This window comes from Chaetura pelagica, unplaced genomic scaffold, assembly GCF_000747805.2.
Source record: "Chaetura pelagica isolate M959 unplaced genomic scaffold, ChaPel_1.0 scaffold88, whole genome shotgun sequence".
Taxonomy (NCBI): Eukaryota; Metazoa; Chordata; class Aves; order Apodiformes; family Apodidae; genus Chaetura; species Chaetura pelagica.
In genome coordinates this window covers 1701159-1765569 of record NW_009954313.1, presented here as the reverse complement: position 1 = coordinate 1765569, position 64411 = coordinate 1701159, and the positions used below count along the sequence as shown (strand labels likewise).

Below are 64411 nucleotides of genomic sequence, written 5' to 3'. Positions count from 1 at the left end.
GGCTGGAAAAACACTTGGAGCTTTTGTGTCGTTCAGCTGGTCTTTGGTGACAGGGCTAAGCTTTAGGGAAAACAAAAATGGAAAGGAAGGAAGGAAGGGAAGGAGGAAGGAAAAGGAGAAAACGAAGGAAAGGAAGGAAAGAAGGAAAGAAGGGAAAGGAAAGGTTTCAGTGTTGACTGCCGGGCCTTATTTTTCGGGGCTGACAAACTGCTAAGAGAAGCTTGGAGCAGGGGTTTTGTATTGTAGGTCTGCAAAGGAATTTTATCTCAGGAGCATTATTTTTGCAATAATAGAACTTTAATGCACTGTATTTATAAAGTTTATGTTCTTCGTAGTCTTTGTCTTATGTTCTTGGACTATATATTTTGATACACGTGTCTGAAATTCTGGTTTGAAGCTCTTCTTGAAGAGCTCTTGTGCTTCTCTTTGGATTCACCTGAGGATGCAGTGGTGGCCCTAAATTCATACAGCATATGGGTTTTCTGCATAGAAATAAAACTCGGGCCTCAGAAGTTACCTGCCTTAAAACACAAATATTGCTGTTTAGTAAAATATAAGAAGGCTGGTGAAGAGCTGTTCACAAGGCCGCACAACGATAGGACAAAGGGTAATGGTTTTAAGCTAGAGAAGGGTGGATTTAGGTCAGACATTAGGAAAAAGTTCTGTACTATGAGGCTGCTGGATCACTGGAGTGGGTTGCTTTGAGAGGTGGTGGAGGCCTCATCCCTGGACACATTCAAGGTCAGGCTTGATGGGGCTCTGAGTACTCTGTTCTAGTATGAGTTGCCCCTGCTTATTGTAGGGGGGCTGGACTGGATGATCTTGAGAGGTTCCTTTCAACCCAAGACATTCTATGATTTGCTGAAGGAAGACTACTTCTAAAACTTACTTGTTATGTTTAATATCTCAAATGTTAATGTCTGTTACAAAAGTTCTGTTTTACCATGTAGTAATTAAAAAAAAAAAAGCATCAGTTGTTTTTTAGGAACTAAAAGGAAGATCATGTTTTACTTTTTTATTTGTTAGTTCTATGTTCCATGTTTTGTTTTGTGTATGTCTGTGTTTGCTTTTGTCTTAGTAATCTACCAAGGGTCATAAATTTATCACATTTAGTGGAAGGGTAGTAGTTATGTGAGAACAGGCAACCAGGTAGTCTGTTAAGCCTTTCAGAGGAAAGGCTGTGCATAAATCCACGAGGAGGATGTACTCTGCAGAGCCAAAATATGCAGAAAAACACTACCTTAGAAACAAAGCAATAAAAAAAAAAAAAAAGTAAATTAATTTTTATAAATATCTGTGCTTAGAGACAAGATGTTTGGAGGAGTTCTCTGAAATGGGAGAGGGATGGGATATGGCAGTGTATGATTGAGTCTACACACAGTCCAGTTGAAGTGACAGTGCAAGAAGACCTTATTTTCTCTCAGGCAACAATAAGGAAACACAGACAAAATCATGAATAGACAGAACTCCTGATAGGTTTATTTTAGTTTCTCTTCTGTGAGAAACTAGGGAACAAAATTAGCCTGGTCATACATTTACATTATATTCATAGCCTGCACTTAAAAATAACCCTAGAACCAACCAGAGAGCAAAATCCTTAAAAAATGTCTTGTTTTTTAGGATTGGTCTAGGATAGACTTCCTTTGTGATGATAAGCTAAACATTCTCCTTGTGCTTCAGCTTTTTCAAATGTATAATGAGAACATAGGAAACTTCCACCTTGCAAGGTTTTAGGGAAGAGAGACTGAGAGTCATCCAGTGTTGTTATGAAGGGACACAGAAGCCTTTACAGTAGTTAGCAATATAAATCCAGACTTACTGCTTTGCTGTTGTGGTGAAATAAATACGTAATGAGTTGCAGTCATTACAGAAGCATGTTTTGGTAAAAGTATTTTAAAAAGTTTTTCTGGGAATTAAAGTATTAGGGTAATTCTGTTGAGGTTGAAAAGCTCAATGCAAAAACCAGAGTGGAGTTCTGTGTTGCTAGCTTCTTTCTGCCTTGTAGTCTGAAGGTAGGTCACTGTAAACATCCCCAGAGTTAATATTTCCTCTTCTTTTCCCACCTGCTGAGAAATTGCTAACTTCTCTCTAAAGAAGTAGAATAGCAAAATTTAAATTCAGATAAAAGGCAAAGGGAAAATACTAGTTAACAATATGTCAGATCACTATTTTTTCATATATCTTTGCAGCAAAGGAAGAATCATAGAATCATAGAATGGTTTGGGTTGGAAGGGACCTTAAAGATTATCTAGTTCCAACCTCCCTGCATGGGCAGGGATACCTTCCACGAGACCAGGTTGCTTAAAGCCCCATCCAACCTGGCCTTGAACACTTCCAGGGAGGGGGCATCCACAGTTTCCATGAGCAGGAAACTCCCATGAGAGCAGAGTAGAGGGGCAGAAGAGGAAGATTTAATGCTTCCAGTTGTGAAGAATTATTATGGCAATCTAGTCAAATGTGAGATAGGGATCTGTGGCATGCATGGAGTTGAATTGCCAGTGTGAATTAGGTCAAATGTCAATTCTAGTTCTTTCTGAAAGGAGTATTGAATGCAGTTCTTGCAGTTAGGTGTGTAATGGCAAAGCTTGTGTCCAGGACAAAAGTCTTGTTTCTAGTAGTAGCTCACCTGCATTTTATCAGTCTCTAAAATCTCAGTTACAATATTTTGCTAGTGGTGCTCACATCCTAGTAATTCTAGAAACAAATGTTGAATGAGAAAAGAGGAAAATCCTATTTGAATGGTTACCCTGTAATTAAAGATACAGGCCTGTTGAACATTGCAGGTGCCTTTATGTTGGTTGCTGTCTGAGGCTGAAGAAGAAAATTTTCTATATAAACTTTTGAGGTCACCACTGAAAGATGGTTGGTTGGTGTTTTTTTTTTGTTGGGTTGGTTTAGGTTTTGGTTTGTTCTTTTGGGTGGTGGTGGTGTTGTTTGGTTTTTTGTGGCAAAAAGGTTTTTGATATAATCACAGAACCCTTTTGGTTGGAAAAGACCTTTAAGATCATCAAGTCTAGCTGTTAACCTAGCACTGCCAAATCCACCATTAAATCCTGCCCCTAAGCACCTGCTGCTATAGGGCTCCCTTTCACTTGCAGTTGCACATTTCTGCCATGTCCTTTACATGTTACTTTTGCAACTACATGCTGAAATACCTTAATTTACTTCTGTGGCTGAGGGGGAAGAAAATTATTGGCCTTTCCTTCCTCCTCTTCCTTCCCGAACATTCTACAAAATGTTCTGATTTTACAGCTTGAGCACAGTGCTGCTGTATAAGTAGATCATGAATGTCACAGTTTCCCTGTTCTTTCTGTATTTACAGAAGTTCATTTAGGTTGAGAGAAATAATTTTGTCTCTGATATAGTTCACCACTTTGCAGCTAAGTAGTGGTAAATTATTGTGTATGTTTACAAAAAATTACTTTGAGTTTTGAAGTTAGTAACCATCCTCAAGCTGTCTGGTGCACCTGTCTCCCAGGGGTTCTCTCTTAAAGGCATTTAGAAGAACAGACCTTTCCTGAGTATAACCTTGGCTTCATTACAAAATCTGGAATCTCGCCTAAAATGGTTGAGGGAAGTGACTTAAGATACCATGAACTAAATGAAGCAGGCTACATGCATATTCCCATTTTCTGACACTGTCAATAGAATGAACTGGGTGGCTTATCCTAGTCTTGGTTTATCTGGTTTGCATGATTTCTGTGTGTAATGTATGTACCTGAGGATAAGAATAGTTGAATTTGACCAGACAAATTTCAAGTCAAATTTCAAACTTCAAGAATACAGGTGGATTAATAGGACAGTGTCAGCTGCAGCATTCACTGGGTTGAATAAGGAGTAGACCAGTAACTATCAAGTCATTATTTCCATTCAGTTACTTTCTCTAGGACTGACTGACGGCTGCTGTCTTATTACTCATTGCTATGGGGTAGAAGTAATTTTATCCAACATACTGGAGGAGAATTCACATTGACAGTGTTCACCCTTTCATCTGCCAGTTTTCATAGCAGACCATTTTAATCAGCAGGCTGATTAAGGAGTACCTCTATTTGGGCATCTTTCAAGTATTTTTATTTTTAGTCTGATGAGTTATTATCCTCTGTGGGGAATCAGTGCTTCAGAGGTACTGCTCTAGAATAAAGTGGGCAAGGGTCAGTGTACCTATTGAGAGTACCTGTGTGGTGAAAAGGTTAGTGTTTTACTTGTGCAGTCCTGAGTGATGGATTTGGAATAATTTATAAGAGAAGGTGATTAACAGATGGTAACTACAGCATAATATACTTTGGAAATAGAAACCTCTTCAGAATCTACCAAAATGTTTAGAAGTTTTATACAGTATGATGATGACCAAAATAGCACTGTCAACCAGAAGAAAAAAAATCAGTGAAGTTATTTGTAAGGTGAATGTATAATTTTGAGTGGCTGGAGTGGCCAGGAAAAGATGGGGTTTAAAAATACTTCACTGTAACGATCAGTGTTATGACCTTTACTAAGTGGCAGGTGAGCTTGATTCTGTTCTTCCACTGCCTGATTTTGGACAGTGGCCCAGTGGTAGGTAATATAAAACAGTAAATTTGATGTACACATCTACATGGAAAAATAATTCAGTATTCTAGAAATAGAAAATTAAAAACTTTTTCACTTAAAAAAAAAATACATTATATTCATGTAGATGAACAGAGACCTTATTAATCTAGATAGTTATTTGAAACACTGGTGCAATGTCACTTGTGACTTACAGATTTATGTGTATTTAAAATATCCTGTCTTTCCTAGCAACATTGAGATTTCTTCCTATAATAAAACTTTCTTCTATAATGATTGTTTTAAGAGTGCCATCTAGTGTCTAAAGCTTTTAAATTCGAGTTGTGGTGTTTAAGTTAATGGATAATTTTGAGTGTGGAGCAAAAAAAAATATTAATTATTGTTTCATATGACATTGATATGGAATAGTTTAATAAGATATATTTTTTTAATGAGAAGACATTAATTTCATCTATGTTACTGTTACTTACATTAGATTTGTGTTTGAGGTGTTCATGTAGCATTCTTGAAATGAACATGTTTTTTCTTGTCATATGTCCTCTTGGCCTTCAGTTAGTATCTTACCAGGCTCTAGACTAATTTTAAGGCAGAAACCAATATTATGGCCTAAACACCATAAATATATATAAAATAAATAATTACAGAAAGATAAATGTATGTATTAGAAAACTGGCTGTTGTAGTTATGTGCTCAGAAACTTTTTTCAATAACATATGGTTAATATTCCGAAAGATTTGATTTGAAAGAAAACACACCTTGCTTTAAGATAAAATTAAATACTTTATTTTAGTTTTATGTGTTTTGTTAAATGTCAGAAATACATTAAAATGTAAAAAAAAATACACAGATCATTACTCTAACAGTGATTTATATGTGAAGAGACAGTGTATATATGAAATTATTCTCTACTCTCAAGAAGTGCCTGCAGTCCACTTTTTCAGGCAGGATGTCTTTAACAATGTCTTATAGTAAAATCAGTTTTACCAGGGAGTGAAAGAACCAGTGTTTCAGATGCTGTTTTTTTCTGTTTTGTATTCTTTTATCAATGTTGTGTTCTGATTTCTATTTCAGGAGCTTCAGCTCAGGAGGAAGATGAAAGAAAGTGTTGCTGAGGAGCATTTGTATTTGGGTTTTTCTCATCAGGACAAAGATAGTATCTTTCCTCTTCATACATCTATTTCACTGTTCTTGCTATCCTACTGTGACTGCAAATTATTCAAAGTTTTCTTAGTGCCAACTGGTGAAAATGTGGATGATCAGTTTATGACAAAAAACCTCCTTGGTGATCTTGAGGCCCATGTAATCTCCAGATGTCAGCTTCCAGTGGTTGTTCAGAGCTGCTGTTTACCTGCTGTTGTTGTGAAAGATGGCAAGTTCTGTCGAGCTGGGCTTTCTGTTGTCTTAAGGCATATAATACAGAAGACATATGAGGCAGATCCATCTAGAAAGGATGTTTTGGAACTCTTAGGCTTTAAGAAGACCTGCTTAAAAGCCTGTGCTGAAGTGAGTGCATCTCTTTCTCTCAGATACATTAATAGGATTTTTTATGACAGTTAAATAGTCTGAAGTAGACTCTTAATATTGATGTAAAGAAAATTATTTTAGTAAGTTAATTTGCTTAGAAAATTAAATTTCCTCAATGGAAAATTATCTGTATTTTGGCATAAAGATAAAAAAGTAATTATTTTTAAACATACTACTTTTTAACAGCACAAAAAGAACCCTAAGATTTAAAAAATGGATCAGATCTTTGTTTCATGTCTAGCAGTGTAGTTTCAATGAGTTATAAAGTGCAGCTCCTACAGTTTGAAGTAAACTAATACCAATTTTATTATTAATTTTTATTTCAAGAGCCATCATATACTATTGGCCTTCATCACTGCCAAGATGTGCTTCTGGCTTATATTTAGCTCACCAGGGCATCCGATACTTGGCCAGGTAGCCAGTCCCTAGCCTGTACCACTACAGGGGTTTAGGCCATGCTATATGTGTGGGATGTTTTACTGAGTTCCAGGAAGCTCCTGTCAGCCTGGTCTCTAGTCTGTGTAGGAGTGCTCTGCTTCTAGCTGACCTTCAGCTGGAGTATGAACCGTTAACCATTACTACCCTTTGAGTTGATAATTTCAGCCCATGTATTACATAGTAGTTTGCTCATGTGACAGTTCCTCCCTCTAGAGTTGCATTCCTCACTGCCTTCAGGAGGTTGAGCTCCATTATTTCATGATTGCTACATCCGTGGTTGCCATTGATTAACTGTACTCCCAACGAATTTATCACTGTGAGTAGCAGAACAGGGGAAGCACATCCTTGTGTTAGTCCATCTAGCCCTAGCATAAAGGAATTGTCCCTGATGTCTTTCAGAAACCTCTTGTTCTAATCTCTTCTTGGAACTGCTGGAAAACTTGATTCTATGTTTCAGATGGCTGCAAAGTGAGTCAACTGAGTAAGAAAGGACAAGAGTTTAAAAGTTTGAAAATGTTTAAGTACAGATAATAAGAAAAAGAGCACAAAAATAATAATTTGTAAAAAACCCACTTTTTTAAAGGTGTTGCTTGTTAGACGAAAGTTTCTTTATGTTGGATGCTAGAAAAACACTGTAAAAAAATATGCTCAAAATCTGTTTGGTTCTGGTTTTATTGCCATCACTTGGTAGAGGTGACATACATAAATTGATCACAGCTTTGCTTCTCATGAATTATGCAGCCACCCTAATCTTGTGCCAATAATAAGGAATAAAAATATGCTATACTGGATAACTGTTCATTGTTATGTATAAGATTTAGCTTCCAAATTCTGCTATTGCAAAAATAATACAAAATACCTGAGCTTCTGGAGTTATCAAAGAATGTATTAAAAGCTGGAGTTACCATCTTTGGATGGAATTTCTTTGCTTAAATGTGTACAAAAAGGTACCCTGGGTTTTGTTTCACTTTCTGTACAGACATTAATTGCATAAATTTATCTGACAGGTTAGCCAGTGGACCAGACTTTGTGAGATCAGCATACCTCGGGCTGTTGAAGGATTTTTGACGGCGTCTCCTGAGGACTGTCAGGCTGTTCCTCCTCACATTCTACAACTGGAAAGGAAGCTTGGAGAACCTGTCCGAGTACATAATGATGACAAAATTCGAAGGCAAAAACTTCAACAACAGAAAGCAGGTGCCAAGGCTGCAGTGCCTGTGCTTGGTAAAGAAGCAACAGAGGAAGGAAGAACAGTGGAGATGCATGAACACCCACTCCCAAGTTTGGAACTGAGCGTAGCTTTCTCCAAGCTACTTGTCCAGGAAGTCCCAGATGCAGTCAACAGGGAATCTCCTTGCATCAGGAGAACAAAAACCTCTGATCTTCCACTGCTGGACCACGTTTTTGCAGAAGGCCTTTATTTTACCTTGACAGATGTAGTGCTTTTGCCATGCATCCATCAGTTCTTGGTAAGATGGCAAGTTCTGCAAATACTAAGTAGTGTGTATGTATTATTTTTTTTTAAGAACTGAAACATTGTTAAATATGTTAATTTAAAATATATTGTGCTGTTTGCAATGTGAACTTAACCTTAAATATAAAATTTGTCTTTGTTTTTGTACAATCAAAAAACAGGGATTGGTGAGATCACCAAAATTCCTTCTAAATACATAGCATATTAATACTTAGTAAACGCTGTTAATTGTTAAAATATTACGCTGAAATATTTTGGGCACCAAGTTGCCCAGAAAATTCCTCCAGGAAGATACTTAAAATGGACACTTAAAATACATTCTAATATGCATAAAGCGTAAAGTAGGTAAGTCCACACTTGCCTTTTGCGGAGTTGCATGTTTTCCTCTCAGTGTGTAATTTTTGGAAATGCCAAAAGTGTGATTTATTCAAACAAATCTTTGTCTCTTTTCTTCTTTGCAGTCAACCTAGCATGTTCCCGATACTGGACAAACACCAGTGGGCTGTTCTCAATTGCCTTGTCTTTTTCATTCATATCAGGAGGTTTTCACAGCACAAGCACAAAGATACATAAACTGTGTGTGCTAGCAAAGTAATATGGACACTATGCAAAATTTCATTCCAGTGATAGGACTAATTTGTATCTTGTGATATGTTTAGAGATCTGAGAAGGTCCCTCAGTCTTTTTATGGAGGAATTTGAAACCTTCAGAGTGTCATCAAAATATAACAGGAAAAGCACTGACACAGCTGGCAGTTAGGGCACCATGTAGAATGTGGAAAACTGAGGAATAAATCTTTGTTCCCCAGAATACAGTGTTGTTGCAGAAATGCTGTTGCAAGTGGCAAAGCTGATTTTAGAGGTACCTGCACTTCAGAATGCAGTTTGCCAGGCTATTGCCTGTGTCAACTCAACTGATGTAGGCCTGAGAAGGAGATCCTGTATGCGTGTGTGTGTTGGTGGTAGTTTTTTGTATAGGACTTACTTATTAAGTGTCATTGTTTTGCAGATTCTGTTGTAAAAAATACAACATCTGGATTAGGAAAATACATAAAAATGTTTGGCACCTAATAAAGCCATGCAGTTTGTTCTTTATTTCCTTTTTTTTTTTTTTTAATCCCCTCCTCAAACCTGCTTTTCTCCCTCAACTGTTTTTTTCATATGTGGAAAGAGGTAGGGCTTAGTAGTGCAAGTGACTTCAGCTCAGCTTCAAAACCAATTCTCCAGTGGGAAAAACTTCTGTGGCGTTGTACAGTCTGTGTACTAAGTTTTTTGAGGATGTATACACAGAAAAGAACTAAGGAAACAATAACTGTGTCTGTATTATCCATGACAGTAAAATGATACAACAAAGTTGTCTGTTACCAGTATTCCTGCAATTAGGCTGTGAGATTGATAGCTAAATCAGTGTCTGTTGCCAGGAAGAGCTCTGAGTGAAGTTGGTATTTGCATTATGATTTTGAAAGTTGTTTTTCCAAATTTGCTATATGGCATTTGAAAACAAATTCCTGGAGAAGATGCTGTCAGTCATATTCAGAGAAACAATCTCTAAAATCAAGATAATTGTGAGCTAGCACTAATATGTGATATATGTCCATTTATAACTTCTTTAACCAAGATAATAATTCTCAGTGGATTTCTGTATGTTGACAGCAATATGGGAGTCCAGAAGTAGGTTAAAATTACTACCTTTGAATTAAAAAGAAGAGTTGGTTTACAGAAATTGTTATTAATTAATCTCTGCTTTGTTTGTTTTGCAAATTATGCGATTGGGAATTAACAGCAGGTTCTGTATGGATGATGCTAAAAAAATGTAGTAAGAGAAAATACTTTCCTATTGTTTTAAAAGCTTTAATGTATTTCAGTCTTACATATTTTTCCAAGGCCTTTTTAAATAAGAGGATAACTTTGTACAGTAATGTTCGATTTTCTGGTGCAAGGCATTTGAGGATTCTTGGATCAGATGGATAATTAATTTCGGCAATCATATTGAAATTGTTCTGTATGTGTACTGTGAGCAGCTGAGAATGCTGTATTTATTTGCTTTGCATGTGTGATCCTTGAGCCCTAGTGGTCTGCAGGTTATGAATGACACATAATACATTTTTGTTAGTTCACACCAAGGATTGTCCTATAAAACTGGCTTTCTTTTTAATTTTTACCAAAATTAAAAGGAGCTCTGGGATAACGTTGCTTTATTTCTGTTTTCTGGTGAATGATCACTTTTCTAAGCAATTATACCTTGATTCCTACAGTTACCCAAAACTAATGGCTTGCATCTGAAAGCTTTTTGCAGGCAGTGAGTTGAAACTGCTTTTGTTGATGGAAGTGCCAGAGTTTAATTCTGTATTAAAATGCTATTTATCACATATATAACTGGACTTCCTGGATCATGTTTGAAAAATAATTAGAATTGCACTTCCACTTTGCTTTAGGGTGTGAATAATAATGAAGTCTTCCATGGGTGTGTGTCTGGAAAGTATCATACAATAAATACAAGGAGACCTGACTAGGTGATTGTAACTGTAATTAGCAAAATAAGATAATGAAGCTGAAGAGGTGTTTTTCGTTAGCTCATTAAATTTCTGTTATCTTTCTGAGGTTAGCTTTGTTACAATTCCTATTAGTTGTAACTGTTTAAAATTAATAGAAGAATAACAGAAGCTCTGTTCTCCGTCTGGGAGAAACCACAATTCACTTCTAAAAATACAATTTAGAACACTTGTTATCAGATATAACAGTGCCTCTTAGAATTGCTTTCAAAATACTTTTTTCTTAACTGAATTAATGTCTTTCTGACTGTGTTACTATTAGGATATTGAATTAGATACTAAAAATCCGCAGTTCATCCTCCTTTTGCTCCTTTAGCTGTTATAATTATACTTTTGATTAACCTAAGAACATTATTAACACAGCATGCATGAAAGTGGCTTGAATTTTTGTCATTTCAAGTGTTCTTTACCAATTCCTGTTTCCATACTGAGGACAGATATATGGAAGAGCACTCTTTTCAGGACCCTTTCTTGTAGTTGTTGTCCCAAAAGGGGGTCCATTTACCTGGTGTACATTAATCCAGTCTGCACACATTGTCAAGGTATTTATTCCAGTTCTGCACTGGAAGGGGTGCTGGGTAGTAAATCCTCAAACCTCGCCCACTTTCCCCATAACACAGGGTTTCTTTTGTACACCCAAAAAGCAAAATTACCTGATTTCTAAGTATACCACTATAATTTGTCTACCTGTTTGGTTAACTAGTTCTTGGCTTCCACTTAAAGTGGCAGCACTTCTCTTTTTCACTTAGCACGCTCAGAGGGTGGGGCCTTCTGTGAACAGAGGGTCCTTCCAGTCTAAGAGAGGGTATGTTATGTTAGTATGTTAATGAAGTAAGTTCACAGTAAGTTTAGTCATGGTTTTGTATTATTTTCTATTTTCTGTTTTACTTACTGCTCAAGGCTAAAGACAGAATGGTTAAAGAATAGTTAGCGTTCAACTCTTTTCACACCAAGATAAGCTCAGTAAACACCCCTGGTGGTTATGCTGACCTGTCTTTTTCAACATCATAATCAAGATTTTGAATTTTCTGCTTTGGACGGGCACAGCATCACAGAATAGGTGAGGCTGGAATAGTGGAGGTTGGAGGGCACCTCTGGAGATTGTCTAACCTCCCTGCTTAGAGCAGGGTTGTCCAGGATTGTGCCCAGTCAGGTTTTGAATGTCATCAGGTGGAAACTTCACAGCTGCTCTTGTAAGAGGATGATCTTCACTATTATAAACCTTTTGGGAACCCAAACAAAAATTACTTCAGTTCAGCTTTTTAAAATCAGCTGGTTTTCATGTAAAATGTGATTTGGTATCTTTTTTGTACGATGTGCTTAAGAATTTATTGTTTAAATAATAATTTATTTTAAAATTCTAATGGCTATTGAAGGCCACTTAAACTCACCATCATATATACTTAATTCAGAAAAGAAATACTACATTAATTGCCATGTTTTGTGTAAAAAAAGGAAGTTAAAATGGTAAAAATGTTTTGACTAAATACATTATTAAAAAAATAGTTTTTCATTCAGTGCTACTTTAAAAAAAATCTCAGGTCTAGTGCAAAGACTTGAGTAAAGACTAGGGACAACATGTTCCTGTTTTGCTGCTATCACATAGTCAAAGGTACTTCAGGCTTGCCGTTGCTGGCAAAACAGCTGTCTGTGGATGAGCTTTTAAGGGTTTCAGGGTGTCCGTGGAAAGGAAGCGCATTTGGATACTATGATGTCTTGCTTAAGAGTCTGCTATTCATTAAAAATTACTGGGGTTTTGGTTTGGGTTGGTTGTTTGCTTGCTATTGTGACTGCCAACCAAAATTAATCATTCCCTTATTAGGATATAGCAGATAACTAAGAATATTATGTAAATTGTGTTTTCCTGTTACTGACTGAAATTAGGATTAAAATTGATCATGTAAATCTTTTCATCCTATTATGCAAATCATAGCTGCAGATCAAATCTAAAAGGCCAACTGGCAATTCTACCTGAAAGCCCAAGCTGTTCATTAGCTAGCATTTTGCATTAGCATCATGCTATGAGTAAGCATGCTTGGCATGGGGCTGAGCTCACTTCTGTAGTTTTTGCCTTCTTGTAGGTATAAATTTACAGTTGCAAGTAACCTTTCTATTTATTTTTCTAGGTTTCCAGCAAAAAAAAAGGCAAAATTCTGGTAAATTTGCCTCTGATATCCAGTTGGTATCAAAGAGTTCAAGAAGTACCTGGTGTAAAGAAAGCTGCTGGCAAATGCAACATGGAGTTTCTTCAGCTTCCAGAGTTGATGTCTGCTCCAGAGGAACAGCCCCAAGACCTCTCTTCAGTTCCTGATGAACTAGAAGAGGAGAATGAAGACAGTAATTTTATAGGTGGTCCAAGGCCAACTATGACTAAGTTAATGGTAATTTAAAATTTTCAATGAGTTAATTTTAATAGTAATATTCTGCTTGATTTGGAATAGCTGAAATGTATTTGAATGGTAGAAGCAAAATCTGACACCTTGAACAGTTTCATACATTTTGCCCATCTTCTGTCTGATACATACTGACTTGGAAGTGGTTTTAGGTTTTTGTTCTTTTATTTGCCCAATTCAGGAATTGAGCAAAGATAGAATTGCTAGAAGCCCTATCAATAATTCTGAATAATCAAAGTAAATTTTGTTTGAATTACAATGTTGTCTTCCTCTTTTAAGCATATTCATATAAATAATGACCAAACCCCATTGCTTTTATGTTTTGCTTTATTATTCTATGATTTCTGTTGTTTTTTTCACTGTTTGATTAGAGCTTTGAACATCTAGGAACCCTTTGTTAAAGAAAACTGTCCATCATGTTCCATAACTCTCTGTTGTTTTTTTTTCATAAAGGCTGATGGTGTTTCCTAAAGAAAATTAACAGGTTTTTTGTGAAAATAAGATAAATACTTAATTTGAATCCCATAATGTAGGGTCATCTGCCTGTGTAGTTTCAGTTAGGCTGAATGTTTCACAGGTTGATTTGTAGCCATTAGATCCAGTGGGAATTTTGCTACCAAATTCCATTGGTAAAGGATCAGGTTCTTAATTTTCACACTCTATTTCACACAGGAAAATGGTATTGAAGCAAAGTTTTCTCCTCATCCATGCCCCAGCTGGACCATAGACTGGGCCAATCTACCACCTGCCGTCAGTCCTGGAGAGGGTAAGATGTTTTATGTATTTGTGTTATGGATTTAACAGTGCCTTCTTCTGGTGAAGCTACTTAACTGTTTCATAGGAAAATGTCACTTTCCAGTGTATCCTTGTAAAACAGGTAAGGGGTTTTAAATCTGTTTTAAAATTCATCCTGTTTGGGACTTTGCTCAGGTCATCAACAGCTGATGAACAAACTGGGAATAAATGCTTGTCCTTGATATTTAACCATATTTTATCCCACAGTTTTCCACTTTCCCTAACTTTTCTTCTTACCTAGAGCAGTAACTTCTGACTATATGATGCTAATATAATAAGCATGGATGTCTCCAAAAGCAGCAGCTGATGGATTTATTCTGATGAAAAGAATAATTAGCAAAGTGTGGTAGCTGTATAGGAGTGAGTCTTTCCTTTTGTGGCAGTGTTTCCTGATCTGTAGGGGTTATTTGCTTTGCTTACCCTGGATGGCAAGACAGCATGTTGCCTAATGGCTGTGGTTCTACAGAGAAAAAAGGCATTTATCACAATGTTTGTTGTTTTCATTGTTGTTGTGAATATTGATTATCTCTTCCACCACACAGTAGGGTTTCCCCTAAAAGGTGTTATACATACTGGCCGAGAAGTTAGTGGGTGGTAACTCCTTACTTCCACTCAAGATCACAGTAATGCTGATGCCATTTTCTGATTTAGGGAAACTCCAAATGGTTGTGCTTCTAGCTCAGGTGCAACAGTTATATAGGACAAAAAGGAATTTTTCTGGTATGAGAATTAATTTTGCTTTTCAGTTGGATACATCTGCATGTTTACCTCTGATGTTCTAAATGATACATTTTTATAATTATATTGCTAGTAGACCCTAATTGTTGTTATATGACTTGAATTTTCAGTATTTTACTATTGAATTCTACCTAGCATGCTAAGTAAATAGTCACTAAAACTGATAGGGTTTTAAACTGGATTTGAGTAATGCAATAGAAACTTTCAAACAGGTTACCCCCATGTAAATAAATAAATTTTCTTCTACTGTTGTTCATAGCAGTTGAGACAAAGTAGATAATTTTTCAATTGAAACTCACTTTGTTTTTTATGCACAGTAAATGTAATAAATTTAATTTAATATTTAATTTATTTTTAAATGTATTGTAAATGCTGGTTTCTGTTCTACCGTACTATATAAAAATTTGGCCAGTACTTTAACTGTGTTTTTTCTAAGCCTGATTTCCAAATCTATGTTTAGATCAGAAATAAGTTGATTTTGTCTATTAAGTAAAGAATCCAAAACCCCTCAGCACTTTACTGTTTCTTCCAAATCACAGTGTATAAAGACTTAACCCCAAGCACATAAGCCAAGTCTGGGCATCTCATGGTATTGAAAAATTATTTTGTGCAAGATCCCAAAAGAAAATGTTGTATTTCTAAGCTATATTAGGGATGTATACTGAAAACTTGTATGCTGTTAAAATAATTAATGAAATACATGTTTGCAATAATTACTTCAGTTGGCAGTAGATACAACCCAGAGGTCCTAACCAAGCTTAGTGCATGGTTGTGTTGAGTTTTCTGTAGAAGTAAAAGTAGATATCAGTGTAAATATATACAGGTAGTAAAAGAAGGTGGCAGGTCAGAATGTAAAAGTAAAGGGGGGTACAATTTTTATCCTTTTTGGGACTTTAGGCAACTCTGATGTTGCTTATGTTCTTGATGCTGCATATGTGAGAAACTGTTCCTTGTTTTCAGGTAAATTTCTTATTAGCTGCAAAGGCTTTGTGAGTATCAAGACCAGTTTGACTGGTTATGATGAGAGGGGCTTCCTTTTGGTTCACCCAAAACACATCAAGGGGAGGGGGAAAGTGTGTGGATGTGGGGGCAGGGAGTGATAACCCTTGTCATTATTTTATTATTCTGATAATATATGAGGATGTAAGTTGTTGGTACTTCCATTTTTTCATCAAGCATTGTGTTCACTGTGAAACAAAAAAGGGCAAAGCATTATGTATGTTAACAGGAAGGTGGTTGGTTTTGTGTGTAGTTTTTTTGTGTGTGTGTGGTGGTTGTTTTTTTACAGGTTGGTTTATTTTTTTTACCCAATTGTGAAATGCAAGAATGAGAAATAACTGACCCACAGTCTCACAAACCTGTACTTCTCATAAGTTGAAATACTCGTTAAGCAGGAAGTACTTGAAAGAAGAAAAGTACTTCATTTGTGGTATCTCATTGTGAAACTGCCAGCTAGACTGTTTGTGCATGTCATGGTATTTACTTAAAAAGGTAGTGGTTAGCCGTGAACAGACTTATACTGTTCTTCCGAAGTGTGAAACTGCTCACAGAATGCTGTAGTAAGTAATAAACTGCATTCTGTAGGCTTGTGGATAATGCTCTCTTCCTCATAAAAGTATTTTTTCTTAAATGTAAGTTGTAGTAGGTCAGAAAGTGGTCCTCTAGCTGAAGTGTGACTTGCTGTCGAATGAATGTGGAAAGACCACTGTAATAAAAACTAGAAGTGCGTGCACAGTAGGAGATAGAGGATTCAATTACAGAATCCTTGAAGAGTCTGAGATGGAGGGAGTTAGTTTAAAACATGTAGGCAAATCAATAAAGCTAGATCAAAATAAATGAATGTATTTTACAAGTGCAGCTTGCTCTCACCCGATAATGGAAGACATGTAGCCCTTTAACTTTCTAGTTGATCCTATTCATAGGGTAATTTTTTCCTAAGCAAGTGTCTTTTAATAGATTGTGTATAAAGACAACTCCCAGTGAAGCTCGACAGTAAAATTAATAAACCTGAGTAAAAAGATACCTAGATTCATACTTGCCCCTTGTTTGCATTCAGGGCTTCGGACTTTGGAAAAATTTCCTAGATTTTTAGAATGCTGAGAAAAAATTTGGAAAGCCCAACATCTGCTAATCAGGGATAAGGCTGTCCCTTAAATGGTTGTTGAGAAGAGTTTTGCTACCTTCATTTATAAGGCACAAAATAACTCATAATATACTGTACATGTTTTTGTGGTGCTGTTTTGTTGGGGTTTTTTTGTGGGGGGAAGAGAAGCAGAATTCAGGAAGCATGGCTTTGTAATATTTAAAACCTTACCTTTATGTTGCTGTCTTTTCCGAGGTAATTTATGTCAGCTGAGAATTTGATCTTCAGTGCTTTTACTTCTTTTGAGAGGCCTGCTTTTATGTAACTATTACTAAAGTTACTATATTGAGTTATTTATGTATAGAGTACAGAATGTTCACATGAGAAATAGAGAGTTTGTCTGAATTATGGAAAGAATATTGACATGAGGATGAAATTTTTCTTACTGTGCCATATTTCTTTATGTTTGCTAGTCGTGATAATATTTTCCAAAAAGGAAATGATACATTTTTGGGATTGAGATGTTATTTTATTTGGCAAAAACATAAGTGACACTGAACATAATGGGCTTCTCACACCATTTGAGTATGATAAGAAATCACAAGTAAATCTAGTATGTGGCTTTGAGAATTGACATCACAATACATATGGCCAGATGTAGAATAGAAAATTTTTAAACAAACTGCTCATGAATAAAGAACATGGAAGGATGAAAATTTCCACTGTTTTTGTGTTTCACTGGGGGGGGGAAAAAAGATCTTGATGCTGTATTTCTGCAGAGGACTTGTTTATCACAACGTCTTATCCTCTTCAAAATATATTATTGAAACTTGCTTTCCTGAAGAACTAGGATTTCAAAATTGTCTCATAGAGCTAATACTCACATTTTCTTTGTGGCATTAATTATTTGCAAGTCAGGTTTTGTTTTTCACCTACTTTCCAACATAACATAGGGTTTCTGGCACAAATACAAATGAGTTGCGTATTGTTTGGCTGACACTGTGTCAACAGCATTAAATTATGTCAGTATTTTTTAACCAATTTAAAAGTTTGTAACTTTGGGTCCATATTAGAATTGTTTGTAATTGCTAACAGAACTGATTAATATAATAACCATGGAATAAATGCTCTAATAGATTTGGAGTTATTTGATTTGAAATTGTTGTCAAGATTGATTCAATATATCCCAGTTGCTTTTAGGACTATTTTGCACATATAGGTCACAGTTATTTTATTTTGTTCTGCTTTTTATATTGTTGCTACCTTTGGAATATTTTAGACTTAAGAGATGCTTTCTGAGATAAGAATACATGATGCTTTCAAATCAAAGGTGTTTTAGGGAATCTGATTTTTTTTTTTTTTTTTTTTGGCTAATCAAGAGATACAAATTACATGTTTATGTGTTAAAAGCAATGGTATTTCTAAAATGAGATCCAGGTGATCATTTATTCCATGAAACAAAGAGTTAAAAGAAGCACTTTAAAGTTCCCTATTTCCCTTCCAAGCCTGTCAGAACTTTTTGAAAGACTTTGAAGATTTTTATTTTTTTTCAAATAGTTTTGTAGTCTATTTCAGTATCTCAAGCATCCTGAGGCAAGAATTCATCCTCCTCCTTCAACAGATTTTTCCATATCAGACAGCTCTTTGCCTGCAAGCCACATGGGTAACAATCCAAGGGACACTCAACTGAAGCTGCTTCTCATTAACCTTTCCTTAAAGTTCTAGTTTTGCTGCACTCATTTAAATAAGTTTAAACCATATTTATGATTGTAGTTTATTTTGCAATTCAAGATCTGGAAAACCTGTGATGGCACTGGAGCCAGGTTGCCTCATGTTCTTATTAAGTACTAGAGAAGTAAGTAATTTTCAGTAACAAAGGGAAACGCTCGTGGATTGAATATAGGCAAGATCGGTATTTGAGGTGGTAGGTGTAAGAAAAAGGAAGCTTATTACTGCAATTTCACTCTCCATTTATGTGGCTTATCTTAGAGGGTTCTTGCAAAACTTTAGATTTCAAATGTGATGACTTTGGATCTTTTGACTATTCTGGGATATAGCATTACATAGTTGGCCTGAGGAACATTTTTATGGGAGTTTGAATGCAATGACTAAGTTTTAGACAAAAAAAAATGTGTTGCTGGAAGTAATAAATAATGCATCAAACCAGATAACTTGTCCATGGCAGTATGCACTGTTCCTACTATTCTTGCGCACTCCCTCCATTTTTCTTATGCGACTGTCTTGGCTACCAAACTATACAAGGGAAGGGAATGCACTACTTAATATTTTTAAGATACCTGTTTGGAGACAGGAGGCAAAGCTATTATATTACTTAAATTAGTGTGTAAAAATGGTTTTTAGGTACAATGTTTTATTGAAATGAATAATTTTTTAAAACATAGGTTTGTATGCCTAATGAAAACAGTGCATCTACATTATGAGGAATACAAGTTCAGTACATTTACATTTGCTTGAAGTCTGTTGCATGTTTTTAAGTGAAGTTTTGTTCTAAATTACATGCTAACAGCTTCTGAAATATTCACAATCTGCAAAGAAAAAACAGCAGTTGTTAGTGTACCTTACTGAAAATCATACTAAAGGAATAATACCAAGTTCTGAAAGCGGTATTTTGATTTACTTAGGACTTATTCTCATTGGTGTTTGGCCTGTTCTGTAATAAACTGTTATGGTGGTTGATGGACTTCCCATATGGCTGATAATCATGCTGGAAAGTGTCACATTGACTATGCCATATAACAGGAGTTCAATTTTTGGTGAAGTTTAATCCCTAGAGGCATGGCTTTACAATTCACAAGTCTTTGTTACTTGTGAGTTTATTAGGCTTCTGAGAGATTTGTTTCATAGACTAAAGTACATAAAGTTCACTGGAGGCTTTTTTAGTCCCTTTGTGGTTTGTGTTTGTTTACTGAACATATCTAAAGAGTTAAAATTACATACTGGAATTTGCCAGTTGAAATGTTTTAGGGATTTATGATTTGGGAACTGAAGGCAATTCTTAATGACTTGTTTTTGTAAATTCACAGTAGTCTTAGTTCTGACAGTTAAATTGTGTTCTTGATTAATCAGAGTGAACTTTTACGAAGTGTTTGCACTTAACAGTCACTGGCCTACACTGGCTGTATGTAGACAGAATTTGTATGCCCTAGATAGAAAAAGTATTTTAATATATTAGACTTTGTTCTTTTCTTTCAGTTTTGTCTCTAAAGTTCTTACAGATGGAAGGACATAAAAACCAAACCCATGAACTCACAGATGACTAGCAGATTTTTTTTTTTAAGGATTGTTAAATTAATTTTCCATGTTTTCTCTATAAACATTTCCTGATTGTTAAATAGCCTGCCAAGTTACTGACCTTTGTTTAATTTTAATTATTTGGTCTTTTTCTCCTCCTGATATCCTTATAGTAGAGTTTACTTGTTTCTTTGCAGCTTTTATATTTCTGTGTTCCTTGCTCATGGGGTAGTGAATGTCCAAAGTTATTTATCTCTTAAGCCAGAGAAGCTTAGAGGACAAGCTTCTGGTAAGTAGTATACAGCATGGTGGTACTGGTCATTATAGTAGATTACTATTGAGAAAAGAAGGATTGATGATCCATTCTAGCAATTTTAATTTGGGTCAATGTCTAGCAAAAATGTGGGACAGATGATTAATATGATCCAAAAAGATATTTCTTCTAAACATCATTTAAAATCATCAGCAGGAGTATTTTAAGGGAAGCCAGAGTATGTAGAATTCTATTTCCTTAATGATCAGGAAGGTGTACCTAGCAGTGATGCTGTGACACTTTGTAGAGAAGATGTCACTTTGCAGTGATTACACATTTCTTGCTCCTTTTTGCCTGGAAACTCGATATGGGAAGGCATTTAGCTATTTTTTTAATTTACTTTTTTTTATGATTCCTGTTTATTGTATTGTTATTTCATGCTGACTGATTCCATATATGCCATCCAGTCTGAATCACACAAATGCTGACCATTCATGCACTGTTGGCCCTCAGAAGGTCCTCATGGTTGTCAAAAAAGCCTTGCCTGTTCCAGAACTTCTGCAAAAATATAAACAGATAATCAGATGGAGGAATACTGACTTCCATTATTTTCTCTCACTCGTATTTGAATAGGTCAAAATAGATTTTATATCTGCCACTATGATGATGAACTAAATGCCTATTTCAGGAGTTCTGCTATTTGCAGTAGTAGATGTGAACTTTTCTACTGAGTTTACATAGTGTGCAAACTTACAGCAAATTAATTTTAATACCTTGTCCAGTTTTAAATCTGTATGTATCTGATTTTCAGCGTGCTTTTGTAAAGATGTGACTGTTTCTGAAATATGATTTTCTTAAAAAAGCTTTAGATATCAAGTAAAAATTTCAAAATGTGTGTAAAGAAATCCTGTCCTGTTTCCACGTAAGCAAGTGAAAAGATTGCTTTTATTTCATTGGAGTAAATATTTCCCTTTTTGAAAGATCTGTTTTAGCTTTCTAAATATGTTAAACACATATTGTAGTAATTAATTCATGTGCATTAAGCATATTTGTATTAATTGCAAAGATTGAAGAGGAGGGAGAGTTAATGCCTTTCTTTGTCTTCAGATATTCTGAATATGCTATTGATAAAAAATTCAATTGTTGATGGTGTAATTTTCCATAATTTTTGTACAGAATATACCAGTATTCCAGTTGCTGTATGATTTAAATGGATCTCTTATAGCACCAGTGTTGTCTTTAAAAGAGCTACTAAATCTGCTTTGGTGTTCTGGTATTTCCTGCTGTAAAATGTCTTCACTGCTTATTTGAAGATTGTTCTGTAAGGTTTCTCACTTATATTCCAACTACAACCACTGTAGAGCTCATGTTCTCCATCTATTTTGTGTGTCATCCAGTTGCTGTATCTCAGACTGTGGGGATTCATAATTCATACAGCTATGTAGCATAATCAACATAAGGATATAAACTGAAGTTTTTTCCCTTTCTTTGCTGTATTTTTGTAGGTCACCTACATTGTTGTTTTCTGCACGTTGTGACTGAGGGACAGCTGACTTCTAAGTTTATCAGCTCAGCTGTTAAGTGAGCATGACTGATTTGTGTTATTTCTGCTAGAAAGCCTAAGCAGTCCTTTCAAACAGAGGCATTGGGAGACCTTTGTTACCTTTGCAACAGCATTTTCGCTTTTTTACTTTTTCAAAATGTATTGTTGAGCTCTGCCATCTATCTTTCAAGACAGAAGTATGAACTGATCAAGTGGAATCAGAGTTATCTTAACTGTTTTGCCACTGCGCTGGTATGTGTGTGACTTTTGGAGCTTAAAATCTCCACAGGATGGCAGCAAAATCTGTTTGGATAAGGAACTGTACCTGGATGGATGGAACTATGCTCTGGGACTAAGAAGTCACTCAAAGGAAAGATACTTTTTATGTGGCAGATCTCAGTTCCGTCCAAAAACCTTTACTCCCAAAATTAGGGACCACTTGTTGGAAAAAGTGATTGAAAACATTTATTTTCCTCAGATTGGAGATGATGTTTTAACAGTTGACATATTAGTTATGTTGGAGTAGGACCTAATTGCAGAGTTAGTTGTGCTAGGTGCCCTATCAACACAGAGTAATGCTTTCAATGTTTTCTTTGAATTCTTTGAATGATGCCTTGAATGTTTTCAAGTCTAAGAAAAAAGGTAACAGCTTAACCAGGAGTGATCGAGGAAGAAAGTTGGTCAGTTCAACTTCTGCTGGAATTTTATATCTTTTGGGATAAAGGAGAATGATGGGAATATATTTGTAAGAGAATGAGGAGCTCAATTGAAATATCTGGGTATTTTTTCCTGGCATATATGTAACAGCATGAAAAGAATTGTGCAAGTGACTTAATTTTTTTTTTTTTTTAATTGATCAATAATGCTGCCACAGCTCATAGTTCACTTTGGTATTTGAAAAAGATAGTAGTGTTGAAGGATAGTTATGGCTGGAATTCAGAGGAAAGGACAATACCTGGTTTGATAAGTTAGAAGAAAAAAGGTAGGTGAATGAAAGCACATTCAAAGGTGAATTTTAAGCAACTAACTAGTTGGTTTTTTTTGTATCAGCACTCTGAGCACATGAGAATATGCGACCCACTTCATTAGGAGAGAAGGGTGGTAGTCAGAATGTGAAAGAGCTGTCTAGCCTATGCAAATGTTTGACAGTGCTTCCCAGAAACAAGTCAAAAACGTTCTCTCTCTTAATTGAACCTCTTACAACTTTTCTTCCTGGTATAATCTTGCTTCCAAAAAAGGAAATGTAGGCACTCAGGAATTACATGGAAGTTAAGATCAGAAGATTAACTAAACATGGGAAGGAAGGTATAGTTTCTGTGCTTGGGCAAAGAAGAGACTGCAACCCAGAGAATGACTTGAAACTGAGCTTAAGTGTGTCTGTCTTACCTCTTCCTTGGTAACAAATTGCTGCAAACATACCACAAAAGATTATATGTTGTTCTGACTCAAGTTTATTGACAGTCACTCTTATTTTGTTCTGGGGATAAGTTCTTTGAAAATGTTTGTTAATTGCTTTGGGAAAGAGGAAGGAGAGGATTTGCTGGAAGTTGAAATATTTCACAGATTATTTGCATTATCTTTTTTGTAATGGTCTTTGGAAAGTCCATTAGATTATTTGTATATTATTTGTGAAAAATAATCTAACCTATGTTCTTACTTTGCAGTGTCATGTTTTATGGGATGACTGAAACTCTATTAATCTCTCTTACTTAGTATTTAGTATCCTTAAGGTGTTACTTCTAAGGCTGCTGGTTGTTTCCAGAACTTGTGATTGCCCAGATTTTATGTCAATTCATAAATTATCATAATAAACAAAACTGATGTTTTTTTTGTGGTTCCTAAACTAGACATTTTCCTTCAGAAATACAGGCAAACATTTTTTGAACAAATTATTTTGCAGTGTCAGAGTTTTGTACGTTGGGGGGGGGGGGGGAATGCCTCATTATAATGTAAAAAACTTGTAATTGTTGAGATTCTGTCAAGTTCTGTGCAGCATTAGTTAATTTCTCTAAGATCTTTATAGACATTTTGCATGGAGGTTATCAGTCACAACATACTTAATCACAGGCTTGAAGGGAGGTTGGAACCTGATGATCGCTTTCAACCTTGACCATTCTATGATTCTATATTTGGGAACAAATTATTCTGTTAGAAACACAGGTGGTGTGTGTACTCTTGCAGGTAAGCACTGTACAAGTGGCTGCACATTTTTTTTCCATCACCCAATTGGTATCTGTCAGTATCTGTTGCAGATTTGAGGTACAGATCTTGTTTCCAATCCTTAAATAATTAGTGACAAAATATGAGATAAGGAGGATTTTTTCTGCCTGTTGAATTTACTTATGGTTTCCAGCTGCACTTTCCTTGTTTTAAGATATCCATGTTAAGAACTATGAGTGTGTTGCTTGATTTGGATACAATTCCATGTTGGGTGTTGGGAGTTTCATTTTAGCTCTTCCTTACAGTGAGTTTTTAGGCCATAGCGTTTAAAGTTCTAGTCGACAATTTCAAGGAAGACAGCACTGCTATGTTTAAGAAAAAAACACAAACAATAAAATTGGTTTGTTATGAGTGATTCAGAATCTGTTCTGAGTAGTCTGATACTTTCAAAGCTTTTAATTGCACAAAGGAAAGGCCAGACTACTGTATGTTTAGTGTTTTAGTCAAGGTGGTATTAATTATTTTGTACTTGAAATGTATCTTCTCCAGATGGTCTGGAATAGCTTCTGAAAAGTTAATTTTTGGCGCATGTCTCGTGTCAAATTTCTGGCATCTTACCATAGCAATATCAAAAGGAATCCACATCCTTTAAAAACTGCTATAGTATTGAAGAATAAAGGCAAGTAGGAAATTCTATTGTTTGTAGAACCGTCTTGAAAATGTAGAAGATTTGGAGTATAATCGCAATGTTAGTATAATCTGTAGCAATTAAATTTGTCCCTTGTTGTTGTTGAATATTAATCTAAAACTCCAGAGATGAGAGATATGATGGCTTTTATTTCCATTTGTTCCAGGACATTACTTTAAAACTTGTACAAATCTGTGATGGAGTTGTTGGTCTTTGTGTTCATGTTTAAATCACTTGTCTAAGTATTGTAAGTAGATGAGTTGAGATAGTGTTAATTTAGTTGTTCAGTCAGCATACTCTACCTGGAGTTTTCAAAGTACTCTTAATTACACTTAAATGCATTTAAATATCCTTCCTGTGTTCATGCATTTTTAGTGACAATAAGAACCAAAAAAACATCCCACCCCCAAAGATTAAGATATGTCTTAGCAGTATTAACTGTTCAGAGAGCTTCCATGAAGAAATACCTAACTGGATAAAGTTCTTATCTTGGCTCTCAGTTGCACTGCATGTTTTCTGCAGTTTTTCCTTTGCTAGGAAGAGCATGCTGGAAAAAATAGAAATACACTCAAACTTTACATCGAGATGTTTGGAAATACTGGTGTATGTCATGGACTTTGAGCTAGCATTTCATTATGCTTCCTGGGTTCATGTGTTTTGGTGCAAGATCAGTAAGATTTAACTAGCCAGTATCTTTAGAAAACAAGATGGTGCAGTTACTTGCAGCAAGACAGGCTTATTGTGTGCAAGAAATAATCTGTACAGATAACAGAATCATACTTGGTATTTCCATTGTGTTTTATAGTAATACTGGGTATATTTTGCTTGAAATCTCATTTATCTATATAATTCCTATACTTCTGTATCATCCACAGAAGCTACTTGTCTGTGTTGCTGGTTTTCAAAATGTATGTTTCAATAATTTGAATAGGGATTTTGTATTTGTAGTTCATTTTCCCTCGTACAGGGAAAAGAATGTAATTAAATCTTTGTTCAGAAACGGTAACTTGAGAAATGAACCAGGGTATCAAATACACATAGATAAACTTGAGAAACCAGACTTGTTGCACGAGATAAATTTTGTGGACTTTTATGACAAATTTTGCATGAATATGAATAGATACCTTACGCTTTTCATATTTTAGATCAATGATTTGGGCTTTTAAAAATTTATATTCTTTAGTCCTTGTCAACTGTAGTAGAAAGAATTATTGTTTTTACTTTCAACAGGCTTTATATCACTGCTACAAATCTTAGTGTATGTAAAATGTCTCTTTTTTTTTTTTTTTTTTTTTTACTGCTTTTCAGTGGTTGTGGCATCTATAGTAGACCACATTCTCTCAACATGGTTCTTTCTTTTTGATTAATACATTTTCAGATCCTATGGATATTTACTCTGGCTGATTGGTTTAAAACCAGGTACACTTGGTAGTGTGAAAAACTGAGATTTTTTTATGTTCAAGAGCAGAAGTTAACAGTTTGCTTGGAGGTTGTTGTTCACTGAAGATGGCCATTTGCAGTTGTTGATGTTGCTTGTTAAATAGAAGTGAATTATTTTTAATATGAGAGGAAAATCATAGTTTGTTCTTCAGTGAGAAGTTAAACAAATTTTCTGGTTTTGATAGTCTGATGTGAAGAGTGTCCTCCAGATCTCAAAGAGGTTACTTTTATATTTTGAAAATGGAAAATGGGATAAAGCAACAGTGCTAACATGGAAAAGTGTTATATTTTTTTATATTCTGTTTGTTCTTGTGCTATGTGTCTTCTTGAAGACTTGACTTAAAAACGTCCTCTGTTGACGAAAGCACTGCAATGTACTTCTACAGTATAATGCTGCAGAACAATCCAGGTAAATAAAAGCATTGCCTCAGTTCTATCACTGTGACTTTGGTCATGGATGGCTTTGGTGTGACTTCTCTGCTTCCACTTTGTGAATATTTGCTTATTTTGAGCTTTCTAATCATAGTAGGCATCTGTTGATCTGCAGAGTTCTGAGGCCAGAGACTTTTCTGTTGTTTATATTGCTATGGTACTTAAGTTACTCAACAGAAACAATGGCTTGACTGCCAATTCTCTGCAGTACAAGTCTGATCTGAATTAGGCATTGGCATGCTACTGTATCTGTGACAAATCAGCACACAGTTTGGAACTTGTGCCTAGATACTATTATGGTAGCTGTGAAAGGACACCTGAAACCTCACTTGCTTGAAAACAGTGCTACAGATAAAGAGCATGTTGTCTTTATTAAAGCTTTCAGCTCAAGTTAAATGTAAAAAAAAAAAAAAAAAAGGGGGGAGGAGGGGCAGAATTAAGAGTGCTGTTTAAGCCCCCAGGGTGATATCAAATGAATGCTTTGCAATATGAGGAGGCTACATTTTTTATCTCATAATAGTAGCAGTCAAGCATGATTTAATAAATTGTCTAGCCTCCACCTGTCCTAGAATCCTTCCTTATGCTTAATATCACATTTTACCTACTATCAGAGTCCTTGTCCCAGAAGAGCTTGCTGTCTGGAGAGTCTCTCCCTTCTTCTACAAGAGGTTGATTCTGCCACTGATTCCATACTTTTATTTCATTTGGTTCACTTCCAGAGTAATTTCCTAAGAAATAAAAGGTACAGATATAGAACTCAGCTCTAAGTTACAGGTATCTCAGTTCTAATATCAAGTCCTTCTTCAATTCCAACATGAAACATATGAAAGGATGTGTGTCTGTTCATTTCACCATGTCATTACTATTGATTTTTTTTTTTTTGCCACAAATTGATGACTAACACAAAAACAATGTGCTGTTCTGTTTCTTTTGATAGTAATTCAGCTGTATGGCTGGTTTTGAAATAATTCAGACTGAGATCTCTGCATCTGAGATCCCTGTAAATCAGAAAATTAAGAAATCCAAGGTCAGTCTCATCTCTGTGCCTGGCAAGATCCTGGAAAATCTGCCAGTGCACATGAAAAATAAGGTGATTGGTGACACTCAGCATGGCTTCACTAAGTGCAAATCAGGCTTGATCAATTTGGTGGCCTTCTATGACAAGGCTACAGAGATGGTGGGTGGTGGCAGAGCAAACTGATGTCATCTACCTGGCTTTGTACATACATTTGACACTGTTCCACATGATGTCCTGGTTTCCAACTGACAAGAAATGGTTTTGACAGATGGACCACTTGGTGGATAAGTAATTGGCGAGATGGCCCCACCCAAAAGAGTTGTGGTCAATGGTTCAGGAGTGGAGAGAAGTGATGAGAGGTGTTCCTTGGGGGTCAGTATTATGACCAGTGCTGTTTAACATCTTTGTTGGAGGCATGGACAATGGGATTGAGTGTATCCTCAGCAAGTTGGCTGATGACACCAAGCTGTGTGGTGTGGTTGACACCCTAGAGTGAAGGGATCCCATCTAGAGGGGACAGGCTGGAGAGATGGGCCAATGTCAACCTCATGAAGCTCAAAAAGGCCAAGTGTAAGCTCCTGCACCTGGGTTGGGGCCATCCCAGGCACAAATACAGGCTAGGGAGAGAATGACTGAAGAGCAGTCCCAAGGAAAAGGACTTGGCGGTGGCAGTAGATGAGAAGCTTGACTTGAGCTGCCAGTGTGTGCTGGAGCCCAGAGGTCCAGTTGTGTCCTGGGCTGCATCAAAAGAAGAGTGGCCAGCAGGGCCAGGGAGGGGATTCTGCCCCTCTGCTCTGGTGAGACCCCACCTGGAGTGCTGTGTACAGCTCTGGAGCCCTCAGCACAGGAAAGGCATGGAGCTGTTGGAGAAGGTCCAGAGAAGGGCCACAAAGATGATCAAAGGGCTGGAGCACCTCTGCTGTGATGACAGGCTGAGAAAGTTGGGGCTGTTCAGCCTAGGGTAGAGAAGGCTCTGGGGAGACCTTATAGCAGCCTTCCGGTACCTGAAGGGGCTACCGGAAAGCTGGGGAGGGGCTTTTCATCAGACAGGGCAGTGATGGGACAAGGAGTAATGGTTTTAAACTGAATTCTTAATCATGAGGTTGTTGTGGGGGTTGTTGATGCCCCCTCCTTGGAGGTGTTTAAGGCCAGTTTGGATGAGGCTCTGTGCAGCCTGGTCTAGTGTGAGGTGTCCCTGCTTGTGGCAGGGAGGTTGGAACATGATAATCTTTAAGGTCCCTTCCAGTCTTAACCATTCTATCATTCTATACTAAGGGGTTTTATTTTTTGGTTTTATGTTTATTGAATGAAGTGTATGTATGATGGCAACAAGTCTTCTATGCTGTGTTTATCCAGGTACTTGCAATTGTTTGCAAGACAACTGTATAGATATCTCTGTCGATATACAATTAATACAATTGTAGGGAATTGCATTTTTAATATTTCTCATTACTGACTTTTCTCCAGAAAATTTCAATTGGATTTGGTCTAAGACTAGTTAGTGATTTTTAACAGAAGGAGAAGGAAGAGGTAGTAGAATAGGAGAAGGTGTATTAATATGTTTAGTCTTTTAGCATATGTTGAGAGTAAAGAAAAAATTAATACAAGAAAGCATTTGTAATGTTCATCTTAATCTCTTTCTGTTTGCTTTGTAGAATCAAATTATTGTGTTTTCCCCCCTTGTTTGTGCACCCCTGAAATACTTGTCTGTACATTAAAAATCTCTTTTGTTGAGTGGATTGTTGCTGTGTGACTTTTCCTTGGTTGTTTTTCCCAACATACCACTCTTTCACGAGTTTCTTCCAGAAGCGGCAACAATTTTAATTGTATTCTTTTATCACAGAAGTTTGTCACTGCTATTGCTGTCCTATCTAGTTTACAGCTTCTCAGCTGTTGAAATTCAGAGTAGACTTCTGACATGGGTGGACAGTAATACCCACATAACAGCTGAGGCACTGGGCTCAGCTGATGTGCTTGAGGAGGCCTATAAGAGAAATATCATAGAATCATAGAATCCTAGGGGTTGGAAGGGACCTCGAAAGATCATCTAGTCCAACCCCCCCTGCTGGAGCAGGGTCACCTAGAGTATATCACACAGGAATGCATCCGGGTGGGTTTTGAATGTCTCCAGTGAAGGAGACTCCACAACCTCCCTGGGCAGCCTGTTCCAGTGCTCTGTCACTCTCACAGTAAAAAAATTTTTTTGGATATTCACCTTGAACCTCCTATGCTCCAATTTACACCCAATACCCCTTGTCCTATCACTGGTCATCACTGAGAAAAGCCTAATTCCATCTCCCTGACACTCACCCCTTACATATTTGTAAACATTGATGAGGTCATATGAAGTAGCCAGAACCTGAACTCTTCTTCCATGTTAGTATACTAGCTGATGACCCATCTTTTTCTCCTGAAATAAAATTAAAACTTCAGGTATAATTTGTAGTAATGTAAAAATCTGTGTATATTAGTCAAGCTGGACTCTTAATATTGCGTCTGGGCTGATGGGTGAGATTTGTTTTTAGCGTAATTTTTCCTTGCCTATTTTTTTACCTGTAAGGGAAAGGAGAAGATTCAGGAAAATCTGGGCAGTCCTAGCAAGTTCAGTCAGTGGCTTAATCTGAAATGCACAACTGTTTAATACTGGAATTTATAGATCTGTCTCTACAAAAGCACATAGCCTGAGAATTCAGGCCTTGCTTGTTGAAGGCTTTATGGAATTCTGATAATAATTAGAATGGTTTCCAGATTAAAGACTTGAGATTTCCAGGCCTACTTTGCCTGTAATCCAGAAACTTGTTATTGACTGGTGCGGTGATATGTTTAGCAAGTAGCAAAACCTTATTTTTATTATAGAAGTGTATTGTAAGGTATTTATGACCTGCCTGTAAACAGTTATGTCTATGGGTCAGTGTATGTGGATATGTTCCATTCTTACTGATAATGGAAATAAAAAACTGTAAGCAAGTTATGTGAAAACTCTTGTAGCCAGGGGTTTTGAAGTTATTTTTCTGTATGTAGTATTTATAACCAAGAGCTAAGAGAGACTATTTACTCTTGAGCAGCTTCTTTATTTATACTTGTAGAGTTGATTAGGCCCTTTACTTTAACCATGAACTAGCGGTACAGCTTTTTAATGTGTGCTAATCCTGAAATTGTTTGCATTCTTTGGTGGTTTCTATAGCAAACTGGAAATAAGCAAAACTAAATGTCACTGTGCTTTGAGTGCAGGAAATTTTTAAGTAAAGCCCAAATTTTACATCTATATCCTGTAACTTCAGAGTAATAGTTCCCAAAGAAGATACTCCCTTTGTTAGTAACTTAAAGTTTTATTTTCTCTGTCACACCACTTGACAAAAATTGTTGAAAATAAGTCTGGCACTTAAAATTATGAGGTCTTTGTAAAACATTATTGATGGTCCTAGTTTTTGAGGGAGGCAAGTGCAGTTTGAACTAATTGATAAGTCAAATGATTGCTTCATGTGTTCTAAAATTAGCCATTGTTGATTCTAGTGATTTTTATTTTTTTAAAAGTATATAAATGTAAACAGTAAAATTATTTGTTTGAGCACTCCATTGCTTGCCTGTTTCAAGTCTCTCATTCTTTGTAATTCAGATTGGTTTGTTATCCACAAAATGTATTTCAGATTTATGTCAAGTAACCAAAGCCTGCTAGGCATTTATCAGTTTTGAGGAATTTTGACACTAGAAATAAATGTTGTTCATGTGGTTACTTGATTTAAAATATGAAAGCCAAAAGAGTATATAGTCATCTTTCAAAGTTGTTAGTGTCCCTATATTCTGTATTGTGTTTGTTTTGTGCACGGTATGTTCCTGTACAATTTTTGTGAAACTTCCTCGTATTTTTTTCATTAAACTAATTTTTTTTGAAAGACTGGATATGATATCTCAATTAAAATAATATGTTTCTCTAAAGCAAAACAAAACAAAAAAACCCTTAATTTGAGCTGAGATAGAACAGTTGTTAATACTGTGTTTTATGCTGTTCAAAAAACATCTGCCAAATGGGTTATTTTCCATCTTATCTGCAGCACGTCTTTGGCGTTCCTCGGCTTGTGCTTGTTACTGGATGCTTTGGCCCAGTTGTGATCTCACTTGGAATTGGAATAAGTTCTCTGTAACTTGTTTTGGATGATAAGTAAGATGGGATGCAAAAAATATATCATGAAGAGTCGAGCTTTCCTGACGTGTTGGATCTTAATTGCTTTGTTAAGAAAGGTTAGATTGTTCTTTACATATTTTTATCCCCCATTTTTTTCTGGTTTTGTGGTTAATATGTGCATTTTACTGTTTTTACTGTTTAATTGGGTTTTATCTGTGGCATGACAATTACAGCCACAATTGGTTCTTTGCTTGCAGGCAGCAAGTAAAGCATATGGCAGACATTATGAATGGTTAACTCCTAATTTAGCCATAAGGTAAAATATTTTGTTTGTAGCTGTTGCAATGGCAAACAGTAGGGCTGAAAATTGCTGCTGATTGTAGATTCAGCTTCACCTAGTTTTGTGCCAAGTTCATAATGTGCAGGTCTATAGGAATGTTTTGGTTCATGATTTTGTTACCTGGGTGGTGAGCAGATTTTGTGCTATTTTTTTTCCTGAAGGTTCTTCAAGGATAAGTTAATCTCTAATAATTAGGTAATACCTCATAATGAGTTAAAGGCATTTTGTTAATGTAGAGCTTTTTTTATTTTGCATAAGTTGTTCTTCATTTTAATAAATACCTTAGGGAAATGCTTGTGTATAAAACACTAGTTTCTTAAATTAGTGAAGAAGATAGAAGGAAACTTCCTTTTGGTTTTGTTTTTTTGTAAGTAAATTTAATTTTTATAGTGACTCATAGAGCTGATTTGGACCTGCTGCAACCATATGCTCACTTTGTGTAAATGTAATATTCCTGTTGAGGTCCTGTAAAAACTGAGCAACAGGAGCTTCAAAAGAATCACAGCTTAAAATTAAAGTTGTTCATTAAGCTGATTCAATTAGATTGCTACTGCATGTTATGCATAAAGCCAAAGAAGTAAACTTTTAAGACTTATATGTAGTGTATTCTTTCAGTTTTGTATCTCAAACATCTTGTATACTCAAGTGCTCCATACTGCATTAATTTCCAATTTGATTTAATTTTGTTGTGTCAGAGAGGGACATAGCATAGTGCTCAACTAATTTTTCTTTTTTCCAATTACTTTTCTGAAGTATTTTCAACTCAATAATCAATTAAAAAAATGAAACAAACCTAACCCTGTAATATTTTAGCCATTAACTCAAAACAGCTTTATGGAGAAGACGAATCTGGTGGCATGTGGTCTGTAGTCCATTCATACAACAACTAGCGGCTGCTGCATGAGTAAGATTAGAAGCATACTTCATTATTACATTTTTATATGAAGCTGCAATCCAAGAGAAGAAATGGGCCTTGCAACAGCCTATTATTATCAAGGGATGTTGAGCTCCTTTGTTCTTAAGGAAGGAAAGGGATTGAAAACCATAGATTACTTTATCTTTCATCCTCAAATTTTGGTGACTATTGACTGTTTATATTGCACTTTTCTGCTAATGTTTACATTACACAGGTACATAATGGAGGTTGTGGTTAAACTGAAAGTACTGCTGTTTGTCCAGTGGCCATCAGTTGAAAGTTGCTTGCCAAGGAAGGGCCAAATGAAATCATGTCTTTGTTTCCTAATGTTCTTTATATGTAAAGCCATGGGGACTGGAGTACAGTACTGGGCTGGTGCCCATGGTTTCATTAACTTTTTTTCCCATTTAAATCCCTATCTCTGCTTCAAAGGTGATTTAAGGTATTTATGGATTTTCCTGTTTATTTGCTGTCATTAACTATGTAAGAATAATACAAAAGGCCACCCAGGAAAAGGCTGCTTAAAACCCAAGTAAAAAGAGCTTTTTGTTATTAGAACCATTGATTAGGCAACAAGTGCCAATTGTGTATTAATTGTCCTGGAAAGTCAGTTTTTTTCTTTGCTTTGGATTTCAGGAAAATGAGTTAATCTGTGACAATCTTTGCAAACTTGGAGTACTTTTATTCCTTATAATATCAGTGAAAGACTTTTGTCAAAGGCATGTGTGTTTGTAGTGGAGAACTGTATGCACAATTAGCTTTTCAGCAGTGTTTCTGAAGTGTTTTTACATTGGATCAGCCAGAATTAAAATATTTTCTCTCTTTAGGCAGCTTTCTGAATTGATACATCCAAATAGCTTCTAATTGGTATTATATACTTTCTCTGAAAATCTTCTTGGAATGTATTTATTTGTAGGGGCTGTATAGCATAAGCTGACACTTCAGTTATTTGAGAGGCAAATCCCCTTATGCATAGTCCTTCAAAACTCATTAAAGCATGTTGACATTTTATTACATTTTTCTTTTTATAAACGTGATGTAAAATGTTATTGTCTGCATGTTGCATGTTTTTGACCCCTCATGAAAAATTTCTATTTAAGGCAGGATTGTGTAACTTCACAATCTTTCTGTCATAAAGTGTGCAGTAAAGTAGCAGTTGTTCATAATGACTGACTATAGCTACGAAGTACAATCCAGATGATCATACCATTATTTTTCTTTATTAAAAGGCAAAAATTAGATATTTATTTTGTTCATTTAATTGATTTGTCTTCCACTGCATTATAATTAAATTGTGCTCATTATAGTCAGGTTGTGCTTTACCTAGCTAGTTTGGGAGGATTTGAATGGGTGGTTTGGATTACTGACAACAATTAAAAGTAGCAGTTTGAATAGGAGCATTCTGCAAAATGCTCTAATTGTTTTACTGTGGATAGATAACACATCTATTACATACAGAAGTAAGAGTAAATTAGCTACAAAAACAGTTTTGTTTTTTTCATAATAGGAAAAGTTAAAGTTGCTTAATAAATGGTCTGGTTTTACATAGTTAAAGAGTGCCTTGAGGGCAAAGCTGGGAATGCTGAAATACATGTTGGTTCTGACCCAAATTTGTTACCCAGAGCACCAAAAACATATTGAAGTACCTACTTGGCTGTGGTGTGCTACCTGCACAATTGCACAGCTAGCTTTCAGTAACAGGAACTTAATTATGGCTAAAGAACTGCCATCTCAGCCACTTCTGGCTTACTCATTTTGTGCTTGTTGTGTGGGAAAGCACTGGAAGGAATAGACTGTGGAAAGAGAAATGGTAATTGAAAATAACTTCTTTTCTAAATCTGTCAGATGTGCTTCTTATAACAAAAGTTTGCTTATTAAAGGATGCAATTTTGGAGGTTATACCAAATGTTTATGCTTATCAGCATTTACAGTGGTAGACTGGTAACCTGGCAGAAGCAGATACTGACCTCCAACATCAGAGATTAAAAGAGCACTTAGCCAAATGTGGTGACTCACTTCATAACTGTATAGAAAACATACTTGTTAGCTAGGTATTCAAAGAAATTAATTGTTTACTGTCTAAACTGCAGAGAATTTTGATTCCTCCTCTTCCCACTTTGCTAAGAAAAGTCTTTAGAAAAAAAGAAGAAATTAAAGGAGAACAGTTAAGTGGTCAAGCAGTTACTGAATTAAAACCTTATGATGAATTAATATAATTCCTATATTTTGTTTGAACTCTTGGATGTTTTTTAATCTCTTTTTACTAACATAAACCACATAACTACCAGAGATGTTTAAAACAGCAAAATTGATTGAATTGACTAGAATATTCATTAACTCCAATGTTATACAGGATCAGGCTATAAGTGCTGTGATGATTGCAGTGTGTATCAGACAAGGTAGAAGTCTGTAACCTTGGCCTTTCCATGTGCAACTAGAATGCTTTTGTTTGGAAGTGATATCCAGCCCGCATGAAATGATGAGGTTATTTGCATATTAAAATGGCAATGAATTATGAATCAGTCATCAAACCCTTTTCAGTGTGGGTTTTAATTTTTGTAATGACTGAAATGCAGGATGCAAGTTCAAGGATGAAATTCTGTGTCATAAGGGTGAGTGTTTTGGAGGGATTCCTTCAGCCATTAACCTTTGTACAGTAGACAGATATGGCGTGTAAAATTAAGCTGAAAGTACTGCTGTTTGTCACACAGCCAGTTGTTCAATTGTTTGACACATAAGGGCCAAATGAATCATGTCTGTATTCCAAGCCAACTTTTCTTGTTTCTGAATTATTAGTTCAGGCTCTCTCACTCTTTATCGATAAGCAAATAAGAGACAGGAATAATCCAAATTATTAATATACCTAATACTTACTTTTTCCTTATGTAGCTGTTATGGTGGGAATTAGTAAGATTATAAATATTAGAAGGTGTCTTTCAGTCTTTCTTCCAACTATTTGTGATTCACTATTCCTTACTGTACAGAGGCATTTAGCTCTTATCTTATCCTTAACAATCAGTCAGCGATATTCAGTGAAAGTAACTCAGAAAGGGAAATCTGTTATGTTCCTGCATGCACTGTGAATAGGCTGCCTCTTAACCACCCAAAATTGGTCCCTTGGAGGCAAGATCTTGTTGAGCAGCTGTGAGTGTGAATGACAGGGTCTTCTGACCTTAACAGGGGCCCATCCCTGGTTCCTTCTGGGACGGAGCTCTCCGATTTCTGCAAGGGTTGACTGCTCTTAGCCCCTGGTGAGGACTGAATTCAGCAGAAGCAAGCTGATCTTGGTTTTCCGCAAAACAGTAGCTGTCAATCAGTGTATTAGGCTTGTCAGAGGTAAAGAAAGCATTTGATTCTTTACGTCGTCAGGCAGTGACATCTTCATCTGAAGAAATTTTGCAGAAGGTGAGCAGTCCCTACCCTCATAAACCTGGATCTTGCTGAGATTTGCTATAACATTGTGCATAGGTAAAAAAGCACTCCTGTGGGGGTTAGAAACCTTTTTCCACATTTTACTCAGCAGAGGTTGTTTTTTTTCTTTATTCTTCCACAAAAGTTTTATCATCTTTCCCTTTGTAAGGGGAAAAAAAAAATTAAAAAATGGGCTTTTCTCATCACATCTTACTCAAACACTTTGCTGTAAGTGATAAATGGGTTTGGGCACCTAAGAAGAGGAAGATAAAGGCAAAAGAGCTGACTGCTTAGGTAGCAGCAACAGAGGAGTTAAGCTGAGGACAGGAGATGAACATGTGAAGGAACAACACTGTGATGCTGTTAAAAATCTGTCTGCTTACTGTGTTTGCTTTGACACCTGTTCTTTGAGCAAGACGTTTAACACTCTTACTACCTGTTACATACCCACTTGCAAAATCATAAGATAATTCAGGTTGGAAGGGACCTGAGGTGGTCATGTAGTCCGGTAGAGTCAGTTATGAGGTCCTACAACTGCTCATGAGTTCTGAATCCATTGACTTCTTTTTGTGGTATCTCAACCCTAAAGAAGTGAAGGTGAGGGGAAAAAAATATAGGAGTGCAGAAGAGGCAAATCATGAATATATGTGAGGAAAAGAAGGGTAAATGCAACATCATTTTTTTTCTCATAGTTCTGTCATGACACTGTGTTTGATATCTTTCTTGAAATTTTGTTATGATATATAATGTTGACTGCTTTCATTTTGAAAGGAAATTATTCCCCAATCTTTGGGATAATGAAAAAAAGCTTAAAAACATGAATGCAAAGGCTTCAGAATGAGAAGAAGAAATAAAGAGACATTGTTAGTTAGCTTAAATATGTAGTAGCTCAGAGTTTTGGAACTCATCTAGTGTTTTGAGAGACGTGCTAATACATGATTTTTCTAAAGATTGCTGTTGGTAATATTATAATATGAAAAACTAAGATGAGCACGACACTGACTTCTACATACTCGTGTGTGTAACACTCACTCATTTGAGTATATATAGAGCCTGCGTAATCTGGTACAAGAAAATTAAAAAATAGTGCAAATACTAGATAAGATATGTAAAAATGATGTTAGCTGTTCGTGTCTGGATTGCTTTTTGTTGAATATTCAGAAGATGGATTTTGAAGATGAGCAATTGGGAAAAAACCCAAAAGCTTTTGTAAGTAGGACATAGTTACAGTCAAGGGAAGCCCAACATTAATTTTCATTTATTTGTTCTGGCATCTGTTGATCTTTATTTTTTAAAAATGAATTATACTTTTGTAGTCCTCTAATATAAAAAAAAAAAGCAGACCAAATTCCTGCTTAGGTTGTCAGAGGTCAGTTTTTGTAGCTGTCTGACCTTTTCAGACTACACCAAGATAGCATATGTGAGATGAAGGGGGTTTTATGCCTGAAGTGATAAAGCTATTCTGCAAAGCTTGGCTTAATAAAGAGCAGATTGGTTAGTAACATCAGGAGAGAATCCTATTTAAAAAACCCATTAAATGTTCTTAAGGAGTTCAGTTGCCTTTCCTGTCTCTTTTATTACTGCTCTATATCTATATATTTTAAACCATGCATTGCAGCATTCGCTTCTTCTACTCCCTCTACTGTAGCTAAAATATCACCACATTTGATTATAGAAGACTATGTAGTAAAAAATAATGCATGCTCTGAGGATTTTTTTTTCTGGCCTTATCTATCGACTGAAAGTGCATGTTATACTTTCTCCCAGAAGCATAGTTTATAGGCTTTTATTTATTATTTTTAGCGGTTGTTTCTTTTTGTTTATTTGTTTTTTGTTCCTACTCCAGTGAATGCTAAGGCTGTTGTTTTACATATGTGCATATTAGTAACTTCGTGATTGCTGTTCTCTTCAACTTGCCAGGAACGTGCAAGTGTGCAGAGTCTGGTCTTTGCAGAATGCAAACTGATGAATTTTGAACTGCAAAGTTCAGAGCAGCTGTGTATTCTTAGCTGTAATGAGGCTCTGACCAACAAATGGTGTCATTTGTCAACCCATTTGTTAGTCACATCCTCCTCAAAGATTAGCTAAAATAACCTAAACCAACACAACCTTCCTGAAAATCTTGATTATTATTGTGATGACCTGGAAAAGATAAGAAACACAAGAAACAATTAAAATATTCAGTGATCTGGTAGGAAAAAAAGAAAAATAGACTCCGTGCCAAGCCCACTTAATAGCAGTTTTCTTCATGTAAAAGGGATTGGTGCTTTTAGAAATATAAGAAGCTGTAGAGTTGGCATATGTACCTGTTACCTCTTTTTAAAAGTAATCATTTACATACCCTTTCACCAAGAAGTAAAGGCATGTGGGGTGTTTCCAGACCTCATAGTTCCAGAATATGTTTTGATAAACATCCACTCAGGGTAAAACAAACAAACAAAAAACCGCTTGGTTTCCTCTGAACTGTTTGGATAAATGTAGCTACTGGTTATTTCTATTTATAAGAATGCATTCTGGGCAGCAGGATATCTTTCTGTCTGCTTCAAACAGCTATATTGTAAAACAAGTTATTTTATAAAATGTTAATAGTAAAAATAGAGGAAATGAGGTTTTCTCTGTTGCAACCTGATCTATAGAAGTGTGTTATCTTTAGCTGATACTTTCATTCTCCAAGACTGAATGGAGAGAGACCTTAAAAAGGGAAGGAGGTAAGGTGTGGACAATAATAATGATAGATTGTCTTGAGTCATCTATGTACAAGATCTAAGAGCCATTTTTCAACTCTCTGTAAAAGCTGTCTTCTGTACCTTAGGATTGTCTTAATATTACACCCAGAATTAGGGAAAAGAATGGTTAAAGTTGTCTTTTGGTGATGCAAGTGGTAAAGCTTATCTTCTAATCTGATTTTTGTATAGGAATTTATACCTGGTTAAATAGAGGAAGTGATTTACACTTCGGAGGCTTCAGGTGTGGCGATATGCATCAGAAAGCCTGCAAGAGTTGTTACAAGCATTTTTGTAAGTGCAAAACAATTCTGTTCTGTCCTAAAATGCTGTTTTGCTTTCAGGGACAGTGTCACAGTGCCTAGAGAAAGCCAAGGAGGGAGCTCAAGTGTGTGTATACCATGTAAATGTGGAGTAAATGTCTAGGATGTGCTTGAATAAGCAGTGAGTGAGACCTATTTCATATGGTACAGTGTAGCAGCTTCCAGAGAAGCAAACTCTGGATCTCTAGTAGTAGAGACAAAGGAATAGTAGACAAAATAGTAGTAGAGGCAAAGGAATTTGGGTTTAACACTGCACTGTCAGACTGTTACCACTCAAAGAGCCAGTACAGTTGCCATCTTCTTGTGCTGCACCTTGTAGATGTGTCTCCTGAAAGGGCTTGAGCATTTCATTCTCCCAGTGGCCTTTCAGAGGTCTCTGGCCCTTCTGTCTATCACATTACACTTCTATGAGACTGAATGCAGAGCCAACAAGCTTATACTTTCCACACTGGCAAGCTACCTTTTGGATATGCCTTAGGAAGAATGTTTTGGAAAGGCAAGAAGATCAGAGGAATGAAATAGAAAAAACTAAGGTTTGTTGTAGTTTTATCTACAATAAAACATAATTTACAGCATAGAGCTTCAGCTGCAGAATGACTTGATATGTTGTGATGCTTCAAAGTGTGTAATCTTTTTTTCTGATGATTCTTTTTCCTGGCTTTCCAAAATGTGAATTAGGTTGTTAGTCTTCATACATTGCTGCAACATAGAAATATCTCCTCAGTATAACAAAATGCTAATCATAATACCTACTTTAAAATTCCGTGAATCTATTCTGAAGTAAATGTTTCCATTTACTTTTCAATGAGGGTGATTTGAAAAATGCATCTATTGTGCAAATAAACTGTACTAGATTGTGAAAGGGAACTGATGTATGGAAATAACAAAAACAGTGAAGCTTTTTTAATATATTGCTTGACAGATGTTTTCTTTGTCCCTGTTTTAGCAGATTCAGTATCCCACGTTGTAAGAAATATTTTTATGACCTAATTCAGCAGCTTCAGCCTTTCTTGAGTATTTTCCGCTTTACTTCTCAGTCTCTTTAGTATCCTCATAAGCTTGTAAAATTTAATTTTAACATGTCAAATAATTTGTTTTACTGCTGGCCTGGATCAAACTTCCCCTTTTTTGGGTGGACTCAAAAGTTACTTTTCAGGCTTAGGTGTTGCTTTATTCTTTTTCTTAGAAAAAGAAAGAGAATTCTTCAAATGAAGAAGCAAGATAATTGCTAACAAATTACTTTGTCTTGTATGTCAATGTAAAGTAGTAAAATTAAATGCACAAAATCCTTTTTCAAAACTACTCTTGTTTTAGAGGCCAGCCTTTGATTACTGCATTCATGTTGGAGCTCAGTGTCTGTGACCCTTAGACTTAAAGCACTTATTTATGAAGAATGTACTCCTTAACTGAGAGGCAGGCTTCTAGTGACAAACACTTTTTTGTCCAGCATCTATGGAAACAGCCAGACTAAATTATTTCACAAAGCTATGCAACAATAAGGGATTTGGACGTAAGGAAAACAGTTTATACGGAGCTTGGCAAGTGGAGGGCCAAGGTTAGAGTCATTCTACAATCTAGACTGTGATGAGAAATCAATTAGGGACATGCTGTTGTATTAATTGTTTTACAACTGCTGTGGAGCCTACTTTATTCCTGAAGCTGAAACATACTCTGAGGAATGTAACTTTTTGCTTGTAAGTGATTTCTATCCATTAGGAGATAATAAAGTCTAAGTACGAGATGTGGTCAGACTTCTGTCCCAGCAGTCTTACTTTCTTTTCTGGGTTCTCCACTTTGAGTTATACCCAAATGTAAATGCCATGAACACTATTTGCTGTATTGAATTCATACAGTGCTCAAAAAATATAATCATCTTACTTGACTGATGAAAATTGTCTCCCTCCTTTGCTATGAAAGTGGAATGAAAGGGGAGAGAAGGACTGAAATACACTTGCCTCTCACATAACTTTTTGGCAAGTTTGCCTTTTCCTGTAGTATGTATTTCAGACTGTGATACAACTGGGCCTTAACTATGACAATACTTGTAGATAATGGTGAGACTGGCTGGCCTGTCTTCTGCTGTTTCTCCTCTCTCCTGTAGTGTGGTCATTCAGTAGGAGTTGGAAACATGTGGCTGAAAGCAAAGCTCCTTTCTTGTGAGAGAGGGAAAGGGAGACATGTCAGTGCAGTGAAAGGGGACATCTGTAAGGTGGCAGCCCCAGGCTGGACAAGAGGAGAGCATATTTTCAACTGTCAGCACTGGCCCACACAGATTAAATTAAAGCAGCTGAAGTCAAAGAAGAATGCTGTTCAAGTAACCAAGGTGACCATTGCACTATGGCAAAGTTATTGTCTTTGCTAATTGTCTTTGTTGTGAGATTTGGCAGAGTTCTTTATAAGAATGTATTACTGTTTCTGACAAGAATATTTCTTTCTAAATAAATGTCAGCTGGGCTGGCATCCTTCACCTGTTTGAATTCTGGTTTTTCTAGCAGTTGCATGGGAACCACTGTATGGCTTTATTAATCTGGCAAATACTGTATTGAAAAAAATCCCACAAACAACCCATAAGGCAAACCCACAACTACCCTCAAAACAAAGAAATAAACTACCCCTCCATCCCTCAACAGGTGCTGAAAATACTGTAGCAGGACATAGCAACATGAAAGTGAAGGAGAGATGACCTGAGTATTAAGAAATAATTATCGTAAAGAGCTACTAGGAAAAAATGTATTGCTTCAGAAAAAATGTGTTCAGCTTAGTATAAAATAATAAAACTATCTCTCTGGCTTTTGCCTTAGAATTACTGGGCCTTTTTGCTGTACTAAGATTAAATTAATATAGTAATAAATATCCTCTACTTGAATTTCCATGAAAAGTAGACTCTAATTATCATGATTTAGTTAGCTGAGACTTATGGAAAACCTGATTAGCAAGATACTTGTGCTAAAGAAAGTATGCAATTTTGCTGTATGGAATAGCAGAATGCATGCATGCTGTGTTAGGTGTATGTTTTGATCGCTGTATGTTCTGTTGTACTGTTATGACTTTAAAATTGAATAGGATTAAAAGGGAGCCTTTCAGTGTATTATAGGAAAAGGTCATGTTCTTAAAGGTTTTGCCTTGTAGGACTACATTTCAAGTTACATCCTCTCCTATTGTTCTTGAAGATAACAATTAACATTTTTTACCGTTATGAAGCTTGAGAGCAAAGTGAGCTGTAGTATTTTTAGACACACAAGTTTTAGTTGAAATTATTGCCTATTTGTTGTAATGAAGGACTAGTGTGCCCAGCTGTGTTACCTAGCATTCTCTAAAGGCTATGTGACAACTCACTGTGTTTCTGTGATTCTAGCTACCAAGCTCAAAATAGAGGTAAAGCAGACAAAGATCTATTGATTTGAGCGTGGTTTACTCTGTCTTTCAAGGGAATGTATGATTGCCTGCATAGTAAAAGCAGGATGTCACCTTTTTGTTGGTGACCATGAAGAGCTAATTTTTAGGAAGTTTAAAAAAATTATAGGCTATTTAAAAAAAATATTTCTTATTAATTTAGTACTCAGGAGGTTGACTGAATACTAAACAGTCCATCTGTTCTTGCTGACAAAACCTGTTATCATTTTACTTTTTGATTTTTAATGACTCGAGAATTTATTTGACTTTGCATAGTATACACATTTGATGGCTTTTTTTCAGGAGTTATACTTGATATTAATAAATCCCAGACCTCTCAGGAAAACCTTAGGCAAAATAAGAACAGAGAAGCTGGATAAAGAACTAAGAGCATTTGCTTGGATTTTTGTGCCATTTTTAGCATGGCAGCTGTGGTCTTTATTTCAGTTTTGTGCAGTAAAATGGCTCAGAATATCTGTGCTAATGCCTGTTGATAGGCAGGAATCAGAACATTTTCTGCCTGGTCCCTCTCATAATTACAAAGATTGAAGTTGAAAGTGGATATAAGTGAGTGATACAGAAGCTACATTTACAACAAATGCCATTAGATTAATTGTGGTGGTTACCACAAGGTAACCAAGGCTCAGAAAGCCTTGGATTTGGAAGGCTTTCCACTAAGGGAGCTTGCAACTTTATACTGTGAATGAGCTTTAATTACTTTAATTACTTGTTTTCACTGAATAGAAAGGAAGAAAATTTGTAAAGGTTGAAGTTTTGTGTGTGATTTTTTTGTTACTTAGTTTGGCTTTGTTTTGGTGTTGTTGGTTTTTTTTTTTAAGGTAATGCTTGTGAGAACCGACCACTGATAAAAATTAGTTGCAGTGTAAATTATGCCACCAAAGCTTATGAGCCCAACTTTGTTGCTTTCAGACTCCTTTTGGAGAACAGAGCTGGCCTTTCATCTGAAATTGTATTTCTAATGAAGAGATTTTGTGTGCAAGTCCACACTGAATTATGTAAAAAAAAAGCCCTTCTGTTTATGTTTTTATCATGCTGTTGGAAAGCCTGGTTTTCTGTTTTTTTTTTCTGAACTTGAGATTTTATCCAGTACCATTCAGGAGTTATGTCTCCACTTCCTTCTTGCTATTTGTGCTTGCTGCTGCTACCCAGTAGTTCTGGACCTGCAGTATCATAGGAGTAGGCTCATACCACAGTTATAAGTATGTCTGCAGTTTATAGATATAAGCCAAGCTAATTTTAAGCTGGTAGCTTTGGTTTTAGCAGCCTATGAGCTGAATGAGTTTTTGGAATGTTAGCTTGCCATAATCACAGAACTGTTGTAGCAGTGTTGCTGTGTCCAAACTGGATTGTTCAAAGCAAGCTCATCTTTACCAAGCTGAGCTGCAGTCACACTTCTTACAGCTATGTAATCACAGTCAGATGTTGATACTGTACGTGGATGGCTCCTCTTGGGCTGCTAAGGAAGCTGTATCTGTCAGGAAGTCTGGACTTGGCTACTCATTTTCTTATTAGATAAAAGAATTCAAAGGTGACTCAGTTTCTTCCTGCCTTCATGAAAGTGGAAGACATCTGGTAATTTATTTTTTCTTTTAGACTAACAATTATTTTGTTAAGTGCTTTTCTAGGGAGAATTGAAATGAAACAAAAGTAGTAAGATCTGTTGATTGGTTAAAACAAACCCAAGTAGTAGCCTGTTTTATTATGGAAAAAGTTTCTGTTAATTGTGCTCCCCTTGCCACAGCTGTATTTCAGTTATGGGGGATGTAACAGACAAATGTAAATTATATTTTCTGATTCTTTTCATTTGTTGCTTAGGTAGCCACAAATAGGTTAAAGCTACGTGCAGGACAAGTACTACTTGCATACTTTTAGAACTCAAGCCATCCTTTGTGACTGTGTATGCATGTATGCACACACACGCATATATGTACACAGAGAACATACTTGTATGGTTTCTTTAGGTATAGGATATTCTAGGTTTTAATATCACAGTCCTTGTCTACCTATCAAATGGTAGCTGAATTTCTAGGTCAAACACCATGACAGCACATGCTGTAATGTGTGTATCTTTCATTGGCTCCAGTTAGAGTAGATGTTGAAAATGTTTGAACATCAGTTTATGAAATGGAAGCATGAAAATTGAAGGCGAGCTATGGATCAGTTCACATAGAGATTCGGCACACAAGGAATTAGGGTTTCCAGTATAGTCTTTCAGAATTTTTTTTTCCAAGAGTCTGCTTATGTGAAAGAGATGATTCCTTAAAATGTATTTATCATTTTACATAATATGGTTAAAGTTTCATATCCACAGTCCTTGTATACATTTTTGCCACTAGGAAGTTTCATTTTCTGGCACTCTTCCTTATGGTAACTTTCACAGTTCACACAACAAAATATTTGAAATGTAACAGTGGTTTGATTTTTATAAAAGGTGCTATTTTATACTTACAAAGCTGATATAAGTGAGGAGGTTGTGTTCACTCTCTTAATTTGCATTAAGAAGTAGTAAATAGTTCAAAATATCACCATGCAGTGCAGTCGCTTAGGAATGTTTTTTTATAAATGTCATTACTTTGTTTTTTTAAATGACTGTGCAATAACTGTGCAGAACGAACTCTGCCCTACTGCCTCTGCCTTTTCTTGTCAGCTTTTTCTGTTTTCTCTGCTCTGATAATATAGATTGTAGTATCTTAAAGTGAATTTTTTTCTCACTCTGTCCAGAGCAATGTGACAAAGTTATCTGACAAGTTATTTTATTGTAAAGTGAAATGATATTTCCAATAAAATATTGTACAGAGTAATGCATTTTTAGAATAGAGATTTAAGCAGTAAGCTGTATAGTAAATGCAATAATTTATGATGTTGATGAGAATTGAATAACTTTTGTATCAACCAGGAAACTTCACTGATTTGTGGATTTTTTTCTAAACTACTCCTCAATACTGAGGAAAATATATTTTTAATAGAAAAATGTAATTAATTTAATAAAAATTGGAAAGTGCCCATACTCAAATATAATATGGTGCTCCAAGTAGGAAAGGTGTTCATATTTCAGAGAATATTAGGATTGCTTTGTTCACCTAACCTCCTTCATAAAAACACATTCAAGAAAGTTGTTTCAGTACCCTTTTTACTATTGTAAAGATGACTTAATGAATATTTTAACTGTCAATATCTATGTCAAACTCTGCTTTCCAAACAAACAAAAGGAGTATTAAATAGGTCTGTGAGCACCATCTGTTAGCCTCACTGAGACAAAATGCATCTTTGCAAAAAATACCTTTGACGAAACAAATTCATTATCTGTGAAGCAAGTTCTCTGAACCAGGCACATCTGAAATAAATTAAGTTTTTCAACTTCTGGTTGTGTGACAGATGTGATAGGAAGCCAGACTTTGCTATGCAGAAGTAGTTGCTTTGAGAAGTGCCTCTTTACAGTCATTGAAATAAACTAGGCTTCATATTATGAAAAGTTAAAATTGACAGAAGAGCATAAGCTTTTAAAACAGGATTCTTAAACATAGTATATAGATTTAGTAAGTAGGGATTTGTTTTGGCAATCTCACTATGAATGTGTTTGAGCTCTGTTTCTAGGCATGATTCACAGGTTTGCTATATAAACAGGTTAGAGCTTACACTGATTTGATTATTTTATATTAACATTGCTTCCAGTTTCTATGAGTCTTTTCCTAACAAAGCAACAGCTTGAAAATGAAGTTTTAAATATACTAAAGGTATAGAGAAAGCTCTACCAAGTATTTGTGAATTTGGCTCAAAGTGGATTTCTATGCTGAAGTATTCCAGCTAGTTTTCCGTCTTGGCCATAAATTTAATTTGCAGTGCTTTGCTGTTACCCATTTAAAATTATCAATGTTGTCAAATGCTTATCACTGCTTAGGCATTTTCTTTGTCATCTCCAGGAAAGATGTCTAGAGACCGGGCTCTGAGGAAGCAGCAGCAATTGAATAATTTGGTAGCAGCGGTGACAAAGCTTGCTAAGCCTGGAGATGTGATAGTGGATTTCTGCAGTGGAGGGGTAATATATATAAATTTTTTATTTTTTTTTACATGATATAGTTTCTTTCACCTTTCATCTTGGCAGTGCTAGGTGGTTAGTGACACAAAGCAAAGCCAAAGTACAAATTCTTTCAAAGGTTTTGTTGCTCATTGAGAAATGAATCAACAACAGGGACACTGAAAAGTCACTCAGAATTTGTTTTTTGTTTTTGCAGGGCCACGTTGGAATTGTGCTTGCTCACATGATGCCATTGTGTCAGGTAAATTGCAAACATAATGTTTAGATTGTATGAGCTTTGGGTCTCTGTTAATCATCATAAAAATATGCATGTAGGGAGAATAAATATTAAGACACAGTTGTCTCATCCCCAGTAGAGGATTTATATTTGAAGCATAAAAATTTTTAGCATAATCCCAAATGTGTGCACTTCTTGCCTGAGAAAACAAAAGTTATAGGAAAATATTTGCAGGCTGATGGAAATTGTCAAGTATTAAATGTCCTCCATTGTTGTTGGGTTTCCTGCTAATAATTTCGGAGATCTCAAGCTGTGTCATAAGTATTTTAGAGGTTTTCTCAACTAAACTACAGAGTTTTGTGCTTGTTGGTGATGTTGTATTTTGATGTCTTGCTATTACTTGCCTTTCTCCTGTGTATGAAATCTAGGTGGTGCTCATAGAAAATAAGGAGTTGTCTCTGTTCCGTGCTAAAGACAGAAGTGATGAACTAGGTTTAAACAACATTTGGTTCATTCAAGCAAATTTGGACTATTTTAATGGGACTTTTAACATTGGGGTAAGTCATTGTAGCTTTTCCACTTCAAAACCTCAGTGACTGATTAATTATTCTTAAAGCAATTAAAATAGCTGAGAAAACAGAATTTTATATGACCTTACAGACTGGTATTTTTGATGCTAAGACAAGCACCCTTGTTACAGTAACCTCTATTAAGTTATTTTTGTATTTATTATTTGTTGCAAGTTGGCATCCCTTTTACATTACACGAGTGAACAAAGAAGTGTCTGTTCCAATCAAATACAAAATTAAGAGTGCTGCCTGACCATGTTGAAGAAAAAATGAGGTATATTCTTCGTTTAGTCATGTTTTAAAATCAGTGATTTGTTAGTGGATATTCTCTGGAGAAGGTTTTGCAGATGGGAAGAGAAGACTACTGTTGCTACTGTTCCCCAGGATTCGGTATTGGGCCAATTCTCTTCTTCTCTTTACAAATTATCTGGGTGAGGGCATCAAGTGCACCATCAGTAAGTTTGCAGATGACACTAAGTTGGGCAGGTGTGTTGATCCTGCCTGAGGGTAGAAAGACAGTGCAGGGGGTCCTGGATTGATGGGCCAAAGTCAATTCTGTGAGGTTCAAAAAGGCTAAGTGCAGAGTCCTGCACTTTGATCACAACAATCCCATGCAAGGCTACAGGCTTGGGGAAGAGTGTCTGGAAAGCTGCCCAGAGGAAAAGGACCTGGTGGTGTTGGTCAACAGTCAACTGAATATGAGCCAGCAGTGTGCCCAGATGGGCTAGAAGGCCAACAGCATCCTGGCTTGTATCAGAAGTAATGTGGCCAGCAGGAGAGTAGGACAGTGATTGTCCCCCTTTGCTCAGCATTGGTGAGGTCACACCTTGAATTCTGTGTTCACTTTTGGGTCCCTCACTTCAAGAAGCACATGGAGGTGCTGGAGCAAGTCCAGAGAAGGGCAGTGAAGCTGGTGAACAGTCTGAAGAACAAATCTTATGAGCAGCAGCGGACGGAACTGGGGTGGGTTAGCTTGGAGAAAAGGAGGCTGAGGGGAGACCTTAATGCTCTCTGCAAATACCTGAAAGGAGGTTGTAGCAAGGTGGGGGTTGGCCTCTTCTACCAAGAAACAAATGATAGATGAGAGAAAACTGCTTCAAGTTGTGCCAGGGAGGGTTTAGATTGGATATTAGTAAAGATTTTCTTCACAAGGGTTTTCAGGCACTGAACAGCCTGCCAGGGGAGTGGTTGAGTCACCATGTCAAGGGGTATTTAAAAGATGTGTAGATGTTGTGCTCAGGGACATGGTTTAGAGGTGGACTTGGCAGTGTTAGGTTAATGGTTGGACTTGATGATCTTCAAGGTCTTTGCCAACCAAAAAGATGCTATGATTCTATATTTATAAATGCAGAATCATATCCCAGTTTTGTAGGACTCATGCTGAGCACTCTTGTTGCAGTCAACAGGTGAAACTCTGACTCCTAGGTAACTGTAAATGAGTGGACCAAAGCAGGAATCCGAGTACTGAAGGAGTGAAGTACATTATTTGAATACTGATTTCAAGCATCCATGCTAGACCCTAAAAGTAAACGACATGAATGTCCTCTCCAGAATTCTGTAGCCCTAGTGAAGGGTGGGACATAAATAGTATTTTGTACTCTGTAAAGATTCCTGTCTTCCAGTGTTTTTTTCTCATAATAGAATATCAAATTTTGCAGCAAGCCCCAAGCTTTCAGAGATAGTCTGACTGTTCTTTAAATCATCCATCCAAGGCCCTTTTTTGGCTGTAGCTTAGGATATTTAATGCTGAAGCTTTATGGTACATGGACAGTGCTGTTTAAATGTTTGGCTGGTTTATTTAATAAAGGAAAAGAAATATAGTGCGGGAGAAAGAGGAGAGGATAAATTATTTTAGCCCAGTATAAATTTCCAGTTCTCTAGCTTTATTTTCTGTGCTGCATAGCCATATAAATTTAAGTAGATGAACTAAAGATCTATTTCAAAAATACAGGAATTCATGAATAATGTATTGACATCTGTGTGTGAAATGTTTAATAGTTTTTTAGTGAAATGAGTCTCCAATTTTATGATCATTTGAGTTCCCATCTTCATTTTGTTTGGGTCTATTTTTAATAGTAAGGTAATACTAAGTTAAATATCTCTGTGGAGAGTTTTAATTTTTTAAAATGATACATATAAATTTCCAACCTAAATGATTCTGTGACTATGTCATAAACACTGGTCTGATACAAAAATGACAATATAATGCTGTAATACACAGATTTGTACTAAGTTTGGCAATGCATAATTTCTGAAACCATCTTCTGAGGCTTGTAAAGCTATTCACCCATTGCATGACTCCATCATTTTCAGTAAAACAATACAATGTAAATGAGAGGGCAGATATGATAATAAATTAACTGGTTATAGTGTTAGGAATTTAAAGAGGTATTATAGAAAAATGAACAGGGCAGAAGTCTTCATCTGTTATATTTTTATATTAATTTAAAATGTTTATATGCATTTTAGTTACCTTGACATCAAATCTGAATTACTTAGCTATTTTCTTATCCGTTACCTGCCAGGAGTTCAAAAGCAGATTAAGAAAAATGTGTCAACTTTTTCCCTTTTGCTCCATATAAAATTTCCACCCTTATGAATTGTTGGGGTAAGAATGGATCAAGGTTCTGAAACAATCTATTTGAATGACAGACTTACTACTACATTGTAATATTACATGTTGTAGTACAACTGCCGTAATAAGTAAATTTATTATATACCATCACCATAATAAAGAATTTCAATCTAAAAGAAAGCTTTCCAAATATTTACATGCACTTTTCATTTACGTGCCAACAGCCATAGGATCTTAGTTGGTTTTAATACTTCATAGTGCTTATAGTAGTATCTCAGCTATTTATGGAGAACAAGTTGTAAAGCTTAAGGTTTTACTTGGAGATGTATATTTTTCAGTGTGTTGAGTTTTTATCTTTTCCCCTCACTTTTCTGTGTGCCCTCAGGAGCTGCAGCACTGGAGGAGTAATAAGGGTAGTGCCCTCACACTGCGTTAGCTCTGTTGTTCTCTTCAGGGGCCACTTTGTTTTCTTCTCTCTACAGATGTATGGATTTGTGAGCCAAATGCATTATATACATTATTTATCACTTTTTATTTTGTTTCAGGTAGTGAGTTTAATATATAGGATATCTTGAGAAAGCTTTGTCTTTCACTGTGTGATTTTTTTTCTTCGCTAAAATGATTCTGAGTAAACCAAAGAAGGAATCAGTTATTGTAACACTTCATACAGGCTCAGTAAGTTACTGGTTTTATCCAGTGCTTTTTTAAGGTCTCTCTTCAAAACGTGCAAGCAAATCAGAGGTCTTTGTTTTCTGCTTGGATAGATTGGAAAGTAACTATAATTCCATGATAATCCAATAGCTGTAATATTAAGAATATATTTCTGATGTTAAGCTGGTTTGTTGGGTTTTTTTGTTAAATTCAGATGAGCAAAAAACTTCCATTGCGGAATTATTTTCTTACTAATTTTTTAATGTTCTGCTTGAGACAGGAATATATGTAAGCATCTGTATGCAGTTACAGTTCAATTGATGATTAATGGTGTGCTCAGCTGAGCTTACATCAAGCAGCCTGCAAACAAGAAAGTCTTTGTTTTAATCTGTATCTGAGAGCATAGGTTTTGCCTTCCAATTGCTGTACCTTGAAAAACAACTTTGAACCCTGAAATCTGAGCCTTGCAGTTTTAAGCCTTTTTCCTAAATTTACTGTGAAAAAAAAAAGAACAAAACAATGCTGTTTTGCAAATCCACACCACTGCATAAATTTAAAAATATGCCTCAAAAATGTCCTTAATTTAATGAAAATATAGATCAATGTATCTATGTGTATGCACCTGGTATATGCACCAGGCCTACTCTTTGATCTACTGAGTAAGAAGGCAGAGAAAGTAGTGCCTCCATTTTGGCTGCCCCATTTGCTGTCACAGGTACTGATAGGAGAGAGCTGAATGCTTTTCCTTGCAATGTATTGTTTACAGCTGTAACTGGCCTTTATGTAGCAGAGCATAAATAATTTGGGTACAACCTGTGTGTTGCCCAAATACATAAATACTTGCAGGTAGCTGTTGTGATTGAAAGTCATTCTGGTTTTAGTTTGAGTGTCCATCACTAAGAAAAAGGTCCCCGCTTAGTCTTATCAAGACTGGACAGCCCCAGGTCTCTTAGCCTTTTCTTGTGTGACAGATGTTCCAGTCCCTAAATAATCCTTGTAGCCCTTGGTTGAACTCTCTAGTATATCCCTGTCCCTCTTGAACTGGAGAGCCCAGAACTGGACATAATACTCCAGATGTGGTCTTACAAAGGTAGAGGGGGGGGTAGAACCTCCCTTGAGCTGCTGGTCAGTGCAACACAATTGTATGTAGAATATTGCTATAAGGAATTTGCATGCTTCTTTTGGTTTTTTTGTTTGTTTTTAACACTTTAGGTGGCTCTGCATGCATGTGGTGTGGCAACAGACATGGTAATCGAACACTGCATCAAGGCAGGAGCAGCCTTTGTCATCTCCCCTTGTTGTTATGGCTTCATTCAAAACACAGTGAAGTTTAAATATCCACAAAGGTAAAGTAAGGCTAACATGATAAACTTTAAAATACCAACTTACCGAAGGAAGAAAATAATAAAAGAGTACAGAATTTTCAATTGAAGATAATTGCAAGTGTCTAGGCTATATTAGTTCACATTTATAGTGCAACTGTTTGCTCCTGTTTCACTTTGCAAACCCATCGTGAAAGTGAGACAGACTGGTAATACCTGCATTTTTTTTCTCTGGATTTATCTATTCACAAGACTTTATATCATCAACATAGCAGATACAGTTTGAGGGAATCTATGTAATATGCAGACCTTTCACCTTAAAATCACAAAGTTAATAGAAAACTCATATATTGTTGTAGAACTATTTTAATGTTGGAGAAAGATGTAAGCAATCAGCCTAAAGAAATACATCTGCTTTATACCACAGTTTACTGCTTGTGAAACTCTTCTGATTTATTTTCAAGCAGACAAGCTCTCCTGTATTTCAGTTCAAACTTTTAGTACTTTTCAATGGGCTGTGTAGATATTGTTTCCTCCTAATCTGCCATGTTGGAGATACTTATCTTAGGCTCAAGAATTTTAATGTTTTTGATACAAATAAAATGTAAAAGGTAAGTATGAAATGAACAAAGATAAGAGGCTAAGAGCTTTCTGAGGCACAACTAGGTTGGGAAGGAGGATTGTTTGTTTTTTTTTTTTCATAAAGCTGAGCTTTGCATATTGGATATCCAAGATGAATCAGATTTAGTTCTTCTAGGAATTACAATATTGCCTTAGGTATATATTTGTGAAAATAAGAAACTGAAACATGGTGTCTTAAAAGGAATCAACAAATCTAAAAACCCGTTATACATACATGTTTAATAATTTTCAGATTTTTCTGTAACATCGAAGTGTGCTGTCTCAGAAGTGCTTGGAGGGTAAATAATTAGAATTTGTCAGTTTGATAAACTCTCAATTTAACAGTCTTTTTATAGACAATTTGATTCTTCCATCTCTTTATGGGAGTCCCTTTTTACTTTCTCTTGTGAAACAGTAAGTATTCTTAAAGAAGAGGCAATCAAATTTTAAGCCTCCAAAAATTAGCAGGCATATAACCTTTCTCTGTCTAAAATTGATCAGATACTATTTAACTTTTGTCTGGTTAGTTTTCTAGATCATGAAGACTGGCAGTGCTCACTCTGTTAGAAAACTTGTTTCTGTTTGATCAAAAAACATGATAGCCTGCCCAGAGCCTCATATCGCCTGTGTTCTGTACTCAGTTCCATTGCAGAGGCACCTTCTGTGATACAAAAAAATATTTGTGTACATATAATGTATAGTATTTATGTGACAATGTGGAAACACCAGTAAATTTGTATTAGCATTTCTATTTAAAGAGAGAATTTTAATTAATAATATAATTGAAAAAAATACACTTTTCCTTTTCTAGTGAACTGAACTGTAATGGTTTCTGATTTTCTTGCTTTTTTTTGTAGAATATTGTTAGTGTTTAAAATGAGATCAAAATATGTAATGATTGCTTCTATTTTCTATTTTTAGATGCTAATTGAATTGCTTTTTTTTTCCAGTCATCAGTTCAAAGAAATTTTGTCTTACAAGGTATGTAAAAGCACTGGGGGGGAAGGGAAAGGGTTATGCACCGTTTTCTGCGTTTCACTGGGTCTTCTTAGCAAACGAAATACAAGTGGTTATATTTTAGTTGCCTGCAGCAGCATGTGTTATGTGAAATGTTAATTAGTATTGCAGATTTGATTGTGTTGCTTTCTCTCCCCCATCCATTTTTTAAGGCTTTTTTCTTCAATAAAATAAAAGTTTCTCCATAAAACAACATTTTTAATCATAATGTATAAATGAGCCACTTTAAAGATACTTCAACGTGTATCTGTTAACAGTTACAGGATACCAATTTGTTTACATCCAAAATACAATTCTTTATACTGTGGAAATGTCTGATCATGTTTTAGGTAAAATTATTGCTTTTATAGAGACTATTTTCTGATAAACATTAGATTTCTCCATCTAGTTTATGTCTAGAAGATGGAGCATAGTGAGTAGGAAGAGCTTATGCTCATCAGGAAGCATTTTATAAAAAACTGTTTAAAAAATGTTATTGAAAATTATTTTTAAAATATTCAAACGTGTTTGGACTCTGGAGCCAGGGTCTGGGTGGCAAGTGTGAGAGAAAAGTGGGAGAAAGAATCAATGAGAATTGCTGGTCTGAGAGGATGAAGATAACTGGTAACAGGAGTGAAAAAGGACAAGAGCAGAGAGATGGACAGCAGGGAACTGTTACTGATCTGCTAAGCTTTGTCTAGTGTGTTTCGACTAATTAGTGATGATCGATCAGAAATTTGAAGATTAGATGCACTTAATCTGACATGGAAAGAAAATGTTTCCATTTGAGAGAAGCAAGATTTTATAGAAACTTTACTAAGATTACATGCCAAATCCTAGACAAGGTTTTGGTGTTTGCAATAAAAAAAATAATTTTGGAGATGCAGTATAATGCTTTGTAACAGATATATGAGAGAGAGAGATGGTATTTCTAATGTGCAGATGTTTTGTGACAGTGAACATAGCAAAGGCGCTACATGTAGCAGAAAAATTGAGATTATCTTTCTTTAATCCTCAAGTAAGGGGCAATTAAAAAAATCAAGAAAATTTCCAGGCATCTTATATAGGGAAGTTCAGTTATCTGGTAATACATTAATGTTATCTTCATGATCGTCTGGTTTATGTAGACTTTACTAGCTTACATGGAAATAAATGTCCGTAGAGTGAGATGATGAAAATAGTGCAGTGGATTGGACCTGTAATTATTTTTACCTTGATTTAATATTATTTTCAACACCTGTACGTTTCTAACACAAAATCATGAAGAACTTGGGTTCCAGTTCAGAAGAAGATTATTTCATATTATTAAAATAGACCTTTTGACAGTACAGAGGGACATGGTGACAATTATCAAGTCAAGCATGCCTAGGTTAGGATAGTGTGTATAATCTCATTAAAGACCAGTAATTTTTTTTCTTGATCTATTAACCCATGTAGGTTTAAATCACAGGGCTTGTCATCACTATAGAAGTTTCGATTTTTTATTATTTGTGTTGCTGAAGGGCACAGGGACCAAGGACAATGCTAAAAAATATTGCTGCTCTTAATAATGTAAGAGTCTGTACAAACAGTCTAGGCTGGTTGGTGCCTCAAATAATCCTTGTTATAAATAACTTCTGTTATACAGCTAGCTATATGCATTTTTATATTTCATATTAATAAATCATTACAGGTTATTGGCTGGTAGCCAGAGCTGCCATGTGTTAGCCAGATGTTGTCTGTGTCACCCCTCGCCAGTTCTCATTTTAAATTAATTTTTCTTCTGTTTCATTTTATTAAGATCTAAAAAGACATCCAGAAGTCTGGCATTTCCAAAATGTTTTTGTTGAGAACATTATGCTGTAATTCATTAGTTTATAGCTATACAGAATAAGGTTATGATCACTGTAGATTTCTACCATGATACATTTTGAGGTACTATTTGTCAAGACACTATCCCTATAGGAGAACTGGAAAGCAAAACTGAGTAACTGCACATACAACTTTGAAAACTTAATGGGAATTGAAGGTGGCAGGGGGAAGGGGGTCCAGTAATGATGTTAACTGCTTATGGACGCACAAAGTTTGGACAATTCAGTACCTTCATTATTTTAGAAATGCTTTTCTTCTTTCTGCCAACAGGGCATGTAACAATTTGATGACTGTTGGGGAAACTATGTAGTCGTAGCTTAGGCTCTGCTTCAACTTTTGGGTCATCTCTGGAGGAAGCCAAGGCATTAGTGTCAGTCCAGATTTTCAGGTTAAGTGGTGAGGCTTACCTTGGCTCTGGTCTAGTTGGATGAGCTGAGAACTTGATCTTGCAGAGAGTTGGGTTGTGTTGGGTTCCTGAAGGCTACTGAGGGGGTTCTCTGAATCCCTCTTTTTCTCCCCAGGCTGCCTATCACTGCTGTTTCTTTCCTTAAAGCAGCCACATTGACTGTGGCTCTCCTTCTTCTCCGTTCTCCAGTAGTCACATTTGGGTTTAGCATTTTCAGCTCTTTTGTTCTACAAAAATAACTATATTTGAACTGAACTGACTGGCTACATTTTTAAGTCCTAAACATGTTTTAACATGTTCTTATTTTCCTTGCATATTTCTTGCAAAGCTGTGAGCTGAAAACCTTCATGCATATGAGCTGTACCAGGGAATAAATATCCCTGACTTAAGATACTGTAAATTTCTTTCAATTGGTAGTATTTGAATATCAAGTAACAATAATATTGTATAATTTATAATACTTGGGTAAAATTTTTTTGTGGTGATGTGTCTATTAAATTTATGAATTGGAGTTTACTGTGGAGGGGGTTACCATCTTGATTTAATATGACATTAAATTTTATTCAGGTTTTTGTGAAATTTCTTAACTTCTGTTCTTTTTCTAGGAGCACATGATCCTTTGCAGATTTGCGGATCAGACTGCAGTTCAGCTTCCACCTGAACGCAGGCTAATTGGTATGAATTTCCACAGCTGTTGTGTAAACTATCTCAGTAGTGTATTTACCTTGATATATAGAGGAAGAAGTAATACATTTATGAACAGGACATTAAGTTGCTGTCTTCATATAACGCTTGAAAATTTGAATTTCTTTATATATTGCCTCTTGCTGTTTTGAACTACGACTAGAAATTATTTTTGTCTTTCAGAATTATCAGTATGAGAGAGGGTTTGCGTTTTACTGATGTTCTTGCTTCATCCTTGATTTACAAAAGGGTATAACATGCTCCTGTCTTGTATTAATGTTCTGATGAAAGCTGTAAACTAGTTTCCAGGTCAGAAAAGGTAGAAGGGTCTGGGAACTCTCAGGATATAACTGCATTCCTGGCTTGTAAGGAACGCTTAGAAGTGTATGAAAGCAGTAGTAGCAAATAATCATAATGTTTTTAAAAGCCTAATTTGAAGAATTCAAAGTATTTCTTGTACTCACTGGACAAAAAGTCCTGCTGATCAAAAAGGAAAAATGGAACTACACAGGCAGTGGGAGCAGGGACAGGTATCCTGGGAAGAGTACAGAGATGTTGCCCGGTTGTGTAGGGATGAGGTCAGAAAGGCCAAGGTGCAGCTGGCAAGGGTTGTAAAGCAAAACAAGAAGGGCTTCTAGAGGCACGTAAACCAGAAAAGGAAGGTTAAAGAAAGCGTTACCCCCATAATGTGCAACAGTGGTGAACTAGTAACAACAGATGAGGAGAAGGCTGAGATTCTCAACTTGTTTGCCTCAGTCTTCGCTGGAAACCCCTCACCTGACAGCTCTCAAGCTGATGGCCCACAAGATGGAGACCAGGGAGACAAAGTCCTTCCCACTGTAAGCGAAGACCAGGTTCGTGACCATCTGAGGAACTTGTACATACACAAGTCCATGGCACCTGATGAGATGCATCTCAGACTCTTGAAGGAACTGCATGGTGTAGTTGCCAAGCCACTCTCCATGCTATTTGAAAAGTCATGACAGTCAGGTGAAGTCCCTGGTGACTGGAAGAAAGGAAACATTACGCCCATTTTTTAAAAGGGTAAAAAGAAGAACCCTGGGAACTACTGATCTGTCAGCCTCACCTGGAAAGATCATGGAACAGATCCTCCTAGAAGACATACGAAGTGACATGGAGAACAGGAAGGTGACTCAGGACCACCAGCATGGCTTTACTAGGGGCAGATTCTGCCTGACCAATCTAGTGACTTTCTACAGTGAAGTGACTGCATCAGCAGACAAGGGAAGACCTATGAATGTCATCTATCTGGACTTCTGCAAGGCCTTTGACACAGTCCCCCACAACATCCTTCTCTCTAAATTGGAAAGATATGGGTTTGATGGGTGGACTGTTCTGTGGTTAAGGAATTGGCCGGATGGTGGCATCCAGAGGGTAGTGGTCATGGCTTAATGTCCAGATGGAAAACAGTGACAAGTGGTGTCCCTCAGGGGTCTGTACTGGGACCAGTGCTGTTTAATATCTTTGTTAATGATATTTACAGTAACACTGAGAGCACCCTCAGCAAGTTTGCTGATGACACCAAGATGGGTGGTGCAGTCGATACACCAGAGGGATGAGATGCCATCCAGAAGGACCTGGACAAGCTGGAGAAGTGGGCCCAGGTGAACCTCATGAGGTTTAACAAGGGCAAGTGCAGAGTCCTGCACCTGAGCCAGGAAAACCAGGTATATGAACACAGGCTGGGGGAAGACATGCTAGAGAGCAGCCCTGTGGAAAAACTATGGGGGGGTACTAGTGTATCAAAAGCTGGACATGAGCCACCAATGTGCAGTTGCAGCCCAGAAGGCCAACTCCATCCTGGGCTGTATCAAAAGAAGTGTGGCCAGCAGATCAAGAGAGATGATCCTGTCCTTTTACTCTGCCCTGGTGAGACCTCACCTGGAGTACTGGACAGCTCTGGGGCCCCCAGCACAAGAAGGATGTCGACCTGTTAGAGTGTGTCCAGACGAGTGCCATGAAAATGATCAGAGATCTGGAGCACTTCTTTTCTGAAGAAAGCTGAAGCAGTTGGGGTTGTACAGCCTGAAGAAGAGAAGACTCCAGAGGGATCTTATAGCGACCTTCCAATACCTGAAAGGAGCCTATAAGAAGGCTGGGGAAGAGCTGTTCACAAGGGCATGTAACAGTAGGACAAAGGGTAATGGTTTTAAACTAGAGAGGGGTAGATTTAGGTTGGACATTAGGAAGAAGCTCTTTGATATGAAGGTGGTCCCTGCTTATTGTACAGGGCTTGGACTGGATGACCTCTAGAGGTCCCTTCCAACCCACGACATTCTATAGTACAGAGTCTGAGCTAAAAATACCTATTTTATAATAAATTTGTTGGCTTCTTTACTATTATCACAGTATTTGAAAAAAAAAAAAAAGTAAAAAATTAGCAGTGTTCAGTTACCAGTGTAGCACCCCAGATTGTCTTGCACTGCTTGAGAAGTGGGCTGAAAATTGGAAAAGGACTCCAAAAACGTCAAAAACGTTTTTGAAAGAGTATAACTTTCATCTGTTCCCTGTCTCTGAAACTACCATTTTTTTATTTTTCCTTTTTTTTCTGCCCACAAATTTTAACTTCTGTCAGTGCTTTGCCCTGAGAAAAAAATAGCCGAAACATAAATCTTATTCCTTTCCCTTCTCCTATAGGAAGTATCACTGCTTTTCATGTTTTAAAGAATGCTATTTTTAGCTCAATCTCCATGTAATACTAATCTATTTCAGTGAAGATCATTCCCATTTCAGTGTTCTATTTGAGCTTTGAAACTGGTTTTATGGGAATCTTGTTTGGGTTCATTTAAATATTGTTTGCAAATAATTAAAGGTTGAATCAGATCAGTCTTACAGCCATGGTGAGACTATTTATTTATTTATTTAATTTTGTATAAGCATGATCAGGTATAGAAAACTGTGTGTAGATTTCCTTTAATGCAAATATCCATGAACAGACAGAGACAAAAAAATAGCCGAAACATAAATCTTATTCCTTTCCCTTCTCCTATAGGAAGTATCACTGCTTTTCATGTTTTAAAGAATGCTATTTTTAGCTCAATCTCCATGTAATACTAATCTATTTCAGTGAAGATCATTCCCATTTCAGTGTTCTATTTGAGCTTTGAAACTGGTTTTATGGGAATCTTGTTTGGGTTCATTTAAATATTGTTTGCAAATAATTAAAGGTTGAATCAGATCAGTCTTACAGCCATGGTGAGACTATTTATTTATTTAATTTTGTATAAGCATGATCAGGTATTGAGAAAACTGTGTAGATTTCCTTTAATGCAAATATCCATGAACAGACAGAGACTTTCTTTTGTAAATGGTGGCAAAACGACTCATGCTGCTACTTTTTGAATATTTTAGGATTGTACTGTAAACTATATTTCAGCAATTACTACTGAATTTAAAATAATTTTGTTTCCTTACTTACAAGCCCCTAAAGCACTGCATTACAGCATTCTGCCTGCGACTGTCATTGCTGAAACTACACGTTCCTTAGAGGAGTTCTCTTAAATGAACAAAATTCCATTTCCCATTTTCACTGCCCATGTGTGTTTTATCCATCGTATGTAGTAGTGGGACCTGAGTGCAGATGTAGTGAATGGATTTATATACATCACTACAACTCACCTGATTTATTCTGTCTGATCACTGAACTGCTCGGTGTATTTCACAGTCTTACTGAGAGCATCCAGGGAACCGGGCCTGAGCTGGGACAATTCCAAACCCCTTAGTGTGTACACTCTGAATAATAATTATAGTGCTGTCAGTTTTAGGGTCATGTACATGCCATTTTGCTGAATCAGCTGCAGAATGTGATTTTCTATGAAACCACCAATGAAGGAGAATAGAAGAATTAAGAATGAATTTATAGAGACTTATCCTTACTGGTTTATATAAACTGATGATTTCTCCCTGTAACATATAAATCCATGTAGGACTGAGCTGGATTACTCTAAATGTATCTCTAAATTGTCTCCTAGCCTATTATTACCTCTCTGAAATTCCAAGCCACCACCTGCATGAGTTTTTCTGGAGGTTTTGAGAATACTGAAAAATAGTTTTGCCTGTTCTATTTCTCCATGTGTAAAGAGTTAATAATCTTTCTCTAGATCTTTGTTAAAAATGAGGTACAAGTCACAGATATGATTTAGAAAAACAGAACAAGATACATTTCTAAGTAGTTTTGGAACTTGTTTACTGATTTGTTTTCTTGACATTGAATATTGAAGTGCACATTCCTGATAATGTTTCGATGTTTTTAGATTTTCCATGTTCTCCTTTGCTCTTTTTTTAGGAAAGCAGTGTATGGGGCTTGTGGATCTAGATCGGGCACAGGCTGCAGAAGAACATAATTACTCTGTCCAAGTTATATCTATGGAGCCAGAGAGTTGTTCTCCAAAGAACAATATGCTTGTGGGCATCCCTACTTAGAGTGTGAAACTTGCGTTTGGTTTGAAGTTGAACATAAATCTTCAGTGCATAATGACATCCAGCAGATACAAGCAGAGCTGGGAACCAGACATCACATGTGTTGAACCCACTGCATTCAGAAAAGGAAACAGCACAAAGTCTTAGAAATTGAACTGCCCCTCTGCTAATTGAAGCGCGTGTTGCTTCCCATTCTTAAAAAACTTCCTATCAGAAGAAATGTTTAAGAACGGTTCATGTGTCTTTATGCATCCTCTTCATTGATTTTATATTCACTTTAAAATTTGAAAAAAGGTGCAATTGTGGAATCATTTGAAAAAATTAGCCACAGCCATGTTACTGTAAAATGAAAATAAATGTTCCATGTTCTGACTAGTAAGCAATTTTCTACTTTAATTTAAAATTATCTGTTGACACTAACACAATGGAAAATAGCTTCTAACATTTTCTCCTGCACATTTATGGGTTTGACACATTTATGAATTCTGCCATGGATTGATTTAAATGTATCTGGATGTACCTCTACTACATGTGGCAACCAGAATTACAAACAACAGTAGATACTGGAGGAAAAAAAAGGGGTCCTGAAATATTTTATACTTTGTGAAACTTACCTCTCAAAGATCTAAATACTAGAGGGTTTTTTAATGTGAAGACTGAAGGAAGCTGCACACTTATTTGGAAGCACAAAGGTGGGTAAGTAGGTATGAATTCATACCTTTAGCCTGAGTTCTTCTGTCGATAGTGATTACTTTTTCTGCAGCTTTTTATAGGTACAGGAGTAGCTGGTGTTTGGAAGAATATATAGCAAATATAAAATACATGGCAGTACCAGTTGCCTCCAGGGTTTGCTCTCATACTTGCCTAAAGAGAACTTGGTTTTCAAAATAGTAGTGTGTCAAGTCTAACGTTATGCATGTTAAATTACTTTATTTAGGACTCCATATTTTATGTCTGGGCTAAGAAAATGTCTCTTCATTACCTTTGTGCTGATGAAACAACTCAGGTGAGACACCTGATGCAAGCTTTGATGCTGCTTACAGTAGGGATCTTCACAGTGCTCTGCTTCAGGCAATGGGTGCTAGTTTGTTTTTAATTATGTTGATGTTGAGTATTTGGCATGGGCTGGTATTATGCAGTAATAAATTGCTTTCAGTAGAGCAAAAATCTGTGCTGGGATATACATCCGAATTTCTGCAATATCTATTTCAGTAGTCTGTAATATTTTTTGGATCTAGCAGGAAACGGAGAAGGAATGCATTTGAGATGTGCCATAGGGAGCATGTGTGCCACTGAATAAAAGGGAAGAAATGGCTTTTTTAACAGGCAAAAGCAGTATTTTTTGGAAATGGAGGTGGAGAAGAAGCCTTATTTGGACAAATGTCCAAGAGGTTATTAGATACTTAGTATCTAATAAGAGGAGTAGCTAAATTCACACAAGAATCTGAATACCAGTCTCCGTTTCATTGGGGGGTTTTTCCCATTTTTTTACAGTATCTATTTTCATGTAAATGACACAGTTTTCCACAGAAGTTGGTTATTTGTAACTTAAGTAAATTACTTGGTATCTGCTGCCCTAGGTAGAACTACTTTATAGAAGCAAGAGAGAACCGTGCAAAGCTAGTGCTGTGTTTATATGCATCATGACATCCCATTATTAATTGGTGGCCAAACTATATAAAGTGTGTTTGTGACAGATTTTTTGTTTTCCTGAGTTCAGGGTTATTTTGGTGGCCTCTTGTACTATTCATCACCTTGATGGCTTACAAGATAGTGAGATAGCATCCCATCTGTAGCACTGCTTTGTGACCTTGTCACTGTTGGCATCAGTGGGTTGTGGATTCTTTTCCTCATATCTATGGATGGAGTTACCTTTCTATGAACTGAAACTTGAGGTGAATTATTGTATTATTTATTGAGAACTGAAGAGAAGCAGATGAAAAAAAGTATAAAAAGGAGAAGATATTTTCAGCAGTTGATAATAGCTAATTTATCACAGATTCAGTTGCCCCTCAGTGCCATGTACTTCCCTCTAGTAACGTGAGCTCAATTATCTTATTTTTTTATATATGTTACTTTGTTACATGTTTCCATTCACATAAATGGTATGGAATGAATAGAGCCTAGAATTTCATTAACAGTGTGACTGGACATCATGGTCCTGGTAAGTGAACAATTGCTGTTCTTCCAGCAGCTTGTTGTGCAAGGAGCAACTTGATGTCCAAGATGCAGACCTGAATGTTATCTGTGGTTCTTATGTGTTCTTCCCCATTGGAACCAGCTGTAGAGTGAACAAAATGTTGTCTTAGCACAATCCTAATTTTCCATTGTCTTGCCACTCTTATGTTATGCTTGTAGCCAGTAATGCTAGAAAAAGTAAGTTTGTAACAGTAACAGATGACCTGACTGAACTGAGTTCCTCTGTATGTTAAAGCTAATAATCTGTGTGTCCATGTATCTTTCTTATTCTTCTTTCATTTTTGTCTTTAATTAATGTTAATTAAATCTCCATCCTGTTTCAGGAGGTGTTAGTATTGCTGTATTTAGGCAGGGGTATTAATAAACAAGGGACATTCGTAGTAGGTACACTGTGCCCCCTAATTTTTCTGTGGCTTGATGTTAAAAAAAATGTATATGTATTAGTATTACTCTGATAAGTCAGTCTGTTGCTTTTTTAAAAATGAAAATTGCACATGTCAAAATTACCCATTGGTCATTTTTACAAAGACACACATAGAATCATTCACTTGTATGGATGCCATAAATTTTAGACTGAAGTTTTCTATTTCTGATTATTGCTTGACTTTCAGCTGCATGATGGATCTGTGGTTTGAAAGGCAATGACAGAAAGCGGAAATGTCTTTTAAAATAGCTGTAGTCCTAGGTGACATGCTATACCAGTTACTCTCCTTGAAAAAAACCAACCAAACCCAATTAAAAAACCTGAATGTACAACTATGTACACATAGAAGTTTGAGCTTTAAGTAATCTGTAGTGGCACACAGCTGATTTTATAATGGGATTATTTGGTTATTAGTTTGGCCAGATACTGGCAGCTGCAGCTATTCTCTGTCTACATTTTGGTTTAGGATTAGTAATTTACCCTTTCAATGAATATCAATGAATATGGTTTTGTTTGTTTGTTTGTTTTGTTGTTTTGGTTTTTTTGAGAGAATTGAACTCAAAGTATTGCTTACCAAGTGCTTTGTTGCTTAGTTGTCAGCAAAAAGAAAAGCACAATTTTTTCCTTTAAGTCTGTTCAAGCACTACTTTCAGTGGTTTTGTCTGGAACATTGACCTGTCATACCAAACTCCTGATGTGCAATGTCAGTCTAAGTTCCTATAATTTTATAATTACTTTTTTTTAAAACAGGAAAACCTAGTTACCATATGTGTATCTGTCTACATTTCTAGTGTAAAAAATGTTAGGTACATGCCTTGTGAATTAAGAAAACCTCAGAATTTC

General features: G+C 36.2%; 1 protein-coding gene across 1 annotated transcript; it reads left to right on the top strand.

The window, feature by feature from the left end:
• The first annotated feature begins 5621 nt into the window (after nt 1-5621).
• On the top strand, nt 5622-60948 carry GSTCD (glutathione S-transferase, C-terminal domain containing). Its single transcript, XM_010004114.1, has 12 exons — nt 5622-6048; nt 7515-7976; nt 10494-10499; nt 12659-12913; nt 13598-13691; nt 46498-46613; nt 46810-46854; nt 47259-47387; nt 51838-51971; nt 53519-53549; nt 56427-56496; nt 60812-60948. Exons 1-12 carry the CDS (start codon nt 5638-5640, stop codon nt 60946-60948), a joined length of 1890 nt encoding a protein of 629 aa, XP_010002416.1. The 5' UTR covers nt 5622-5637.
• Nucleotides 60949-64411: the final 3463 nt, after the last annotated feature.

What these genes read in the sequence shown, in the direction of transcription:
- GSTCD (XM_010004114.1), top strand. Translation starts at nt 5,638, where the DNA reads ATGAAAGAAAGTGTTGCTGAGGAGCATTTGTATTTGGGTTTTTCTCAT. An exon ending in GCTTAAAAGCCTGTGCTGAA is followed by an intron (nt 6,049 to 7,514) that starts GTGAGTGCATCT and finishes TTTATCTGACAG; the next exon opens with GTTAGCCAGTGGACCAGACT. An exon ending in AAGAAATTTTGTCTTACAAG is followed by an intron (nt 53,550 to 56,426) that starts GTATGTAAAAGC and finishes TTCTTTTTCTAG; the next exon opens with GAGCACATGATCCTTTGCAG.